The 72,089-nt window shown below is 42.0% G+C and overlaps 2 protein-coding genes across 10 annotated transcripts; both read right to left on the bottom strand.

Moving 5' to 3' along the window:
• Positions 1-31,454: 31,454 nt before the first annotated feature.
• thoc3 (THO complex 3) lies at positions 31,455-34,996 on the bottom strand. The gene is made up of 6 exons (XM_080900267.1): positions 34,795-34,996; positions 34,087-34,243; positions 32,830-33,034; positions 32,250-32,411; positions 31,963-32,063; positions 31,455-31,870 (listed from the first exon to the last, which is right to left on the bottom strand). Exons 1-6 carry the CDS (start codon positions 34,972-34,974, stop codon positions 31,707-31,709), a joined length of 969 nt encoding a protein of 322 aa, XP_080756393.1. The 5' UTR covers positions 34,975-34,996; the 3' UTR covers positions 31,455-31,706.
• Positions 34,997-36,323: 1,327 nt separating this feature from the next.
• Positions 36,324-68,084, bottom strand: shtn3 (shootin 3). 9 transcript variants are annotated; one of them, XM_080901836.1, is made up of 17 exons: positions 67,804-68,084; positions 62,743-62,806; positions 51,038-51,132; positions 50,209-50,380; positions 49,908-50,005; positions 49,599-49,680; positions 47,388-47,482; positions 46,646-46,792; positions 44,836-44,989; positions 42,884-43,058; positions 42,509-42,579; positions 42,222-42,328; positions 41,302-41,316; positions 40,933-40,995; positions 39,954-40,083; positions 38,927-39,200; positions 36,324-38,618 (listed from the first exon to the last, which is right to left on the bottom strand). In XM_080901836.1, exons 1-17 carry the CDS (start codon positions 67,888-67,890, stop codon positions 38,504-38,506), a joined length of 1,944 nt encoding a protein of 647 aa, XP_080757962.1. In that variant the 5' UTR covers positions 67,891-68,084; the 3' UTR covers positions 36,324-38,503. The 9 variants fall into 9 exon arrangements, with proteins under 9 accessions (XP_080757962.1, XP_080757965.1, XP_080757964.1 ...); XM_080901839.1 differs by having other exon boundaries at positions 39,954-40,080; XM_080901838.1 differs by having other exon boundaries at positions 40,933-40,992.
• Between the last annotated feature and the right edge of the window lie 4,005 nt (positions 68,085-72,089).

Below are 72,089 nucleotides of genomic sequence, written 5' to 3'. Positions count from 1 at the left end.
TGGGCGCACGACAGGAAGCCAGCTGCAGCAGCTGTTTGTAAATTCAAAGTTAGCCTGCTGTACACGTAGAAGTGAAAGAAAGCACCAGACAGGGGGACTTGCATGTGTCACTTTAATTTTGAACAATGCAGGCTTCAAGGGAAAGTTTGGAAGTTTAAAATAGCCTAGAGTCGTCAAACAGCTGGTCCTGAGTCATCAAGCCCTCATGGGAGTTGAAACAGTGACATGAAATAACAGGATGTTCAGATTTTATTGTCATGCAGCTGTAGGTAGTTTATAACTTAATAAATGCCCACAATGTGACCGAGAACAGATGCAAAGACCACATACTGGCTTTTATTTCTTTATGAATCAAAACAATGGTGCCGCTGATGCATCCGGGGCCAGCGCAGCTCTCAGAGCAGCCTGCGTAGCCGGAGGCCGTCAATCCGAAGCCTCGTGATGCCTAACGCTAATGCACTCATTGTTAACGTGTCATTACCGAGCTCCTTTATCGCTGAGCAAACACACACGCATGTACACAGATCCTGTGCAAACAGATAGGACAGGTGCTGCCTCCTGCGTGTCACGCTAACATCACGGCTGAATCAGCCGAATGAAACAAACTCGCAGTCCTCACAATTAAGCACCACCAGTTTAGGTTTAATTATTAATATGCATTTTGAGATCAAACCCCATCTTTGCATGTGGGCATCATGAGCGTAGATGGTGTACTGGCGTCTTTATTCTACACTTCAAACACTTCTTACAGAAAGTGACAACATTAGGTGTACTGTCAGGGACTAGTAAGCATAAGAAATGCAGAGATTAAATACTGCAGCAGTGAATGACCCAAAAAAGTTTTTGTTTTTTGTTTGTCTTGTTCCATGTTCAATAATCCAGGTAAGGAAATCAACTTTCTGAGATTCACTCAGAAACATTTTCACTTTATTAACCTTCTAAATTTAAAGTGAATCACTGTTATCAGTTTTCATATCATTTCCTTTAATTACACAACCAAAAACATACATTTTCTCATGTATATAAAATCGTATGAAGAATATGTTTGAATCTCTACAATAACATCATGAACACTGAAAGATGGTTTGTACTTAGTTATGCAGAGATGTTGTGTTGGGGTTAAATAATGAAATGTCTATATTTTTACTTTAAAAAAATCCTTCTGCAACCTTAAATATTTCAAAAGAATGAAGGCTCTTTCCCAGAGGCAGTCATTTCCCCACGACTGCAGGCTTTTATGCCGTCTGAGGATACTAATCTTAGTTATGGCAATCACATCACCTCTCAAAAACATCCATCGTGTGGGTTCAGAGGGAGGTTACTCCTGTGTGCACCATGTGCGCATTTATTTAGACCTTTTTCTTTTTCCAAAGCAGATCCCATCTTTGGATGTTCTAGCTGGTTAATGTGTTAGAGGTGTGTTTTTGACTAATCCTCTAATTGAAAATCATTTAAAGGCTGCTTGTCGGGGTTAATGTCACCGGATGTTTGTCTTTGCATGGTCAAGATTCCTGGTTCCCACTTTTGCAAGGTCGCATTTCACTCATTTTTGTGTTAATGAACAAATAAGTGGCTTCGACACAAGCAAACAAAACCATCCCTAGGCTTCTGAAAACAGAGGATTCAGTCATCAGCTATTAAGATTTAGTTGAGTCTGCAAAGTCAGTGGTGCTGGTGTTATGATGTGGAACTCCAATCGTGGATGCTGCCATTAGTGACATTTGCCCATATTTACTGCCACTACATCCTGCTGGCGCCGCTAAGGCTGCTTACACAGCATTACACACCCACTTCCCCTGGAGAAATCAATGATTTAAAAAAAATTTGGCAGGTGATTATTGGTTGGATAAGAAGACTCTGTCATGTTGCACAACATCAGTGTACAAATGTGATCATGAAACTTTAGACTGCGTTGATAATTTACTCTTTTCTTCGTCTTTCTCTCTTTGCATCACATACATATTTAAATTTTATTTCTATGAAATGTCATACAGATGTCTGTGAGCATGAGAAAAAAAAGTCAAACATCAATTTGATGATTAACTGACTTTCCATCAAGGCCCATATCATGTCAGGCTGTGTGTTTTAAATTGTGCATCAAAGGAGATGTCAGCTTGAGTTGTCTGCAGTACTACAAGGCTTCCAGGCAGACTAAAGCCCCACGAAGAGAAGGCAAATGAATCAGGTCAAGCAAGAACTGATCCCCTGCCTCATTCCTGACTTTAAAAGACATTGACAAGCTATTACAGGTAGCTTATTTTGCATTCTATATACTGCAGAGACACGTACAGCATTTTACACAGTTCCAGTTTCCAGCACCAAGAGTCCCACCCCACTGATATTCCATAAAAACTCTTAACTGTGAAACAGTATGCCATCACACATTTTGTTACAAGACCGGGCTGCGATTACATAACCACATTTCTGTTAAACAGCACATCTCCTGTCAGTGTAAACACTATTGGTCTACATGAGATTACTCACTACACAAAAGAATCAGAATCAGAAAGGGGTTTATTGCCAAATGTTGAGCAGGTTTACAACATTAGGAAATTGCTGCGGTGCTTCAGTGCAAACATAGTGTCATAAATAGCACTTAAATAGACATGAAAAAAAAAATAAAAGTAGGGATAAGAATTAAAAGTGCTACGTAGAAAGATATGTGCATGAGATATACATGGGATATATACATGAGAATAAGAATTAAGAGTGCTACGTTGAAAGATATATACATGAGTGCAGGTGGTGATCAGTGCCAAACATGGAATGATGCAGTGAACACAGCGTAGGGTCATGTGTTAGTGGCGGGAACAGTCATATGGTTATTGTTCATGTGTCCAACAGCAGAGGGGAAGAAACTGTTCTTGTGGCGAGAGGTTCTGGTGCGAATGGACCGGAGCCTCCTGCCTGAGGGGAGCAGGTCAAACAGACTGTGTCCAGGGTGAGAAGGGTCAGCTGAGATCCGAGCTGCACGCCGCAATGTCCTGGAGGTGTACAGGTCCTGCAAAGATGGGAGTCTGCAGCCAATCACCTTCTCAGCAGAGCGCACAACACGCTGCAGTCTCTGTTTGTCCCTGATAGTGGCTCCAGCGTACCACACGGTGATGGAGGAGGTGAGGATGGACTCGATGATTGCAGTGTAGAACTGCATCATCGTCCGTGTTGGCAGGTTGAATTTCTTCAGCTGCCTCAGGAAGTACATCCTCTGCTGGGCTTTCTTGATGACGGAGGTGATGGTGGGCTCCCACTTCAGGTCCTGGGTGATGGTGGTACCCAGGAAGCGGAATGAGTCCACAGAGGTGATGGGGGTGTCAGTCAGGATGATGGGGGGGAGTGGGGCTGTGCTGTGTGCTGTGTACTGTGCTGTGTACAAAATACAACGAATGGACAATTTGGATCTTTTTTGGAGACTAAACTTTCATTGCCACGGTGGATCACCTGCTTCTGTTTCCCAGCATCCTCCTCTGTCATGACTGAGGACACCGACTGCATGTCCTCCTTTAGTATATCCATGAACCTCCTGTATGGTTTTCCTCTTTTCCTCCTGACTGGCAGCTCCATCTTCAACATCCTTTGTCTAATATATCCATTCTCTCTCCTCCAAAGCTCTGCTCCTTGCATGTCCACCTGTCTCCTTCTCATTCCCACACATGCGTTCTGTCTTGCTTCTTCTGACTGTCATTCCTCTTCTTTCCAGCTCATGCCTCCACCTCTCCAGCCTCTCCTCCACCTCCTCTTTAGTCTCACTACAGACCACAGTGTCATCTGCAAACATCAGTGTCCACAGAGACCCCTCCCTGATCTCATCTGTCAGCCTGTCCATCAACACTGCAAACAAAAAGGGGCTCAGAGCAGAACCCTGATGTAATCCCACCCCCACCTTCAACCCATCTGTGACTCCTACCCTCACCACACTTCCTCTTTTGGCACCCTATCATCAGTGAATCTCCTCTGACCTTCTCTAAACTTCTCCATCAGCGCTGTCAAAGCAAACATCACATCTGTGGAGCTCTTTCTCAGCAGGAAGCCACACTGCCACTCACTGATCATCTCCTCTCATCTTAGCCTAGCTTTGATAACTCTTTCTCATATCTTCGTGGTATGGCTCATCAGTTTTATCCCCCTGTAGTGACGACTCTGCACATCACCCTTGAATACTCAACACTTCCCATTTACTTTAATGAAGTTTAGGCTGTAAAACAGGACTAAGTATAACTGAGTGTAAATGAAATGAGTTTCCAAGCTGCTGAGAATGAACTCAGCACATTTTCAGAAAATGGAATCTGTAATATAAATGCAGTGCTAGATTAGCTTCATATTAAATGACACTGTCAGGGGCGGGAAGGCGATCACACCACAGCTGCTACAGAGAAGGTAAAAATTTGGCTCGACAATGAAATGTTCTGGATGTTAAATTGAGTTTTTCAAATAAATTAGCTACGAGTACAACTTTTTCAAACACAACAGCATATATGAGACTTTGTTCTTCTTATCTTCTTAAGAATCATCACCGGATAGACTGGATATAACACTTTGACTTTTGGTTGTCATTTATTGGAAGAAGGACCATATTTGAACAAGCACAGACTATCAGGTTGCAACAGACAGATTTGTGCCAATTAGTGCTAACATCCTAAACAAAATCAGTTTACAATTTCGCTTGCTCAAACTGGAGCTCTGTTAGTATAATCTCTCCGTAGCCATTTTATTGGTCACATAATGTTATTAAAATGCTCCAAAACAGTTTTTGTGTCAGGCTGTGAACATGTGGGGATTGAGTCCCTGTTGGAGCCTCTGCTGGACGTTAGAGGAACTGCAGGTTTTGGCACTTCTTCAGTGACTTCATTTTCTGAGGTTCAAACACATTTATGTCTGTAGTATATAAAAGAATTGCATTGTTAGAAAAGAGTAGAGTAAATAATATATAAAATATGATTTTTATTGTCATCATAGTCTGAAGAATTTAAGGATTTATTCCTGCTCACAAACAACGGGCTGAGGCAACACTTCAGAGAAGAGTGACGTGAACCTTGTTCTGTGTATTTGTGGCCTGAGACAGCTCTGTGGAAAAAACAGACATGAGCATGTAATTGAATTAACCCACCATGCCTTTAAAACACCACTGTCCTAGCAGAAGAAAATACAGCTAATTAATGTGCTCTGCGTCCACACCGTCTGCAGGCTAGCCTCCAACCGAGGAAAAATACGTCACATGTGGGACTTAAAAACAGAGAAGCTGCAGCAATGAGTCTTTGGGAAAATAAAGTTAATGTATTTAAATAATACATGTTGAAGTGAAATAAAACTATAGCCAAATGGACTTTGCTGCTATCTGGTTTCTCTATAAACAAATACAAACCAAACCAACTCCAGTTGGCTTTGCCATTTTTACTGTTCATAATACTGATACTAGAATACAGTCCAAGTAGTGATGAAAAACATTATTTAATTGCATCTTGTTTATGAGGCGGGACTGTTATAATTCATTATTATAAGTTTAATTGTCAGGGTGTGTGCTGTGGCAGGCAGGATGGAGGACCCAAACACAGGACTCCTACATGGAAACTTATTATTGGGAAGACTTTCCATTAAAAATAAATTTCACAAAAAAACAAATCAAAACCATGAAAACTAGAAACTAAACTGGACACCAGAAAATAAGAAACACAAACTAGGAAAACAAACCAAGGACTGAATTCAGGCCCACAAAGGGAAGAACAGCACAACAAGGGTACAACATGACAATGGACAGAGGAAAACACAGGGCTTAAATACACCAGGAATAACGAGGGGATGGAAAACAGGAGGGAAGCACAGCGGAGTTAATCTGACATAACGAGACACAGGAAACAAAGCAGAATACACTGACAGCACACAGGAGGCACAGTACAAAACCACTAAAGTATAACCAGAAATAAACAGAAATAAAGAATATAAATACTTAAAAACCATAAATACTGAGTCACAAGACTCGGGACCATGACATTAATGTGATAAAAGCTCCTTTAAAATCAATTGATCCCAAATCCTGCTCCTCACATACAAGGTCTTGAATAATCAAGTCACATCTTACCTTAATGACCTTGTTGTTTTTAAGAAAATATATATAATATTGTAGAGTATCTGTACCTGTGCTGTATACAACAGAAGCTTTAGGTGACAGGGTTCTTACCTCACGATGTAAGGTGAGGTAAGAACAGCTAAATGTTCTTACCTCATTTAGCTGTAAACAGCTAAATGAAGTAAGAATGAGTGGTTATATTTGTGGATATATTTTTGTTATTTAAAAGCATATAAAGCCTTCATGTTTAGCAGATATAATAATTTTTATTGCTTCAGTTAAAAACTACAGCAGTAAACAACAGGCCTGCTTGCCTGTAAAGGTTTGATAAACTTGTGCTGGGGCTTAAATCCGTCTCCACAGGACATCCCTATAGTTTTATTCGTTTTCCTTGTAAACTTATTTTAGGAACTGAGTAGATCCTCAAAATATTCATAACATTAGAAAAATTAAATAAAAATAATCTTGTTTAATTGCAGCCGGTGTTTGCCATAAATGAAAGTCCTCCTACAGAACAGCAGCAGCATTTTCATTAACCAGATGTCACTTTAAAACACACAAGGTTCAGCCATTAGTGAATAATTCATATGAAGAAAACACTGTATATGCTCTGGATTCATGCTCCATCTGTTTACAGCTCACAAGACACTTTATCATGTGTTCATGCTGCAGAGCCATCAGTGCTTAAATCCAACAGTGGTTCACAGAATCAACACTTTCAGCGTTGACCTGCTGTTCTAAAGTCCAGGAACATTCCTACAACGCCACAAGGTCTTTTAAAAATCTGTCCATCAAAACAGCGCTGGAGGAAGTCACTGGCATCAGATTAGTCATGCTGCTGCGATCACAGTACTAACACGAAGCGCCCCGCTCCCCCCGCTTCAAGGCATCAGCTGAGATGTTTCGAATGAAGAAATGACTGATCCGCACGCTGACATGAAATTTCACGAGTTTGTGTCTTTACAGCTTTTATAAAATGCAGTCACAGATAAACATGTGCTGCCTTCAACAAAGTGCCCTTGTATAAAAAAGGAGAAGAAATCAAATGACTACTAAAATCTTTGCATCTAGTAGTGAACGACAGAATCAGATTTGACTGAAAAAACACAATTGTGATGTAGAGGAAGCAGTACTGTGGTGTGTACGGTGTAGGCTGCTGAATGTCAAAGTCTCTTATATATCTGTAACCACGAGATAAAAGTGATTAAAGAACCAAATTAGTTATCTGGGTTTTTTTTTTTTTAATTATTATTCTGGACCTGTTCCTCTCATGGTCTGTGTTCATTAATCATCTTAAATGATGGAAGGGAAGGAACGAGTGCTTGTACCAGTTATGCTTACATAGAAAAGCTCTGTACCTTTGCCTTGAGTATAGTAAAACATACTCAGAATGCAGAAAATGAGAGAACATGTTATGATGCCATCTGCCTGCCTGAGGATGTTCGGTTCTAGTAATTCTTGAGGGTTTAGAGGAGCTGTTGTGCCCACGATCTTCCCTGCAGTCGTAATCAAAGTTCAAATATAAGCTTTTGATTTGACAGTTAGATTACCAAACCATTAGCAACACCATACCTTAAAACTGACTCAATTGCTGTTCTATAAAAGAAAATCATCATTATATCCCTGCAAACACCAAACGACCTGAGTCTACGGAGAAAGTGTCAACACTGATGGATCTGAGGACAAACCAAGCTTAGATCGCCAACAATATGAATTCCCAGGTATTTGAAGGATGTTTCGGCCGTTTACAGCCACTGGAAGGTGATCTCCAACTGACCTGGGATCCACCAGCATCTCCACTGTCTTATTTGTATTAATATCTAGTTGGTGAGCATTCCTCCACTACACAGCTGTGGGTTTGTAGTATCACAGTGTCACCAGAAAATTTCACAACATATTGATTTGGCTGGGAGGTAGTACAGTCATTAGTGTAAAGTGAGAATAAAAAAGGTGAACTGAGCCTCTAATGTACATTTAGAGGCTTAGAGAAGTTTGATAAATCTGTTCAAAATTATCCTCAGAGTGGTTTTGTTCAATAAGAACACATTTCCCTTGATTCTTATTGTTAATGTGATTATCCACCATCTCCTGAACAGGTAATATGCGCCTCTGTATATATGCCATGAAATGAGACTGGACTGAATGAAGACGCGCGCGCGTGTGTGTGTGTGTGTGTGTGTGTGTGTGTGTGTGTGTGTGTGTGTGTGTGTGTGTGTGTGTGTGTGTGTGTGTGTGTGTGTGTGTGTGTGTGTGTGTGTAACAGAGTCGTATACCAGTGATGTGAAAAGGTCACTGTAGGAAAAGGAGCTGGATTTACTTTGATGCTTTCTTTTTCATTTCCTAATTTTCTACACTTACTTCACAAACAGGTGATATGATGACGTCACCCTGAAACTCAAGAAACAAATCCAACCACAAATCTTTAATCATTACAAAATAAATGTGCAATCCCAGAAAAGACTAGCTGCTTTTCTGCCTGCTGTATGATCAGCACAGTTCAGGAGCTGTTTGCCTCCTTTAATCTGATCAAAGGTCGACATATTTTGCTCCAGTTTGCTTTTGGCTCAAGACAGTTTGAATGTGGAGGTGCGGAAGCATCCAAAAGCAAAATACAAAGGAAAAGAAATGTTTAAAGTATGAAATAATGTCTGTAAAAAATAAGTGGTCAAATGACATCATTAGCACAAGGGACATTTATACCATACCTGGCTTCACTCACAGTGGGAGGAAGTGGTGTGTTTATAAATGGCCTATAAACTTTCACCTGAGTCTTGTCCCCTTCCATAGCGCTGTCTCTGCTTCCTTTCTTCAGACCACATTTAGGCTTCCTTTATTCATCCTCCTCTATTCTCTCTTCCCCACCCGCTCTCCCTCCTTTATCTCCTTTCCTCCTCATTAATCCGGTCTTTGTTCTTCCTCCTGCTGCAGTAAAATCTTTCATAAAGCATTTAAACTGAAGCGAAAACACAGCAGTGGACTGAATCTTATTCCATGAGCTTCACACCAGATTGTGATTCGCCAACCCTGTTCAGCTTTGTGTTTGTTTGTGTTTTCTCACCAGCATTGGGTAATGTAGGAGGAGAAAATGCAAAAGAAATGAAGTAATTCACAAGAAAGTGAAGGCGGTGGAGTCACCGGAGCATGGTAAAACCTTGGTATCGGCTTAACTTTCTTCAGTGGAACAGCTTCTATATTTGTTTTCCCTGTTTTTGGATGGTTACCTCCTCCTCTTCCTTTGTTGTGCGGCGTTACCGCACTGATTAGTCCATTAGTCACAAGGGGAGCTCAGTTTATCATCAGCCAACAAGCCATCGCTCCTGCTTCGGGAAACGATCCATCACTTGCCTCGATTGTTGGAAATACTTCAAAGAAGAAAACATGAGATGAATTGCTACTGCATCTTTCATCACAACTGCTATAAAGGTTGCAGTAAACAGTTTGTAAATCAGGCTGTTTATGAAAGGAAACATGACAGTTATCAGCCAAGAGGAAGGATTGCTTATGACAGAACAAAACTGATCAACAACTGAGCGTGTCTGGAGCCAAAACTTACTCAGTAAAACATTGTGAAAACTGAATATCTCATCATCTGCAGTATTTAGAGATACAGAGAAATCTCTGTGTGCACAGGACAAGGCTGAAAATCAGTGTTTGATGCCTGTGATTTTCAGGCCCTTAGCAGCAACTGGAACTGGCAGCTGGCACATGTGGAAAGTTCCATACAGGTGTTAGAGCAACATATCTGCCCATCCAGATGTCTTTTTCTGCGAAGTCCTTCGTGGTTCAGTAGGATGATGCTGAACCGTATACTGCATCTATGCCAGCAGTGGAAGAGTTTCCTATGAATAAAATACTTTACACAGCATCCCAGCTTCTTTGGAGCTGGGCTTGTATTTGTGGTCTCATTTGCACTGGCCAAAGCTAGTGCACAGGTGCATGGTAAAGATGGTAAATGGACTGGTGAAGCTTTGCCAATTGGTAGGCCCACAAAAGCACATTAGAAAAAGTCTGGTTCAGCTTGTATGAGCTGGATCCTATGCAGTAGAGAGTGCAGTAAGGTTCTAGAGCCGATGTGGTTGGGGGGGGGGGGGACTCGCCCAACGCGACTGCTTTGACATCTACTGGTTGCCCTGATACAAAGAAACCCAAGTAACCTCGCAGGTTAAATCTTATCAGTCAGACTTGTCATGGCAGCTCCCCTCTTGATCGTGGCACTTGTTAATCTGGGTTGGTCTTAGAAGCCTGGGTCGCCCCAGGGGAAGGTATTACTTGGAAGACTAGAGCAACCTATTAGATCTATTTGAACTAATATAGATTAATACACAGATTTATGCCTTTATTGTTTCAGGGTTAACAAGTGAATGTCCACAATTTAGACCCAGGAAGAGACTTGGGGATACGCAGCAGAAGATGACTGATAGAGTTATTCGAAACATCTCGAATCAAGAACCAAGAGTTCATCGACAGTTCACCTCTGTGCAGCTACAGCTAAGGTCCAAATCCTCACATAAGCGTCAAGTTTTTTTTCTGCATTCACTTGTTTATGACCGAGCTCATAAATTTTTTATACTGAAGTTTATATTTATCAACTACAGAGTTTGCTCATTAACTACATGTGCTAGAATGTCACACTACAACAATTATGATAATCAGTTAATCAACATTAAGTCTAAAACGACATTCGTCTTAACAGTCTGCACTCCTGTCATTATTTAGTCATTATTTCAACAACAGAAGGTGAAAAAAAAATATGTAAATGAGCTCTTTATTGGAAATGATTTAAACAGAACATGCAACTGATATATATGAGGACCTTCAGACAGACTGAAATATTATTTATCTTCAGGTTTTTTCCCCTGATGCGTAGTTGAAATTCAGGTGTGCAAACATTTTGTAGAACAAATAAAGCTGCATTGAAAAAATAAAATGTAAAAAAAGATGACTTTCTTTAGGATGAATTCTGCTGAGGTGAGTGCTTGTGTGTCCCAGTGCTTCTCGTCTTTACGCAGAGCATTTGCTTCAGTCAGCCGAGGGTTGCCGCTGTCAGCAGTTCACTGCCTTCCCAGAAAGAAAAGTCCTGACTCCTGCACATGCAGTTAAAGCAGTAATCTGTGTCATTCTCGCCTTGTCCCCTGAGGTTAAAATCACAAATTAGACACCCAAATATCTCGTATTGTCGTCTGTGATAGACTCAGCCTTTATTTGTCCAAGCAGGGCTTGCTGAACACACCTGCTGCTTTTCATAAAAAATAAATACAGTGATTGCTTGGCATCCCCCTCCACGCGGTTCAGCACCTTTCGGTTCAGCTTTGTGTCTGTCAGGTGGAAACTTTCACATCCTTAAAACATATTTCTGAGAATAAGGAATACTGCTCATTCTGATGTGCATTCAAACACGAGGGGCACATTCGCCCTGCCCTCTACTTTGTGGAAGCACAAATAATTCATGTTAACGTGATCATCTGGGTTTGGGCTATCTGATCTTCAAACGTCACTGCTCGCTTTCATCCAAATATGTGATTAGAAATAAAAGAAAGACATTGAAAAAAGACAAAAAACCCTCCTGATAAATCAAACCTCAAATTAAAATTAAGCCTTTCTACATGTCTGTAATCTCCTACAGATCCCAACTCAAATAAATCGATAACTTTAATCTGGAAACAACAATTAAATGTTTGAGCACTAGCTGCTGAACAAAGCCTGTGTGGATGGACAATGAGGCTGCTCAGATCTAGTTTGAGCTTCATAGGCTTAAATTCTCAATTATCTGAGAAGCTGTTAGGGGAAAAAAGCCAATGAAGTACACCGAGCAATATATATATATATATATATATATATATATATATATATATATATATATATATATATATATATATATATTAACATTATGTTTCCAAAAACTGTCTGCTGTTTTCTGCTGCACAGAACTGGATTCTTTTTTTTCTTTTTGTTAGTTTTACTTTATAAACAGTCGATAGCAGCATGCAAAAAATGCAAAGAAAAAAAAAAGGAGCAGCTTTACTGCAAAATAAAATAATTCACTACATGCAGGACCATTATATTTTCTTATATTTCTAAAAGTAAAACAAAAAACCTATCACATAACCTGTAACAGATGAAAGAATTTAGACAGTTTTTCAACTCTCAGTAATGCTGCAGTGAACATTTGACTTAGGGACCTGCAGCGGAGTTTGGGCCCAGACATGGCTAATGACGTCAGACTTAAAGACCGGATTGCCTTCATCCATCCATCCATCCATCCATCCATCCATCCATTCGCTTCCGCTTATCCTTTTCAGGGTCGCGGGGGGTGCTGGAGCCTATCCCAGCTGTCATAGGGCGAGAGGCGGGGTACACCCTGGACAGGTCGCCAGTCTGTCGCAGGGCCAACACACAGGGACAGACAACCATTCGCACTCACATTCACACCTAGTGGCAATTTGGATTATCCAATTAACCTATCCCCACAATCTGCATGTCTTTGGACGGTGGGAGGAAGCCGGATTGCCTTCATATTAAATAATTTTTTGAAAAATAATTTTTAAAAATATTTCTTCACGTCATTATGCGCCTGCAAGTAGAGGTGACATGGGCCGCGAGATTGAGACACAGGCATTAGAGCCTCTTAATGCGTGTTTTGTCCGGTGTGGAATTACCAAAAAATAGAGAGGGCGTAGCCTAACATATGAATCAGGAAAAGCCGTGTAATCCATTTATTTCAACAAAGTAACTGTATTCTGAATACCACCTTTTTAAACGGTAACTGTAACTGTAATCCGGTTGTTCAGTCTGACGTCACTAGCCGTGTCTGGGTCTAAACTCCGCTGCAGGTCCATATATCAAATGATCACTATGGCATTACTGAGAGTTGAAAAACTGTCTAAAGTCTTTCATCTTTAATAAAATGATCAGCGTTCTGCTCTACCAGGTGTAACAATTGAGTTTAACATCCAGGCATCCATGAAAACGGAATTTATGACATTTAACAGAGTTAGAAGTTAGCAGGGAGTTAGCTCGCTAGCTTCAATCTAAATACAATATAGCATGTCCTGACTGCGGGGTTTTGGAAACAAATTAAAACGTACAGCTCTGCTATCACTTCCAACATAAATGAAGACAGAAAACTAAACAGTAGTGACGTTTGTAGGGTTACTGAAGTTGGGCTAGCTGGTGTATAATGATGTGCTACGTTACCGCTAGCGACACAGCTATGTTAGCATAATATAAACAAGCTAACTTTTTTTCCACTCGATAAAAGTTAACGCGAGTGTTCTCGGTGGTCAGGAACAAATGTAATCGCATGGCAGGATGCTGTAAAAGGACCAAACTTCAGCCAGGAGAACAACTCAGATAATCCATCCATAATACGAGGTTAGTCATTCATACTGCTGCATGGGCTGGGCTTAAAACTGAGCTTAAATAAATGATTAGTGGTAATAAAAGCCGAGAGAGGTCAACAGTGATCACTGACTGTTTTAGGAGCTTTTTGAGATCAAATAGAAGAAAATGCATAACATTAAACATGTTAACAACACAAAAGCCATATTAAACGCAGACTACTTTAGACCCGGAAGTAGGATTCGCCGCGTCATCACTGAACAACCGGATAGAGTTGCTCATATTTTTTTATTTTAAATACGTAACGCCGGTACATGTATTCCATTTTTCCCCAACACTGTGTCCACCCTACTGTTATTCATTTTATATTAAGATTTAAAAATCTAGTTGGTATTGGTATGGCGAGTAGCCTTCAGTAATATTAATAAATCACGCAGCAGTAATACATTCATGTAGTTGTAAAAAGCACGATAATATATTACGTAATCTAAAGTATTCAGAATACGTTACTCTCATTGAGTAACGTAATGGAATACGTTACAAAATACATTTTGGGGCCTGTATTCTGTAGTGGAATACATTTTAAAAGTAACCTTCCCAACACTGATAACTTGCATAGTTCATATTTCTGTATAGCTTTAATATTTATATCCTGTTCATAGTCTGTACACTCACTACAGCCTGTACATACTTATGGTTATAGCATATTCATAACATACCTTCATACCGTGTACATTGTAACATGCCCATAATAGACCCATATTTTGTACCCTCATACCTATAACAGACCCATTTCTGTATCTATATATCTATATTATTGCTAATATATATTTTGTAATATATCTATATTATGGCTAAAGCAGTAGGCAGCAGGTGAAGTGTCTTGCCCAAGGACACAACGACCGAGACTGTCCGAGCCGGGGCTCGAACCGGCAACCTTCCGGTTACAAGACGAACTGCCAACTCTTTTAGCCACGATCGCCCTATGTATGTGGTTGGGGTGAGAGAAGGAAGACAGGATAAAAGACATGCTGTGGAAGAGAGACAGAGATTAATAACAAGTTTGATTCAGTGCAGAGAGGTCTATTAACACATAAGGAGTGAATCTAATAAAAGATATGGACACCTCTTCCATCACTGTTATATACCTGTCAGCAGTCTTCTGTCATGCACATACCCACTATACACACTTGTAAAGTCCAATTAGAAATCTGGTTTCTCACAAATACTGTAGAGAAATCCACCTGGGAAATCAGATTTCTTTAATCCTCTATTTCCATTACGGTAACAAGGTTTGTTGTTTACGTGGCAGGAATAAGCTGGAAAGCTGGAGTAGTCCGGTTCCTTAAGGGCATGTAAATACAGCGAATGTTAGTCTGATCAATAATGTTGATTGACGGATGTTTGTTGAACAATTTGACCAGCTGAAACAAAGCACATTTGGTCACTGCTGGGATATTTAAGATTCTCATCAAACTCCAGAAATCAATCAGGAAGCCTGCAATCAATGCAGCACGCCGACGATCCAGAACAGTGGAATTGCCCTTTAATGGATCTGGACCCTAATTCATTGTGGCAGCGGCAAATGGACGGGCAGGTCTGATTGTCTCTCAGCACACAGCTGGCCTTCACCAGCACACACACACACACACACACACACACACACACACACACACACACACACACACACACACACACACACACACACACAGCTACATACACCTTGTCTGAAAGCATTAGTTTCTGGATAGATTGATTAGCATGCTGGAGCACATCTGAGCTCTCTGATGAAATAGAGGAGGATCACATTGGGAAAGCTGCTGTTCAGTTAATGAGACAATTGATCAGCGAAACCTGTTTCAGGCTGCGGCTCAATCCTGACACGTTTCACCTCCCATATGTTTAAACTGTTAAGCACATTAAGAAGAAGGCATTATTGAAAGGCTGTTTAGGAGTCTGTGAGCATCCTGCTGTGTTTCAGAAGCTGGATTTTTGTTTTTTTTTAATGTGAAGTTAGGAGAGCACAGGCAATGCTTAAATACCTCTACATTTGTCTGTTTAGTCACAATAATGCTGGCTTTAGTCTGAGCAGGCACAGCTGCTCACTCTGTGCCTGGTGATGTCTACAAAATCCATCCAACCTCCATTATCATTCCCATCCCTAAAAAGACTGGCGTAGACAGCCTCAGTGAATACAGACCTACAGCCCTCCCGTCTGTAGTCATGTAAGTTTTGAGCAGGTAACCTCTCAGCACATCGGAGACTGCCTACCCCTACTTTACACTCTGTACACATATGACTGCACACAACCAACCCATCCAACCAACATTATTGTCAAGTATGCCGATAACACCATCGGCTGGCTAGGCTCAACTCTGATGGAGATGAGACAGCGTACAGGGTGGAGGTAGAGAACGTGCTGCTGGTGCTCATAAAACAACCTGAAGTTGAATATCCTTAAAACAAAACAACTCATAATGGACTTCAGCAGGCACAGACAGGTCCACTCCCCTCATTATAAATAGAGAATGGGTAGTATCTGTCTCCACCTTCCAATTGCTGGGCACCCACATATCTGCCAACCTCACCTGGACCCACACCACCATCGCCCTGGTAAAGAAGGCCCAGCAGCAGCTGCGCTTCCTCCGTATCCCGAGGAAGAATAACCTGGACCAGAAGCTGCTGCTGGCCTTCTACCACTCCTCAGTGGAGGGCGTGCTCTCCTCCTGCCTGGTGTTTGGTACTCAGGGGCCACGACTGAGAACAGGAAGGCTTTGCAGAGGGTCATTAACACCGGCTGCCCTCTGCCACCCCTGGCAGACAGGATCACCAGATCCTGCTTTCTCAGGAAAACCAGGGCCATCACAGGTGACCCCTACACCCTGCCCACCACCCGTTGGACTGGCTGCCCCCTGGATGGCACCTCCAGACTCATTAACAGCTTCTTTCCCCTGGCCATTCAGACTATTAAACATTATCCCCCCACACTCCACCCGTACCCACTCGCCTCATCAATCTGAGCCATGGTCTGAGTAACCCTCATCACTCAGGCCACTCACATACAGACTCTATACTCAGACACGTCTGTTCTTTGCACTACTTCCAAGCACTTTGCAACGACTTTCTCTTGTTTTGTATATACTTCTAATGTTTGTTTTTTATTGACTACTATTTATATTTTATTCTGGCACAGTTGGTGTGGAGCACTCAGTTTTTTTTGTACAGGTACTATGACAATAAAGGGCTATTCTATTCTATTCTATTCTATTCTATTTAAGGTGGAGACTGTCCTGACACCAAAGAACCAATCAGCAGGCAAAGTGGTAAACATAGCCGGTAGTGATTAAGTCACACAGAGAGGTTATCAAGCAGTTTTAAGCTGTCAAACAGAATTAGAAGTTCTTATTTGGGCCAAAATAAAATTTTTGCTATTAATATAATTTTTATGTTGCAGTGGCTGGTGACATTATGGCTCTCTCCCCATTTATTTGAACAAGGGCTTCAAAATAACCTCCCTGATTCTAATATGGCTGTCATGTTGCAGACCTGCTGCCCTTAGTTTTGTTGGAAAGCATCTTTGAGATGCTGGAATTGATGTTTTACAGCATGTAGCGGTCGGTAGTTAACGTGAAGGGGACCAGATAACAGAAAAAACAATCACAACAGACTTCAGTCGTTTCCCAGAGCTCTGAATATATTTCTCTTTATAAATACCAAGGTTCAACACACATGAACATCGCAGCCCCCCAAAAAAACTCCTTAAATAGGCACCGCAGACATGGCGAGTGTGTGCTTCACTTTAGCAAGGGAAATGCTACCCTGCACCCTCACACAGTGAAATAAGATTTTTTTCCATTTCCACATTACCTCACTTAAACCCCCATCCCTACCCCCAAATGCAATACTGTGCAAAGGTCATGAGCCACCATCCCTTTGTATTTGCTACCTTTCTTTGCTCTAAAAAAATGCATATAGTAAAAACTCTAATTTGCTGACTGAACCAGTAACACAAGAGACACCCTGGGCTGATGTTTACATTTTTAGTGTCTGAATTTATCTAATAACATCAAATATTGTAGATGGCAACATCAGAGCAGGCTCATGTAGGCTGACTCGTTGTCTCATTATACTGAGAGATGAAGAGCAGATATCTAGTATGAGATGTGATGTTACTGCAGATTTGTCCTGCTTGCTTCTCTGCTGTTTACCTCAAATTAATCTAGAGGAAATGACCCAGGCCAGACACAAAGTCTGGCAAAAATCCAATTTGGATTTGACTTTTAACAGTTTCTGTCATTATGTTTAATAAATGTCCAGTGTTGGCAGTGTTGGGGAGTAACGGAATACATGTACCGCCGTTACGTATTTAAAATACAAAATATGAGTAACTGTATTCCGTTACAGTTACCGTTTAAAAAGGTGGTATTCAGAATACAGTTACTTTGTTGAAATAAATGGATTACACTGCGGTACTTTCCTGTTTCATTTTGTCGCGGGTCAGGACTGTTTGGGTTTTGTTTGACAGCTATGTTCTGTTGTTCCAGGCGGCAGCATTACGGTTGCCATGGTTACAGGGTGACGCTCTCTCTCTCTGCGACTGTGTGCTTCCTGGGTGAGAGAGCGCCTTTTCGTTGTTGTTGTTGTGCTAAGCTAACAGGCAGAATGCTACAAGCATAGCTCTAAAGAATGTAGCATCGTGGGCAGTGTAGTCCGTGTTGCAGGGAGAATGGACTGCCATACACGTTATGGATCTGTGAGCGCGAGGAGGGAGAAAAAGGGGAATGGAATAAGGTACGAGTTGTCATCGAGGAAAAACGGGAGCTGGAAGCATGTAAATATAATAATAACCACTTCAGCCAAGAAGAGTGCCTGACGAGCCCAGTTGTAAGTAAGCTATTAAGACTCGACTGTACACCGTGTTCGTGTTTTCCTCTGAAAACAATAAGTTCCGCTGGAGCAGCCTTTCAACGCCTCTCTCTGTCTCTCGCAAGAAAAGTTGACCAACACAACAAAGTAAAGCTATTTTTCGGCTACGAGCTGACAGGGACCCAGTATTAGTCAGAGGTCCCTTTACTACAGTTCGGAGTCGCGGACCTTCAGTAATAGTAATAAATCACAGCAATAGTACATTCACGTTGTTGTAAAAAGGATGATAATATAGTAAGTAATCCAAAGTATTCAGAATACGTTACTGTCATTGAGTAATGTAACGGAATATGTTACAGAATACATTTTGGGGCATGTATTCTGTATTCTGTAATGGAATACATTTTAAAAGTAACCTTCCCAACACTGAGTGTTGTGAAGTAACGTATTCTGAATACTTTGGATTACTTACTATATTATCATGCTTTTTACAACTACGTGAATGTACTATTGCTGTGATTTATTACTGTTACTGAAGGTCCGAACCGTAGTAAAGGGACCTCTGGCTAATACGTCGGGTTCCGTGTAGGGCTGTAGCCGAAAAATCGCTTTACTTTGTTGTGTGGAGAGGCGTTGAAAGGCTGCTCCAACGGAACATTGTTTCGGAGGAAAACACGAACACAGTGTACAGTCGAGTCTTAATAGCTTACTTACAACTGGGCTCGTCAGGCACTCTTCTTGGCTGCAGTGGTTATTATTATATTTACATGCGTCCAGCTCCCGTTTCTGCTCGATGACAACTCGTACTTTTCCACTCGCCTTTTTCTCCCTCCTCGCGCTCACAGACACATAACGTGTATGGCAGTCCATTCTCCCTGCAGCACGGACTACACTGCCCATGATGCTACATTCTTTAGAGCTTGTAGCATTCTGTCAGCATTCAGCTTAGCACAACAACAACAACAAAAAGGCACTCTCTCACCCAGGAAACACGCAGAGAGAGCGTCACCCTGTAACCATGGCAACCGTAACGCTACCGCCTGGAACAACAGAACATAGCTGTCAAACAAAACCCAAACAGTCCTGACCCGCCTCAATATGAAACAGGAAAGTACCGCCGTGTAATCCATTTATTTCAACAAAGTAACTGTATTCTAAATACCACCTTTTTAAGCGGTACCTGCAACGGAATACAGTTACTCATATTTTGTATTTTAAATACGTAACGGCGGTACATGTATTCCGTTACTCCCCAACACTGTAAATGTCTTACAGGCTTATAACTCCTGCTTTGCTTGCAGCAGCAGCAGAGTTAACAGGGTTTCAGAGCCGCAGCAAAAAGCTGAAATATCAGTGATTTACAGGCCAGCAGTTAATGAAACAGTGAGGCTGCTCCAGGTAGATCAGATATAGCCTGCAGGTGACTATACTTGATTTATTAACTCATGATGCTCACTGGTAATCACAAATATGGATATTGACCACCTTCTTCACAATACTCAGACACAATGAGTAACAGCTGGGATCAGCAGGGACACTGATTGGATGAAACACTCCAGGTTCATGAGGCCAAATTCAATCAAAGGTGCTTGACTTAACTAATACTTATGTCAGCATCGAAATGAAGATCCTTATAGGATCAGTTTAGCCTGTGCTGGTTTAAATCACTCATTTGTCTTCACAAAGCAAGGTCCTCACAAAGTTGAGAACATGAAATTGTCCAAAATGTCTTCGCTAAAGCACAAAGAGTTCCTTTCACCTGAACTAACTCCCGAAAAACACCCCCACACCATAATCCCCCCTCCACCAAACTCTACACTTGGCACAGTGCAGTCAGAGAAGTACTGTTCCCGTGGCAACCGTCAAACCCAGACTCGTCCATGAGATTGGCAGATGGAGAAGCATGATTGGTCACTCCAGAACATGCTGCTACTGCCCTAGGGTCCAGTGGTGGTGTGCTTTGCACCGCTGCATCAACACTTTGCATTGAACTTGGTGATGTAAGGCTTGGATGCAGCTGGTCGCCATGGAAACACACTATTCTTGAGTTAATCTGAAGGCCATGTGAAGTTTGGAGGTCTGTAGCCTGCATTCACTTTGTTATAATCCCTCTAATACTTAGTAGAATATTTAGAAGTGAGGAAATTTCACAACTGGACCTGTTGCACATGTGTCATCCACAGTATCACACTAGAACTCATTGAGGTCCCAAGAGCAGCCATTCTTTCAGGTATTTGCAGAAGCAGCCTGCATGCCTAGCTGCTTGATTTTATACACCTGTAAACATGGAACTGACTGGAACACCTGAATTCAATGATTTGGACGAGTGAGTGAATAATTTTGACTGTTAGTGTATTTATGCTGTTATGATTCATGAGAAGGATACAAACTCTTTTTTTTTTTAATTATATTTTTATTGAAGAAAAAAAAGGGACTTGTTACAATAAAGTGCATTGACATTATTTAGTCAAAAAAAAAGAGAAAAGGAAAAAAAAAACAAAAAAACGTTGAGGGTCAACCTGACATTGTACGATACATGGGAGATACACCAAGATACACCAATTCAGGGCTGGTCTTACCTAAATTCAGGGCGGATGGGGGACACAAAGCTAATCCATTTATTCCATATTTTATAGAATTTGTCTTTCCGAATTTTTAAAAAGAATGTCAGTTTTTCCATTTTAAATATTTTGAAAACCACATTAAACCAATCCTCAAGTGTTGGCGGAGTTGGATTTAACCACTTTCTGGTTGTTGATTTTTTTGCTGGCCGCTAATAGCGCTTGTAAGAGTTTTGTGTCCCCTCCCCGGACCGAGTCAGCAACCAAGCCCAAGTACAAATTTACAAAATTGATGTCAAATTTTATCTTAAAAACCTCACACAAAGTTTTATGGATTCCCAGCCAGTAATTTTTTAAGTTAGGGCAGTCCCAAAAGATATGATAATGATGTGCCTCTTCTGATCCACATCTTCTCCAGCATTCTGCTGTCCCATTTTTATATTTAGTTTGATGAGGGGTTTTGAAAAATCTAATAATGTTCTTCCAACAGTGGTCTCTCCAAGATAAAGAACTTGTTGAGTACCAATGAAAATTACAAATCCTCTCCCAGTTCTCGTTTGTTATACCCATCCCCGATTCCAATTCCCATTTAATCTTAACATTTTGAGTAGTATCCTTCCTTGCTTGAAGGAGCACATCATATAGTTTGGAGATTGCCTTTCTCAGAGAACTATCATATGCTAATTTAACTATCTTAAAAATTTCTGACTCAAGATAACAGCTTCTGTTAACCACAAGCTGGAGAAATTTACATCATATTGGGAAAACTGGGTCAAATATATCACGTCTCATAGGCCAGATTTTACTATTACAAACCAATAATTATGATGTATGTATATATATTTATAGGATCACCCCATACAACACATCCGTGTTTTTTTTTTTTGTTTTTTGTTTTTCTTTTTTAGGTTTGTTAGTTTTGTTTTTTGATTTTCGGATTATGTGATGGTTTCAATTACTTCTATCGTTGTAAGTATTCTTCCCTTATGACTTGGTTGTAAATTAAAATACTATTTCAGTATCTAAGGCAGATAACCTAAGTATGAAGAATGCTTACATGATGTACATATTGTGAATGCCTGCTTTTGAAACCTTAATAAAAATATGAATTAAAAAAAAAAAAAAAAATTTCTGACTCAACCATATTTGGGTTTGGGATATTGCAGTGTTTATTAAAGTAATCCCTCATTTGAAGAAACCTGAAGAAATCTACTTGTCTTAAGCCATTTCTTATTTGTAAAGACTGGAAACTCTGTAGTGTCCCTTTATGTGTGAAGGAATGGAATGTTGTTAGTCCACTCTCTATCCAGGACTGAAATCTATTATCACTTTCATTTGGTTTAAAATCTGTGTCATAAGCACACCATCTAAATACTTTTAGTATTCGTTCACTACCACATATTTTAGTCACTTTATTCCAATACTAATACATGTTTGTTACTCTTGTTTTGCTATATTTCTTTGTATGTGTGAAAACCTTTACAACAGTACCTGTTGCATATGGAGGCCTCTTAGTATCTCTAGGGATGGGTATCGAAAACCGGTTCTTGTTGAGAACCGGTTCCCACTGTTTCAATTCCTTGGAATCGTTTGCCACTTTTAAAAACGATTCCCTTATCGATTCCAGTCGCCCCGAATGACGTCATCACGTTGAGTAGCGTCTTTTACCCAGTAGGAAACACGGCGCCTGAGCGGCACAAACGCTCAAAAGTTTGGTTACACTTTATGATAAAGGATGACAACAGGGCAACGTGCAATACTTGCAAAGTAGAGATTTCATCAGAGGGAGGAAACACTACGAACATGCAAAAGCATTTGCTCAAAAAACACGCGATTGCTTTCAACGAATGTCGTGTTTTTGATCCGCTCCGGACTAGCGACGCTCAACCCAGCAGCAGCGGTAGCGTTTCCACGTCCTCTCCCGTTAATACTGCAGGTAACTAATCAATTAGCATTGCATATTATGTTAGCGCGATTTACCTTATTACAAAACCTGCTATTACTGTGCGTTGCATTTAGTGACCATGATGAGACAGACAGAGTCTGGCTGGCTCAGATGCTGGCAGTTCTCGCTGCAGTCTACCGTTAGCGTCTCCTTTCAGGCCAGGATAGACGAATGTCACCGAGCAGTGACTAAGTTTGTGGTCAAAGGTTTGCACCCATTTGCCACAGCAGATGCCCCCGATTTCACTTTGGTAAGTGAATGTGTTTAATTGTAGGCAGGACATTACTGGATATTCTTGTGTAATTGCTACAGAATAATTTATGTTAAACTTTGTTATTGCTACAGAAGAATATTTATTTTATTATTTTACATATACATTTTTTTTCCTGGGGACCCTGTGACACCCCATTGAAGAGCCGTAGGCTGGATCTCTTAAGATCTCACTGTTGGGTTTGTAAGGCCATGTTACTCCTAAATTTCTATCTTGTTCAAAGAGAAGATATAAAACACAGTTCTAAGCTAATCGACTTTAGTGTTCTCCTTTTTAAAAAAAAAAAAGAATCGATAAGAGAATCGATAAGGAATCGAATCGTTAAACAGAATCGAAAATGGAATCGGAATCGTTAAAATCTTATCAATACCCATCCCTAAGTATCTCACAGATATAACAAATTGAACTTATAAAATATAAACATATATGAACTATATATATCGAAATGACCTGGTTAAGGTTACAGAACGCCTGCTCAGGTTAAAATATCTTGATTATCTTCATGTTAAACACTGTGGTGGGAGACAAAAGACACACAACATCAAATTCGCAAACCTTTAAGTTTCAGTGGTGACACTTCACCACATTGTCTTTGTAATGGCTATCTTTGTTTCTTCTTGGAGTTCTCTATTTCTCTTATATCTAAAATAAGAGTCTGGATGGACAAGAGGCTGTTTTACGCAACAACGACGGTAAAACCATCGTGTCGCTCCGCCATTCGCTTACTTTATTTCTCACAAAACTTTCACAACAAAAGCACCATATCCTTTTCAGGCTTTTCAAAATAAAACATGTAATAACTATAAATGGCGCTAACATTCCGGCCCCTAATTGTTACTGCTAAGGCATAACAATTACATATTAACACAATAAAGCGTCATTTAATATCAACACTCATAATCTAACTGGCTTAACCAAACATTATATGAAACATAAGTCATATGTGTTGAACATATATCTGTTACACATGAGGCTGATATTCAAACTGTTGCCTCCATTTCAAGCAACAAACATAACTTGTCGATAGGCCTCTCCAAAACGCTAGTTTTGGTTTTGACAAACACACGTCTGACAAGTCCATGTGAGTCTGGAACTGTTCTCTCAACCTTTCCCATTAACCAGGAACTTCTTGGTGCACTGTCATCGACTATGAGAACAACATCTCCTGGTCTCAAATTTCTCCTAGTCACTAACCACTTCTGTCTTTCTTGTAGAAGCGGCAAATACTCTTTAGTCCAACGCTTCCAAAAAATGTCTGACAGGTACTGCACCTGTCTCCACCTTTTTTTTGCATACAAGTCCTCTCTTTGAAACAATCCAGGTGGCAGTACTGGCTGCCCTTTAAGAAGAAGTAGATGATTAGGTGTAAGTGCGTCTAAATCATTGGGGTCATTAGACGCTCTTGTTATTGGCCTGCCGTTGACAATTGCTTCAACTTCACATAGCAATGTCCACAAGCATTCATCATCCAGAGGTTGCTGCTTTAGGATCTGGTTAAGAATTCTTCTAACTGAGCGAATTTGTCTCTCCCAGATTCCTCCAAAATGTGACCCTGCTGGGGGGTTAAATATCCAGGTGATGCCCTTTTGCATGAGCATTTCTGAGATTTTTGAATGATTCCATCCCTTGATTGCTTCACGCATTTCCCTTTCTGCACCCACAAGGTTAGTGCCATTGTCTGATCTCATGACAGACACTTGACCTCGTCTTGCAATAAACCTCCTGAATGCATTTATGCAAGAATCAGTCTCAAGTGAGTGGGCAACTTCTATGTGTATTGCTCTAACAGCAAGACATGTAAACAATACACCATATCGCTTAACTCTGCTGCGCCCATGCTTGACCTCAAAAGGTCCAAAATAGTCTATGCCCACATTTGTGAATGGAGGTTTGTCAGGAATCAGGCGATCTTGTGGCAAGTTTGCCATTCTTTGTTCACCAGGTTTCGCAGATGTCCTTCTACATGTTACACACTTTGACAGGATCTTTCTTATTGCTGAATCTGCCTGTGGAATCCAGAATCTTTCTCTCAGCCTGGATAATATGTAATTCCTTTCTCCATGGCCTGTTTCTTGGTGAATGTGTCTCAGAATCAAAGTAGAAACATGATGACCTTTAGGGAGAATCACTTGATGCTTAACATCTACTGGTAGTGCAGACTCATGCAACCTACTGCCAACCCTTAAAACTCCATCCTGGACAAAAGGATCCAGCTTCACAATGTGACTGCTCCTTTTAAGCTTGTCACCTTTTTGAAGACTTGCAATTTCTTCTGCGAAGCTTTGATTTTGACAAAACTTAACAATCTCAGTTTCTCCCTTTGCAACATCTGCAGTGGTAAGTGAAGATCCCTTAATACATGTTTTGAACTGCTGCATTTGACCTGCAACCTTTTCAGATTTCCTTTTACTGCTGTCACAGCCACTTGCTTGTGACATGAGAAGCTTCCGATGCGCACTTAACCTGCCAAGCAGCTGCTTGAACGTAAGTATACAGGAAACTGCCTTTTTTAGACGGTACCAGTCTGAATAGTGAGAGATCAGTTTGTTCACTGGATTTTCATGTAATTTTGTAACATCCACACTCATCACCTCTTTGACTTCGAAATCATTTTTTGGTATTTCTTTAATGTCCGGTGGAATTGGCCAGTTTTTCTTATCTTTTGTCAAAAACTCTGGCCCAGCAATCCAGTTTGAACACTTCATGAATGTCTCTGTGTTCATTCCTCTTGAAGCGTGGTCAGCAGGGTTTAATTCAGAGTTTACATACATCCACTGACTTGGTTTTGTGTTGTCTCTAATAAGTGACACTCTATTTGCTACAAATGTCTTAAATCTGATGTTCTCGCTGGAAATGTACTTTAAAACAGTGCTACTGTCAGACCAAAACACAGATTCTTCTTGTGGCATTTGCAGCTCCTTTCTCATGAGCTTGTCCATTTTTACAGCAACTGCAGCTGCTGTCAACTCCAGACGTGGAATTGTTATCTGCTTCAGAGGAGACACTCTGGACTTGCCCATAATGAATGAGCAGTGAGTTTCTCTTTTCTGGTTTGTGATACGGAGGTAAGTAACGACTCCGTAGCCTCTCTCACTGGCATCAGCGAAGTGGTGCAATTGTGTAGATATGACCACTCCAAATCCAGCAGGTTTCAAACACCTGTTGACGGTAAAGCCATGAAGTTTTGAAAGCTCTGAATGCCAAACTTGTGACCTTTGAGCCAGTTCAGCTGGGATTTCCTCATCCCATGAAATCTTCCTGCCACATAGCTCTCGCAGGATGATTTTTGCTGTCAGAATGACAGGAGACAAAAAGCCCAATGGGTCATATATTGCACTTACAAATGAGAGGATGCCTCGCCTAGTCTTTGGCACAGATTTTTCAGTTATCCTGATCTTGAATACATCTGTCTCTGTGCACCAGTTCACTCCTAGGACTCTTTCATCTGGTAGTGCATCATGTCTCAAATCCAAATCTTTCATCTCTTTTGCTCTTTCCTTTTCAGGAATGGAAGCAAGGACAACTCTGCTGTTGCTCATCCACTTTGTTAAGTGAAATCCTCCACTCTCACACAATGCAGTCAGGTCCCTGACCATAGTACATGCCTCTGTTTCATCTGAAACTGACAGAAGACAATCATCTACATAAAAATTGTTCAGAACAGCAGTAACTGCTGCTAGTGGCATTTTTTCTTTAGCATCTTCTGCTGCTTTTTTTAGTGCATAGTTTGCACAGCTTGGGGAGGATGTTGCCCCAAACAAGTGCACCATCATTTTGTATTCTTGCAGAGGTTCATTCAAGTTCCCATTTGGCCACCAGAGAAAACGCAAAAGATCACTGTCCTCTGGAGGTACTCGCACCTGGTGATACATAGCTTCTATGTCTGACATCAAGGCAATGTGATCCCACCTAAACCTTGTTAGTACTCCAATCAGTGTGTTCGTTAGGTCTGGCCCTTGCAAGTGTTCTTCGTTCAGTGATTTCCCTTGAAAGGATGCTGCACAGTCAAAAACTACACAGAGTTTTCTTTTCTGGGGGTGGTACACACCATGGTGTGGTATGTACCAAACTCTCTCATTTTCAGGGGTAGTCTTTGTGTTTGGTACCTGAACTGCATAGCCTTTATTCAGCAAGTCAGACATGAAGCTCTGATACTCCTTGTGAAACTCTGTGTTTCTGATTAATTTTCTTTTCAGATTCTCTGCCCTCTGCATTACTGCACTCCGGTTGTTTGGCATTTTGACAGCTTTGTTTCTCAAAGGAATACCTATGCTATAATGACCATTAATCCTTTCAACTGTGCCATTGACAGAATCCATAAACATGATGTCTTCTCGTGACATTTCCTGTTTTTCCTCAGAAGCTTTCTCTGGAAAATCATAGTTGAGCTGTTGCATCAAAAGATTCTCAACATTAGTGACAGAGATGCGATTTACTGAAACACTCAGCTCTCTGTCAGAAGGAGTAGAGCAAGAATCTCTCTTGAGAGGGCCATTGATAACCCAACCCAGGACTGTTCGAACAGCATATGGACCGTTATCGTTACTATGAATAATCTCCCATGGTTCCATAGCCTTGTGCACACCACATCCTATCAAAAGTCCAATGTCTGCGTCTGAATGTGGGAACTTGATTTGCCGAAGATGTGGCCACCTTTTTAAGTCATCCTGTGTAGGGATGTTCTCTCTAGACACTGGAATGTCTGCATGAGTGTAAATGTCAGGAAGATCTATATAGGTGTTCTCATTTAAACCACACACTTCTAATCCTGACAGGTGGTAACTTGTCACCATCTTTTCTTGTCCCATTGTGCGAAGCATGAATTTTGTCTTCTTACCTTCTACACCCAGTTGTCTCATCAGTTTTTCTGAACAAAACGTGGCTTGGCTCCCATTGTCCATGAATGCATAAGTCTCAATCAACTTATTGCCTTTCTTCAACTTAACCCACACAGGAACGATCGATAACACATGAATGCCTTTTCCGGCCCCCGTGGCTCCACAAATTCTGCCTGAAGTGTGTGTTTCATCACTTGTGGGAATGTCTGAGACATTTCTCTGGATGCAATCGTCTGCCTTACTGTCCTCCTCCTTTGTCCAATGAAGCATACTTGGATGTCTCTTAGAGCAGTACTCACACAATGATCTTTTCTTACAGTCCTTACTCAGATGACCTTGTGTCAGACATGCAAAGCACAGACCCTTTGCTTTAAGGAACTCTAGTCTTTCTTTGTAAGGCTGGTTTCTGACCTTTTGACATTCTGCCAGTGTATGGAGTTTTTCACAGTATATGCATGGTTTCTGGAAGGCATTGCTAGTGTGACAAGAAGCACTTTTGTTAATTTCAGGTGACCTTTCATTTGCAGCTTGTGTTACACTTGTAGCAAATGTGCTTCCCCTTTGCCTGGATGATCTAGTCATTCTCACATTTGCAGATGACTTTGCTTTGTCTTCAGCATCCTTAATGTCACCATACAAAGGATCTGCAGCTATTTTTGCTTGTCTGTTTATGAATCTAACCAGATCTGAGAACTTTGCTCTCCTTCCACTTGTTTCTTGAATGTCAAAAGCAGAGACTCTCCACATTTCTCTCATTTTGTATGGCAGTTTAGAGACAATAACTCTGAGGTTCGTGGGGATCTCCATCTCTTGCAGTTGACTGATGTCTTGCATTGCATTGTTACAACCAGTGAGAAACAGTGAATAGCTATGAAGAGCCTTTGCATCATCTGTTTTGATTTGTGGCCAATTGAATGCTCTGTTCATGTAGGCAGTTGCAATTCTCAGTTCATTACCATAATGACAAAACAGCAACTTCCTTGCCTCACTGTAGCCTTGTTGAGGATTCATGTGCTGACAACTTCTTACCAAATCTCTGGGCTCACCTCTGGTGAACTGTTCAAGGTAATATAACCTGTCACTGTCACTGTCAGTTTTGTCATGAATTGTATGGTCAAAGGCTCTTGTAAATGGTATGAACTCAAGTGGATCACCACTAAAAATGGGAATGTCTCTTTGAGGCAAATGTGACAGTCTATGTTGTTTGACTAACATCTCAGTGATATCATTTTGTTTCAACATGACTTCACATAGATTCATTGGAATAACACTGGCATCAGTTTGGTGCAAGTCATCTTCTTGTTTTACACTGTGACTGTTTACCTTTGAATGCCCATCATGTTCAACTTGTACCTTTGGCTCTTGGAAGCTGAAGTGCTTAACAGCCGATTCACACTGTTCCACATCATTTTTACAGCTGTCATATTCACAGTCCTCTAACACTTTTATTTTGGCTGTAGAAGCAGCAATAGCTGTCTCGATCTCAAGCTGTTCTCTTCTTGCTTTTAACTTACATTCTTCAATGTCCAAGGCTTGTCTCTGTTTCAAGGATGCGGCTCGTGCGAGCAGAGCAGCGCGCTCTGCTTCTTCTTTCTGCCGTACAGATGATACCGAAGAAGCTCTGGACGATCTTGATGAGCGGCTACTGACTGAGCTTCTTCCAACGCTGGTACCTGATTTCTTTGCAATTAGTCTAGCAGTCACTGACACGCTGTCATCTGGGCTCACGTCGTCTTGATGCTGATGTCTTGTTACGATGATCCATTTCTCAACTTCAGTCATAAACGCACTGAACTGCTCCTTTTTTGGATTGAACCAGAGCATCTGGTCCACATTCCTTTCATCTTCTGGCAACAGTGACAGTACATCATCATTTGCCCGTAAGAATTCTTCATGCAGCTTTGAAAAGTTACTTAAATGTTCATCAACAATGTCAAGGCTTTCATTCTCTTTCATCAGTCCAATAATTTTATTCATTTTTGAAGTTAATTGTGACAGCTTGGACCTTCTTGCGTTTATGTGCCTGCCGAGCTGTTCTTCCAAACCTCTTTCGGTGTACTTTTGCGCGCTCTTGTGGCCAGTCCCGCTACTGCAGCTCTGTGCCCTGGGCCTGCAACCTTGCGGGTCTTTATCTGCCATCTCTGCCCCTTTTACACAACTTCTTATTCAACAAGTGTTCATGATACAAAATGGTCTATGACACAAAGCTGAGGCTTTCGTAGTTAGTGTCATCTTCTTAAGACCAAAAACACTGTCACTGACTTATTTGTAAGAAGTTGAGAATCGCAATTGTTCAGTTTTAACACGACTTGTAGCTTAGCAGCATATCATAGTCCAAAACTTTATCCATGAAAGCTTATTTCTTCTTTTCTTAGATTCTTCATGCATACAGCTCTGTGCACTTAACTGACTTGCTGTATCAAACTTTGCACGATCTCATAGCGATGCAGTCGTCTTGTTCGGGAGCATGATGGTTTTACTTAATGTAATGGCTATCTTTGTTTCTTCTTGGAGTTCTCTATTTCTCTTATATCTAAAATAAGAGTCTGGATGGACAAGAGGCTGTTTTACGCGTCGGTTTGTGCAACAACGACGGTAAAACCATCGTGTCGCTCCGCCATTCGCTTACTTTATTTCTCACAAAACTTTCACAACAAAAGCACCATATCCTTTTCAGGCTTTTCAAAATAAAACATGTAATAACTATAAATGGCGCTAACAGTCTTCTTTGCACAGAAACCTTAAAGGTTTCTAAAAGACTTTAGTGAATGAAGCATTAAAACATTTTCCAGCAAATATTTCTGAATATAAAATAAAAGGTTAATTTAATGCCAGCACAGGCGAGGCAGCAGAGGGCAGCCACTCCACAGGAAGGTTTTTGGGCACATTTCTCATGTGGGGTTGAACCAAATTAAAAGAAATCAAAGCAAGACAGCAGGGTTCCCGTTGACATCCCCGCCAAGACGACAGGAAGCTGCGAGGGGAAAACAACCTGCAGCCTGCTGCTCTCAGGCTCTGGGGACCGGGAGTGACCAGCTGCCACCAGCCTGGGCTGAGGGCCTTAAATTTTTGCTCACACTGTGAACGTATGTCAGGGTGGAGGAAGATAAAGCAGTCACAGGAGGAAAAGACAGGAAGACACTTCTGCTGTCAGCTGATGTCTGTTTTACACTCGGCAGTGTTATACCTTATAACGATGGCCTAATTAAAAAATAAAAGGTCTTATAATGTAGAAATAAAAATGAACTATTTAGGAACAGTGGACATGTAATAAAAGCAGTGAATCAGTCTTTGACTTGAAGGCAAAAGCGAATTGATTTTCTTGGCTTGAGTGTGTCTGTGTACTTATACAGGGTACAGGTGCATCTCCTCTTATCTGGTACACCTACCTGGTGTATACCTACAGGCTGCAGGAAGGATATGATGAGTCAACATCCAGTGTCTAAAGTCAAATAAAAATAATGAAGCTTAATAAACTAACGCACACCTCCGAGGCTTTCATCATTTTCATATTTGAACTATAATCACAAGTTCAGCTATCAGAGCTCAAAACAAAAGACTTATAGACAGAGAGCAGCTTTAATATCAAAGCACTTTATTTTACATACAAACAGTATCTTACAGCACATTTTTATTCATGTACACAAATGAGGAATGGAGTTAAGTTTGTAAAGGAAGCGCTAGGAAAGCAGCACCATCTGCTGGTGGGAAAAGGCTACTGCTGCTTTAGGATCGCGCTCGGTGCTGGAGAAGACTCTCTACTTCCATCCTTGGCAGGTTTCCCTCACAGAGTTCAAGCTAAACAAGTCTGAACGCAGAAATGACCTCAGGAGTCGTTGGGGAGGCCAAACAGTTTGACGGTGCCCGCCTCCCGGTTGTTGTCGTACTTGCCCTCCTTGTCATCGCAGGCGTAGGCCAGCAGGGGCCTCTTTGGGTGCCAGGCGACTGTGAAGGTTGGAGAGTCACACTGAACTTCCCAAAGCTTCTCTCCTACAACACGAGGAGAAGACGGAGAATGTGTTTAATGCTTAGTAAAAAAATATATATATTTCAAATTTACAGCTCCAAACTGTCTCACTGACCCGTTTCCACCTCAGCGATGTCTATGAAGTGATCCTCGGAGGCCGAGGCTAGCATCTTGCCATCGTGGCTGAAGCTCAGAGTCCTCACTGGCCAGTCCAGTCTGCACCATCAGAGCGATAAAAGAAAGAAACTCTCTGAGATCCAGAATAACCTTAGAGTCATAACGGCACATTTCTATTCCACGATAAAGATGTGATCCATGATGTGTTTTTATTTATTTTTTTAAAAGACCATTACTGTAATTATCTCATGAAACCTAAAACTCTGAAAATAAACCGTCTCTGACCTGGAGAAGCAGCGGACACACACCAGCTCCTCCACGTCCCACAGGCTGACCAACGCATCAGCACTTCCTGTGGCAAAGTACTTCCCTGTGGGGTCAAACTTGATGCAGATGCAGTTGGACGGGTGGGCATTGATAGACTGGATGGGCTTCAACTCTGGATAACTGCGAAAAAACCCAGGTGTTTCATGCACACTCGTGCACAGGTCAGGAAAAACGTGAGTCAGTGTAAAATACCTTCAGACCTTTAGTTATTGTTGACCTGCAGTGTTTGCGTGTTCATTTCAAAGACAGAATTAGGAGCAGATAGAAAAGTTCCTCTGTTTTCTAATAATGCAAAAACACATTTTAAAGCCAAATCACAATGAAGTGGCGACCATTCCAGCCAGCTCTGGGATCAGCTTGTTGACATTTTCTCACCTTGATTTGAAAAAAGAAAAATCAAACTCCCCAACCTTTAGTTGTACACTTTCACTCAGCAGCTAGCCTGTGTTGGTGTGTGAGAAGCGACGGAGAACATGACGCTCAGCTTTTCATGAACATGCATGTCAGGAATGAACGTGAGCAGAAATCTGCTCCGTACCTCAGAATATTGATGCAGCCGTTTCCGTTGGTGAGGAAGAACATGTCGTTGTCGTTGTTCCACGAGATCTCATTCACCTCAAACTTGAACTGCTCTTCTGCCTTGGAGCGGTGCGTCTTGGCATCGATGAAAGTCACCACGTCATCTTTGTTCCCCACGGCAATGGTTTGACCATCCGGGCTCCAGCAGATGTTGATGTTTTCACCTTTAGACAAAGATTCAGTTTTGATGACACAGTGATGAGCGAGGTTTAAAGAAGGGTCATGACTCCTGTACGGGTGGGCATTTTGAATGACCGATACAAAAGTGCCCGCTATCATCCCAGCAGACTTTCCTCAGACGGTGAGACTATTGTATCTTTGAATAACCAGAAGGTTTTTTGTATTCATTTAAATTTTTGGGGGCTGACCAGCTGCACAGAGACGTTGTTTGTTCAAAGAACTGGTTACAACTCGCTGTCTAATGTAACCATGAATGAAGGAATAATTGTATTTTACTATGCTTTACTTATGACTTCATAATCTGGGAAGCTCAACTCACTAAACATCTTTGGCGCTTTACTGAAGTCTGTAACTCACAATGGTTTATGTCAGTGTCTTTTCAAGAGTCTCTTCACCATCTAGTCACAGTAAGCAGCGCTGCAGCTAAGAGCGCAGGTAGCTCATTCAGCATTAATGCAAGCTGTGTGTTTAGAGGATAACATCAGACAAACAAGCCTTACAGAAGTCTGTATGACAATTATTTTTAATGAGATTTGAAGGATGTTCAAATTACAGAAGCTTCCCGGGAGAAACCACCTGGAAAAAATGAATCAGCAGGTACGGACTCATGAATTCACCATGAACAGGTGACTCTGTAACGTTCTGATTAACAAATTTGGATGATGTCATCATACTCGGACTGTTTGCTATTTTCATGATTTTGTTTCATGCTGAACGAACATCCGGTTTAAAGAAGTGGAATCTTTCAAAGCCTTTGAGCATAAGCACTCAAAAATACTTAGGATTACTTTTAATCTTAATCTAAAATCTTCAACTGTCAATAGTAAATGCCCAATTACAATCAAATCAGACTCTACAATGTTAACAAACTGACATAAATATACAGATGGGGTCATAAAGGATCCCAGTCAGTTACCTGAATCAGTCAGCTTCTATCAGCTACAATAACTCCCAAAGAGAAAATGCAGGCAAACAGCAGCAACCTGAGGTCAGTACTAGCTGCTGACTCTGTTCGCCACAAAAACCAAGAGCCTACCCTTCGTGTTGACGGTGGCGATGCATTTGGTGGTGCGTACATCCCAGATGCGGATGGTTTTGTCTCCGGACGCCGTGACAAACAGATCCGGGTTGGTGGGATGCCAGCAGAGCTGATCCACACTGTCACTGTGACCTCTGTAGTTGTTCTCTTTCACCTGCAGACAAACATCACATGTATCAGGCATCCATCGTGTGCCACTTTACAGAGCACATCCACAAGCAGCCCAGCAAGACGATCACCTGTAAAGTTTTCTCTTAGAAATATGACTCAGATTATCTTGCATACCACACTTTGTGGAAAGGAAAAAAAAATTAGCATCCCTCAAGTTATAATTTAAACTTGAGGGCTGTGACTTTAACTTTCTGATTTGATCATGTCTCTTTACATAAATATGAAAGTTTATCAATTTGGGCATTTCAGTGATAAAAATACTAATCAGTAAACATATACGTAATTAAAATGAATAAAAAATTAAGTAGAAAGCTGGGCTGCAGACGGAGCTTATAGGTTTCTGCTTAATGACGTAAATTCCTAAATAACTACAAGGCTGTTCAGTTAGTGGCAGTTATTGAGTGATGGGGATTATCCAGGGGGCCGTGTTTTTTGTGACAGTCGGCTCTCTAACGTCCAACATTCATTCATTCACGGTAGCGAGCTAACCAGGCTAACGCTAGCATACTAGCAACATGCCGCTATGTGACTCACCAAACGGTCCTTTTCCAGCACGAAGACGCTCGCTGTTTTATCAAAGGACCCGGAGGCCAGCCTCCTGCCATCACAGCTCCACGCCACCGAGTGAACTTTAGCCGTATGAGCGGCGAATTCGCGGCTTTTGTTGTTATTTTTAAAGCTCTCCTGCATCTCTTGGAAATACTGCGACGCCATCTTGGATTCCTACGTAACAACAGTGGCCGCCGACTGTAGGTGGGTTTAAGGGAGCCTGCGCGCCATCTGGTGGTTCGGAGGGGACCGACACTTGTTTACTTTGCTCAGACGGTTAACTTTATAAAAGGTCCTGTAACCGTCCTGTAACATAAATACATTCAGAAAACAACAGTAGAAAAGAAGTATGTGTAAATCCATCTTATCTGTATTTTTTAATGCAAGGAATAAAATATTTAAATCGTTCTAAATACCAAATGAAAAGGCCTTATTATTGCAGGATATTGCTCATAAGAATGATTAATCAGTCAAATTAGAAACAGAAAAGTTAAAGTTATCCATTTAAAAGAATATATAAGAAATCTCAAACTGTGACATCATTTATTTGAATTGATATGCATTTTCTAACAACTAAAACCAACACAAGAAAAACATAAAGCCAGACTTCACCTTGAAGAAATTTCAGCTGCATAAACCTTATGAATGAATTTAAACAGGTTTCGTTGAGCTTTGGGGAAATGGGCTATTTAAGAAATTTAGAATGAGCATCATCCATCATTTACAAACTGTCAGATCCTCGTTTCTGTATGACAGTAAAATATGAAACAGTTCAGAGCTCAGTCAGTGATCTTCAGTTTAAATCCCAGAAAACAAAAAGTACTTCAGCTTCATTGTATTGTTTCTATCATTATTAATAATGTGGAATGCATAACATGACACAATCCATGCACAACACACTGCATGTTTAATCAGTCAAATTAGAAACAGTCTGGTTTGCAGCCTATGTGCATTTAATGTGCTACAGCTGATAGAGTTTTATCATACAGTTTAAAGTGGGTTAATCTATACATCAAAGTTTTTTTTGTGACTATTTGTGGAAGAACTGGAAAGAAGTGGCACGATCTGCTTTTAGGTAAATCATTGTGAAATATTTTGCTTTTATTTTCTTCAATTTTTTCCTTCCTTTTGTAAATTCATGCAGAAAAAAATGCTTTACTATCTCTCATTTTCTAAAGAAAATACAGCAGTTCTTTGCACATAGGCCTACGTGAACATCAACAGCGTGATAGGTTTGAGTACAAAAATAAATCCACTGATTGTGCAGGGGGAGATTTTTATGCCCTTTGAACTTTACATCATCTTTTCTGACATATATCAGATGTTGGTCTATGACTTTAAGATTCAGTGGCAGTAACGCTGTCACTCAAAGTAATGCTATATGTTCATATTACCACACATGTGATCTTTGACTCGGCACACATTCATTATATCTTTCAATGATGTAACCAATGCAAGTTTCCAAATTCATTGTTGAAATAAAGACAGAAATCTCTCGTTTTATTTGAATTCCAATTTATTTAAAGTGATGTTTAAAAAAAACCAACACTCCATTTATATCTCAAACACACACAATATCTAGTCACCCCATCTCTGTCAAATATGGTATATCCCTCGGTTAAGAAGCCACTTGGTTACCAACTAAGCAATCGATGCGAGGACCCAAAACCTGCACCATCTGCAGGGGGACTCCCCTGCCATCCGGAGGCCTGTGCAAGGCCTCAATATGCATAATATTCAGGCCTGAGGCAGCTTCTGATGTCGAGTGTGTGGTCCTTTTGCACTAGAGTAAAACACACCGAATGGACGGAACAAAATGCACTTTTTAAATGTGATTCTGTGTTTTAAGAAAAGATGACAAGCAGTGAAAGCGTCACATAAATGTGCCTTGCGTCTTTGCATACTTGTGAAAAAATGTTTTAATGTTGCGGGCACGTGCCAGGAAAGCAATGTAAAGACAGCAAGCCCTACAAAATAAAAGTCAACTGTTCTGGTGAGGAACGAGGGCGGTGTTTCAGGACACGTGCACACAGGTCTCTGGACTCAGTGCTGATTCAGTGGAGGAAGACATCTCGTCTCTGGTGGACTATGACACGATCTCATGAGTTTTCACGCCACAGACTATAACTCAGGATGTTGAGGTTTAGATGCAGGTGTATGGAGAGGTAGAAAAAGTACACAAGCACCCTAATTCCTCCAAAGCACTTCTATTCTTAGCTCATTTTTCCTCATCGTTTTCTCACTGAGGCCCCTAAAGTAGGTTTGATGAAGGTCTGACCCATGGACCCTGAGAACATTTCTGTGACATGTATCTTTAAAAAGCTTGTGTCGTGTTCCTCTAAACCTGAAATATCAGTCACATGTCACTTCTGTGTTTCCCCCCTTCTCACCTTGCATGACTTATGACGACACACCTGGACTGAAAGGTGTGAGAAGGCAGGAAGTGTTTGTTTTTTTTAAACCCTGTCTATAAAAATGACTCCCAGGTGTTTTCATCAGCCCGAGCTCATACTCAGGTAAACGCCTGGACAGGTGGAGCTGCAGGCAGCTGCAGGAAGCTGAAAGCAGCACAACAAAACTAAACTGTTCATTTACTTCATCTGGAACTTTCTGAAACATCCAATGCTTTCATCATTGACTACAACATGTCTGAAAAGAAGCTTCGATTTTAACATCCCCACATTACCAAAAAACACGCTTTTAAAACTGCAATCATCTGTCTGTTGGTACATTTGGTATTGCTTGGTTTGCCGGAGAACACAGCAGAATCTGTGGTGCACATCTCAAAAGCAACCCATGACAAAGTGTTTCGTTTGTTTGAAAGCAGCAGAAGAAGAGCGTTTCTCCACTATTTGCAACTGCAGGTTATAAACAGAGAAAAACCAGTTATGCTCGCGCCGCCGAGGATGCCAGCTGCAGCACAGGTCTAACTTAACCAGGAGAAAAATTACAGGACGTGGAGGCAAGGCAGGAGAAGCAAGAGAATTGGGCTCTATAACAGTACAGCGCATTCCTGCTGATGACACAAAGTGACGCTGAGCAGAATCTTTGTGCATCAAATAGAACTAAATCAACCTAAAGCTTTGCAGTCTTTATACAAGTCAAAGTGTCTGAAGAAAACTGAGTATCTGTGCAAAAATAGTGCAGCTTCCCTTGTACAGTGCAGCCCATCCTTCCTCCTGGATCCACAGGTTTATTGTCAAAAATCATCAGAGAAGCGAGCGGCCGATAAAAGCCGTTGTAGAAAAGCCAACAGTGCACTAACGCTGTTCTTTTGGCTCCTTTGAGACTTTTTGGTATTTTTAGAAGTAGCTACAAAAATCCGAGTGTCAGTTTTATTGAATGTGAGCACGTTAGCCTCATGTGGTACGTATGGAGCAGCAGATACAGTCGGTCTTTGTGCAGCTGGAGTTTCTACAATGGCTGATCACCTCCCCTTATCTGAGCCCTGCTTTTTTCATAAAGTCACCAGTGCATTAGCTCTTACTGCTCTGTTACCTGCGCATCTTCATCCGAGCGAGTTGTTAGTCGGTTAGTGTAAATCCAAAAAAAACATAAATACAAAAGTACAACAAAGTCAACGTTTCCATTTTTGATCTGACACAGTAAACAAAAGGCAAACACTCTGCAAATCATCTGATCTCATCACTCTTTTGTCAATAAACGCACAAACCGAAGATACTCAGAGTCCATCCTAGCACTCTGCGTCTGCGCTGCCATTGATTGAGCTGTCGCAGAGGGCGGCGTCTGCATCATCACCGGGCACTGCATGGTCGACTCCGTTTGACTTGATTTGATCCTCCTTGACACTGTGGAGCAGAGACAGCAAGCAACATGTAAGAGACCGAGAACAGCCGAGACGCAGCGATCACTGTAATCTGTGGAGACCAGGTCAGCATCAACCTTGTGCTGGAACCTGGACTCTAAAACTGCAGCTAACTACATAGCCTCCTTCTTGACTGCATGACTTCAAATATTCTTTTCTGTGTTTGTTTTACACATGCAAAGGTTTTTAGATTAGATACATGAACTTCCAGGGATACTGATGGCGTCTCCACCCGGGTCAGAAAGTATTAGGACGGGATGGAGGGCATGCTTGTGATGAGTGTCGCTCCACCTGTTTATGCAGCCGTTGCTGACTGGAGACTCGGCTGTTTCTTTCTCAGATAGAGAGCTGCAGGACCTCCTCTCCTTGCCCGTGTCCGAGCTCTTCCTCCGGGCTACGACCGGCCCCGAGCCCGACCCCCGTCTCTCTGGGCTAAGCCTGGGCCCTGCTGGGTCAGACGGGGCACTCAGCCCGCCGGGCCCTTCTGGATCTTTGCCGGAGTCGCTGCTGGTTCGCCTTCCATTCAGGCTGTCAGAAGATGAGACGTGGCTCATACGGCCCTCATCTGGTTATCAAAGAGACAGACAAAAACCAAAAAGCAGGTTTTTACATGAGTCTGTCTTAAAAAAATGGTACAGAACTTTTATTTAGAAGAAAGAATGTCAGATGTCTGATAATAGAGGGTAGATGTTAGTTTCATCTGTGGCTTTATATTCTCTGACTGCATGTATTGAATTTCTATTCATCTTTATTTTATTTTTATTTGCTTTTTAACACTGTTTTTATCTTCCTTGAACTTTTTCTCCTACTCAAACTACATCCTACTGCTTACTGCTCGCTCTTCTTTGTGTCATTGTTTTTTTTTTTTAGAAATTAGAAGTTTTGTAGATGAATATTTATCCAGCTCAAATACTCTGCACACTTAAAATCAGAAGGTTGTGGCTCTTTTTGCCAAACGGGTCAATCAATGCGAGGAAAGCAGAGCAGAAGTGTTTGTCCTGTGTGCGCAGTGCGCCCTCTGCTGGACACAAACTGACACAGCAGTTTGGAACGACTTTTGTTCATTAAGCTTTTATTAAGATCTTATATTCATATTATCCTGATTATACTTAAATACTTTTACTTCAGTAAAAAACAACAATAGTAGAACTTTTAGTGACAGTATCCTGACCAACACTATGGCGGCTCTTTGAGGTCCTTGTTGGCACTTTTGATAATGATTTTCAATATTTCTAAAGACTAAATGTTTTATTGTATATAATTAATGAAAATAGCTGCTGACGCAACACTGATGAGCTGCTTGGTGACAGGTTGCTACCTCCTGAGCCGGCCTCGCCCGCCTTGTTGCGTCGGCGTCTCAGGATGACCTCCAGCTCGCTGTCCTTCTTTCCGGGAGGTGACGGTCCCGACTCCTGCGAGCCTCGGCTGGGGCTCCTCTTCACCGTCTCCTGGAGGAGTACACACATTACTGCAGGAAGTATAGTTTTTTAATCTGAAAACAAATTGTTTCCAACCAGCGATGCTACAACTGATCCTACTGCACAATCCTAACTGTCAGGTCCAGAAAACATAAATACTACATTTAGACATTGTTACAGTGTCAGTCAGCTGAACCTGAGACCTCTGTGCTAGTCACAGGTTGCCTTTAACAAAAACTTTGTTTGAGCACCAGAGTGTTCATAAGTGCACCCGGCACGATCAGGTGGTGGGGGAAGATGCTCCAGTCTCGACGCACCCAAACTTGTCGTGAGGGTGTGCTGGAAACACGAGGCTGAGACATTGAGTCAGAGTGGATCACACAACTGCTCAGAGCTACAACCTCCTTGGTGGGCTGTTTAGTGTCCCTCCCACTCGAGTGGGAGGGCTGAATGTATTGAATGACACGAGGTCTGTCTCTGGGGGAGTTTTGAATTATCCTTCATGCAGTTTCTCGTATTTTCACAGTTAACCTGATGTTTTGCGTTGCTTCCGTGTCTGGCCTCCTCTGCTCTTTGTCTGCTCTGACCAACTTGGTTCAGCGAAACAGAAACCCGGCACTGTTCGCAGAAAACCACGTCCAGATCAATCCTCAAACACCCTGCAGCAGGTCTGATGGAAACAAGCACCATCTTAAGCCTGGCGTATTCGTGGGGTCAGAGCTTACGATGCGCACCGCCCACCAGGGGGCAATGCACTTATTTCTCCTCTTGACATCTCCAGTGTACACAGGAAGATCCATGCAGTTTGTCTGAATATTCTCTTTTCACATTTAACAACATTTAACACGCTGCAGTAAAGCCAACATAAGCCCGTTTTACCAGGATGCCTTTCAGTTCCTCCATGGCGCTCTCCTGCTGTTTCTCCTCACAGGTTGGAGGCTGCTGGAGCAAAAACAGAAACATCACACTTGACCTTCATGACCTTCATGTTCCACCGACAGATCTGTGCAGCCTCACTAGCAGAGAATCATGGAAAACGGGAAGAAGCTTCTAGTAACTGAGCAGGCACATGGTGTCCGGGCCATGAAGTGCTTAACAATGGACGTTAAAGTGACATGTTTTAGTGACTGGAAGAGGACCTGCAGTGTGTGTGTGTGTGTGTGTGTGTGTGTGTGTGTGTGTGTGTGTGTGTGTGTGTGTGTGTTAGTCTCTCTGGAAAGCCCAGAGAGCAACTGTGACTTGACTCACTTTTACTGCTATCCTCTGCAGCAGCACAAAGAAGAAGAAACATGGAGAGGAAAGAGAGGACAGTAATCAGGCAGAGTGCTTTCAGACTGCACGAGAAAAAACAGCCCTGAAAGTATTAACAGACACCCGGATTCATTTTCACATGAACAACGAGCTGAGATAAAACAGGAAGGATGAATCAGGAAGTACAGATTGATTTTTTACAGCTCATATTTGTGACATTTAATCTCTTACTCTTGTTGAAGGTAAAACAAATCAATGGAAGCTGACAACAAAAGAACCCGTTTGACAATTAGTTTAAAATGGTGATGAGCAAATGCGTCTTCTTATAGAGTGTATGCTTCACTCACATTCTGGAGCATTAAAATACACTATAGTAAATACTGTGATCTTTTTTCTTTACATATTAAAGTGAGCAGGAAATGATAAAAAAAATGAACGATCAGATTATATGTGGTTCCTGTCAGAGACTTCACCTCACAGCCTTTACCAGCTGATAGATCAAGCTCAGGTGTTTCTACATCCATTTATATATTTGGGAATCAATGGAGGGGTGTCAGTGTTTCTAAAAATACCCACAGAGACAAAAGCCCCAACAACAATGACCCAAGCTTCGTCGTTGGCTTCATATAAGACTAAAGAAGAGACACACAAAGGACACAAAACAACAACAAAGAGAAGAAAACAAGTGACAGAAACGGAGGCAGGTCGACCGCAAAGACACACAAACGCCTGTTATTCCTGACAGGTGACGCATGTCTGTGCCTCGTCATGCTGGAAATGCAGCTCAGCACATTTACTGGTTTAAACTGGAGTTCACATCTGCACTCGTAACTCCAGTCGTGTCCTTGTTTTTCAAATTTAGCTGTGAAAAAAAAGGGTTAGGGTTACGCCTCTCAGCGTGCAGTGCTCCGTCTCACCTTGGTGTCCTGACTCTTGACGGGCCGCAGGACGACGCCATGTTTGATCCGCTCCATCATCTCGTTCACTGCCTTCACTTTCACGTCATCCACACCTTCAGCAGCAGCTGGACAGCCAGAGGGAGACAAACCCAAATTACACCTACTGGATTAACGTAGCGTTATCATTTATTTCTGAGGCTGGCTTTGGCTGAGAACACGCTGCTGACCATAACAATCATGATAAATAATAACAATAACATTCTGTCTATCAATACATGAATATAAAACAGTGTGGTGAAACCCACCAGGAGGCTGCTCAGCCTTCATGGAGGCTTTGGAACCTTTGGAAGATTTCCTCATGATGGCTATCAGAGAGCTGAGAAACAGGCAAAATGATTCAAAATGAAAAACCAAGAAACAAAAGAAAAATCACGAGGTCAGACTTATGTGCAAATAGTCAAATTTACTTCCTATTACAGCTTCAGCGACATGTTTATCTCACATATGAAAGAAAATCCATATCAGCTTTTTATCAGATTGTTGTTACTCTCAGTATCAGATACGGGAAAATAAATACGTGATTTTAAGTCTTTCTCTTAATATTTATTTATTTATTCATGTGTTTGCCCTCACTGGCAGCCAGACTTTCTGATTGGCCGAGACAAACGCTGGTCTCTCACCTGAGGGGGTTACATCTGGAGGGCGGAGGCGGAGGTGGAGGGGGAGGGGGAGGAGGAGGGGGTGGCGGTGGCTGTGGAGGAGGGGCGGGAGGCGGCGCGACCCCAGGTGCAGGAGGAGGAGGGTCTGTGCTGGTTGTCATGGCGATTTTTTTCTGGGCCTCCTGGAGCTCATGAACTGGAGAGAAGAAAACGTGAGCGGTTAAAAATCCTCTCAGCTGCTCGAATGATGATTTTCTTTCATTGAAGCTCCTTCCTAAACTCAGAGAGCAGGATCTGGTCATGTTTTTAACCGTTGTCATTGGTTGCTGGTTTTAGCCCTGACATCATGTGACCCATTTACGAGTATCAGACAGTGTTGTGAGGCTGGAGTCATCCTGTTTCTTTCTGCATCAGCAGAGGAATAAACACAGGAGCCACGAAGCACCGAGACCTGTAACCCTCTTATTTAATCAGCCATCGGGTCAGCTGTTTCCTCCTCACATTATACTACAATAGAAAATCACTAAAAACCGTAAAACATTGACTGTACCATGGATATTTTATTTTTACTTAGTTTTGCTTAATGTGAATTATAAATGTAGATTATTTCTCATTAATCAGTCTGCTGCAGTTCGTTTACTTGCTCCTCGTCTGTAGAAGATTCAGGAAAAAGTGCTTGAAAGAGACTCAAAGCTAACATAGAAATTATTGATTACTTTGCTAACTGCATTAGGGACCGAGCAGTTAACCTAACCCTCGGTGGACTCACAGCCGTGTTGACCTGCTGTGAGCTTGAACAGTGATATCATAAAGAGCAGGAATGAGCTGATTAACTCCCAGGATCCTCTCAGCAGGCAGGACTCTCACCCACAGACTGTCCGTCTCTTTCAGCAGCATCCACCTGCTTCTCTACACAGACACAGACAAGCTGCCCGGTCCAAAGGAAAGATGGAGGATGAATATAAAAGCCAGTCAGGGAGCAGGTCAGACAAAAACATGAGTTAAACCAGACTTAAACAGTTAATATTTGTATTATTGTCTCTCATATTCAGCTTCAGTGAGTTTGTGACATTTTACTTGAATACAAGAATTATCTGAACCTCATCTCATGGCACCTGCTTCTGTGTTTAAAAGCTGTGGGGTCTTTCTCTGTATGTCAGAGTGTGGGACCTGATCGGTGCCTCAGATTACCATTCAGCCTGCCTGCTGCTGTATGTTATTCCCTTTTCCTATTTTAACTAATTTTTTCATCTATAATGTGGAAAACTTTCATTCCAGAAGATCACAGTGGGCACAATTCAGTAAATACAGCCTCCCTTCACCTCCAGTGTTCTATACTAGGCTCACAATGATATTAAAGTTTTAATCAACACATAAGGTCAGCTGACAAAATGAGGAATCTGTGGGTGTGCAGAGTTATTGAGTCCACCCCTGCTAATCCTCTGCATATTCATCAGCACGTCCATTTTATTAGGAACAAAAATGGAAAACAGAAGGTTGAAGCGGTCTGATTCTGGTGCAGCTTGATCTGAGCACTAAAACTGGGTCAATTGACACATGCCACATTGGCTGGAAAAGTATTGGTGCATAAATAACATGTAGCAGCATGAGGCTTCACTGATCCCAGTTTTAACAGGACTCCAGTTTTCATGCAGCTGAAATATTATTCTGTCCTTTGAAAGAAGAGACGCGCCCACAGGTCTGAGAGGAAGTGTTTGTTCTATCTTTAGCTTCATCACGTCTTCCTACAAAAGCAACAATCTACTTCACTGTGTTACACTCAGTTTGTTTAGGCAGACTCTTGCCAGCCAATCACAGATAGTTTTTTTCTGTTGCTATGCTGTGTGTCTCCTGTCTCCTTTTAATGTTAAACTTCTATTTTAATGCTCACCTGAGGACTTGGTGAAGTGCACCTCCTGTATATATTCTCTATGGGACACTCTTAATGTGTGTGCGTCTCCACCTCCACCCACCTTTTTCCTCCAGCTCCTCGTTCTTCTTCAGTGCCTGCTCCAGTCGTCCCTCCGCCTCCTTCTTGTCCACCTCCAGCAGCTCCAGCTGCCTCTGCAGAGCCTCTAGCTGTGTCTTCACACGGTTCTGCTCCAGCTGTTCCTCCAGGTTCTGCACCTACACACAGGCGTAGCACATGATTCAGAACAAGCTACACAGAAGCACCGTTACCAGACTGAAGGCTTTCCAAGCATGCAGCACTGGATGAAAGGCCATCAGACCCATTAAATCACATGACCACCGCATCTCATCAAGGAATAACTAAAAAGTAAAGGACCAGCTTCACCTATTGTTAGATTATAATATTATTTTATGCCATGTTATACCCCTAATTAAAGATTGTGAATTATTATGTAGTTTTAGTTTGCAGTATTCTCCTGAATTAGAAGAAGCTGATAACTATTGCATTCGTTAAACTGATTTGCATTACATTAGACTGCTGATTTATTGTGGATGAATGATATTGTTTTATGATGTTATAAGAAATACTGTTTGCAGAGAGTCATCGCCTTATTTGTCTGATTAGAAGAGAACAGAATATACTGGAGTTTTCTGCCCCATCTCAGCAGGAGCAGATAAACGGGGAGCCAAGGTCGTAGCTTAGGCGCCGTGTGAGAGAAAAGCATGTGAATGTTTAGGCTTTTATGATAAGGTGGGAGAACCAGAGGCTATAAGAGTTTGAGCAATGCTCCACCATTTTGAGATCTGAGGCTGTCTGCATACGGTGTCCATCTCCCACGCGTGTGTTCATTAAAATCATCGTTTGACTTAACCCGGCCAGACCAGTGTTGTTATTGTGGTTTTTTCTCGTCTCCATCCCCAATATTTTGAACCATAACACTATGATACCTGCAGAATGTCACCAACTGTTGAAGCAAAACTAAAAATCTAATTACCTGAGTTATTATACTACATGTACTCTTGCTTTGGATTACTGAGGGTTTTATTCACCTCCCAGCACAAGTCGGCTGTTTTAAAACTCAACCTTTAACAACCTTCTTCTTCTTTCAGCTGCTCCCTTTAGGGGTCGCCACAGCTTCCTCCATCACACCCTATCCCAACATCCTCCTCTGTCACACCAACCCTCTGCATGTCCTCCTTCAGTATTTATTTTTCCTTCAGTCAAGGTCATGATGGGACCGGTGTGAAATATGTTACAAGAAATATGTAGTACTGCAGACTGTGTCATTTCAGACTATGTGCATATTTTCTGTTTATTGGTATATATTGGACTGTCTGATCAACATGCAAACCAAAGAAGAGTATTAGCAAAGAGCAAGCTTCAGTGCTAAACCGATTGAACTCATTTAAAAATCAAAACAAAAATTCCAAAATGTCCAGAAAAGCAGAATCTCCAGGAAGCACCGAGGCAGGACTACAGAAGGAACTGAGAACAGATGGAGCCAATGAGGGTGGAGAAGATCAGAAAAGGAACTAGAGACAAAATGCAAAGCCCGGAAGTGAAACCACAACAAGACACACAAGAAAAATAATATAAAATTTTAATTTAGATATTTAAACTCTTTCAGCACAGCGGAAATATTTCAGCACAGGCACAGCTCTCACTCACCGCTTTGACTGAGAGTATTATTTAACTGCTCTACATGATTTCACAGGTAAACACAACAAAATCACACCTCTGCTATTATCCTTAACCATGCACGATGATCATATTTGCTTGTTTCAGGATATATTCACACAGCTCCAGCAGTAGAAACTCCGCCTTCTTGGCAGTGAAATTAAGGCTGCAGAAGAAGAGGCTTCATATTTTACCTTCTGCTGATGCTGCAGTCGCTCCTCCTCTAGGGTTTTGGTGACAGCAGCAACATCTTCAAGGGCTTTGAGTAGCTGAACGCTGGGCTCAGCACTCTGCAGCAGCAGCATGCTTTGCCTGTTGGCCTCCTTCTGCTTCACCAGCATCTGCAGAAAACCGAGGACGATAATGAGGATAATGGGAACAAAGGAAGTTTTAGAAAGAGAGAAGGAAATGCCCGTCTGTGAATCTTTACTCTAAACAAACCAGCACAGAATCTGCTTTAATCCCACAGACTGTTCACTTTTCAGATCAGTAAAAACCAGATTCAGGACATTTCACCAATATTAACACACACATCAGTTACAAGCACAGAAACACAGTTCACTGTTTATCACTGAAGCTAGCAGCAGCAAAGCTCAGCTTGGATTATCAGAATGAATGACTTTAGAAAACTGTGGGAGTCACAAAGTGCTCTCGACGAATTGGAGAAACTCTCAAATGCCGATTATGCAAAATATGAAGATTAAGTTCTGCAGCTGTGGTGAGACAGCAGCCGCAGCAGCAAGCATGGCTTTTATGTATTAACGTAGTGAAAGATTAGTCATTGTGTTTGCCAGCTGGAAAACTGGAAGCAGTGTTTGATTCCACCATGAATCATATTTCAAATTTCTGCTCTGCCAAGACAAACAGGAAGAGGCAGATTTTAAGCTTCTTTAGGTGTTTGACTGTACAGCCGCATTTCTGTGACTCGCTCTTTACCTCATGTGCATAAGTTTCAGCTTTGACTCGGAGGCTCTGCTCCAAGTCGAGCTGCTCCTTCATTCCCTCGTACTCCTGAGCTGCCATCATGGAGACTGCAGATACAGGGGGGGGGGCATGTTTAGAAAGGCACTGATGTTACACTAAGGGTTTGGAGTTATTAGCATAGCAGCATAAATGTGATGCTGAATAGAATAGAATAGAATAGAATAGAATTCAACTTTATTGTCATTGCACATGCACAGGTACAGGGCAACGAAATGCAGTTTGCATCCATCCAGAAGTGCTTTAGTGATATAGATATATTACAATATATATTAGCAATAATATAGATATGTGAGTATATTACAGAAATGGGTCTATTATGGTATGTTATAATGTACACGGTATGAAGTATGTTGTGAATATTCTATAACTATAAGTATGTACAGGCTGTAGTGAGTACAAGCTATGTACAGGATATGAACAGGATATAAATATGAAAAACTATACAGAATATGAAATAAATAACTTTACAGAATCTGAGATATACAGCTATACAGAAATGGGAACTATGCAAGTTGTAAACAGTTGTAGGATTAAAAATTATCGAATGTACAGAATGATTATTTACACAGAGCTATACAGTAGTGCAGTTAAGATAAGTGAGGGTGTAGATAGTTTCTACAGAGGCTATATAAAGTGCTAGTGGTTGTGAGTGGTGGTTCAGTCCATGTTATTATTGTGTTTGAGGGTACAGTTGTCCATTGTGGGTGTGTGTATGTTCAGTCCATGAGTTTAACGTGGGTCAGATGTCAGGAGGCAGAGTTCAGGAGTCTGACAGCTGTGGGGAAGAAGCTGTTCCGGTACCTGGTGGTCTTAGTCCGGAGGCTCCTGTGGCGCCTCCCAGAGGGCAGGAGGGTGAAGAGTCCATGTGATGGGTGACTGGGGTCTTTGATGATTTTCCCAGCCCTTTTCAGACACCGCTTCCTGTAGATGTCTTTTATGGCAGGAAGTGGTGCTCCGGCGATGCGCTGGGCAGTTTTCACGACCCTCTGCAACGCCTTCCGGTCCGAGGCAGAGCAGTTCCCGTACCAGACTGTTATACAGTTGGTCAGGATGCTCTCGATGGTGCAGCGATAGAAGTTCACCAGGATGTCTGAGGACAGGTGGTTCTTCCTCAGAGTCCTCAAGAAGAAGAGGCGCTGGTGAGCCTTCTTGACCAGCTTGGAGCAGTTGGTCGTCCAGGTGAGATCCTCGGAGATGTGGACTCCCAGGAACTTGAAGCTGCTCACACGCTCCACAGCCGTCCCCTTAATGTGGATGGGTGGATGTGGGTCAGCATTCCTCCTGTAGTCCACGATGAGCTCCTTGGTCTTCTCGGTGTTAAGCAGCAGGTTGTTTCTGTCGCACCACTCAGCCAGACGATCCACCTCCTCCCTGTAGGCGGCCTCATCGTTGTCACTGATGAGGCCAATCACCGTGGTGTCATCTGCAAACTTAATGATGGTGTTGGAACCATCAGCAGGTCTGCAGTCGTGGGTGAAGAGGGAGTAGAGGAAAGGGCTCATCACACAGCCTTGTGGTACACCGGTGTTCATTGTGATGGTAGATGAGCAGCGGTTATCCAGCCGGACATGTTGGGGGCGGTTGGTCAGGAAGTCTAGTAACCATTTGCAGATGAGGGAACTGATACCCAGGTCTGTCAGTTTCCTGATGAGTTGTGAGGGGTGGATTGTATTGAATGCTGAACTGAAGTCTATAAACAGCATTCTGGCGTAGGTGTTGTTGTTGTCCAGGTGTGAGAGGACAGAGTGCATTGCGATGGAGACTGCATCCTCTGTGCTCCTGTTCCGGCGGTATGCGAATTGGTGGGGGTCCAGGGTGGGGGGGAGACAGGATTTGAAGTGTGCTAGGACCAGTCGCTCTAAGCACTTAGTGATGATGGGGGTGAGTGCTACTGGGCGGTAATCATTGAGGCAAGATGGGTTGGAGTTTTTGGGTATCGGGACGATGGAGGTGGATTTGAAGCAGGCCGGTACCACAGCGTGGGCCAAGGACAGATTGAATATGTCTGTGAGCACTCCTGCAAGCTCCCCAGAACACGCTCTGAGAACACGCCCGGGGATGCCCGGGGATGCCATCAGGGCCTGAATGAGGTTACTTGTGCTTTTACTCCAGCTCTCTGCTTTGCATTAAGTTGCTCTTTGCCTGCAGTTTATTTCGACTCACCTCTGTTAAATCTCTTGATGGTTTTGCTTTGCTGCTCGACTGTTTCACGAAGCTGCTTCATCTCGGTCTGATCTTTCTCTGACTGCTCGCAGTGGAAGAGCAAACACACAGAAAACGTCTTAAAAACAAAAACTTTATTTCTCTTTCTATTTTTATTTATGAAATCTTCATGACTATTGAGACACTGACCCACAGTTTAAGCTTGTATGATAAGAGAAAGGTTTGGACTGAAAAAATGTTTCCAGAAACAAACTAATCACGTGACCCATGATGTCACAAACAGTAATGTTTGTGCTGTGCAGTATTCACCTGTGTAATCAGCTCTTCTATCCTTTGCTGCTGGTCATGAATCTGACAGACAAAATTCTTCTTCTCCTCCAACAAGCTGTTCACCGTCTCCCTCAGCTCTGAGCAAACACAGTGAAGTATATTCATTTATTCAGATTAGCAGCGGAATTATGGAGTGTATTGGAAAACTCATCAAGTGCAGTGATTTAAAAATATATTATTAGCAAGAATGAATGAGTAAAAATGAATCCGTGACAAAAACGTTGTTCCAGAACACGTTCCTGCTGTTTGTGGAAGGTGAACCTCATTTGGTGAGCTGTACCTTTAACCTGCTGATGGTACTGCGTGAAGACGTCGGGGCTGCAGTCTCCCGTGTCTGCTGCGTCTGCGTCGGCCTCCAGCGCGATGCAGTCGGAGATGCTGGGGAGCAGCTCGTCCAAACACGGCCGTGACGTCAGACTCGGGTACTTCAGCTTCCTGTTCTCACAGTTCAGCTGCAGGTCAGAGGTTACAGGGGTCGACAGTAAGAGCAGCTCATAATAATAATTTTTGCTCTGGTCTGGATTATTTTCTTTTCATTTACAACATTAGTTGGTCTGACAGGTTACGTTGCTTTTATTTTATGAGTTGAGATGTTTCTAATGCTCTGTGATGATGATTTGTTGTTGTTTTTTTGTCTTTTAGAACTTATTTTTAGTCAATAATAATAATCTGGGCAGGCATCATGTATGTCAGGAGTCACACTGGACAAACGATCAGTTCATTTATTCAGAAACTAAATCGGCAACAGGAGGCGAGAGACAAACAGTTTGTGGAAGAAATGATAGAAAGTGACAGCACTTTAAGGCATTATTAGTACTTTTATCAACATGAAAATCTGTTCTGTACCTTTAAACTGTATAATTGGTCACCATCATCGCTGTACCTGTTCTAAGTATTTTAGACATATTACTACATCATTAATGTAACCACACAGCTGTTGCAGTGGAGGCATTAATGCACACAGATAATGTAGTCAAATCGTCTCTGTGCACAGTCATCCTGACTCACTCCTCCTGATACTGCCAGCTGAGCCCTGATAATTCTAATCTTAGCATTGATTATTGAGCAGCGTATGTGTGTGTGTGTGTGTGTGCGTGTTTGCGTGCAACCTTTGTGGCCAGGGCCTCTGCATTCTCCCGACACGACTTCTCGATCTCCAGCTGAGTCTGCAGAACACTCACCTCCTCAATCACCATCTGAGACACTGAAGGAGTACACACACACACACACACACACACACACACACACACACACACACACACACACACACACACACACACACACACAGAGTGTCAGTTTTGCTTTCATACTCTAAATGTTGAGTAATAACACAGCATAAGTAATGCAAGTACATAAATATGGTTTTATTGTTACTGTTTTACACAATATTCACAGAATGAATTGACTTTGACAGAGATGACCATTTTTTAATGTCTGAAGCCAATATTAAAACATCATTTCAAAAAAAGCATCAAACCTCGAGATTTGTGAATAAAATCAGTGCTCAGCAAATTTTCACTTTAGCTGCAAGCGACTGTTATTTAGACGCACACAGATGCAGTTGAAGCTACTCGACCTTTGAACATAATAAAAATCAGGTTTCCAGTACAGATCGTAACCTTTATTGAACCTTAAGCGAACAATGGCATGTCCACAGTGAGTTGCAGGTTTTGACCAATCAGAAAGACAGATATTTAAACATGTAAAGTGAGTCATTGAAAGGTCCTTTGAGTGAGTATCTGTCTCCTTGATGCAGAGAAGAGAAGAAGCATGCAGAGCATCGTGCCGTGTCGTTTTGCTCAGAGAGTATCTGCTAACACAAACAGCTGAAAGAAGCAGGCTTGAGGTTGTTAGACGCTCACAGCTGTCGAACGTGTCACCGAGCCTTTGCGACTCCTGGGTTATTTTAAAATGACCCAGATCTGGAGACTTGGTGAAAAAAATGGAGAGTGAGAGGAGAGAAGTAGCTTTGCTATCGTGTCAAAATAAAGCTCAACTCGTCTCACTGTGCTGTCGTCTCTGCTGCATTCAGGGTGTAACTGGTTAGAGAGCTCTGATGATTAATCCCCAGAGTTTACAGTTTTTTACAGACGCTAGGACACATTTCTCAATACTTAGGTCACTTTTGCAAAACTCTTCACACAATCCTCCTAACTGACCTTCAGCTTGGCAAAGCAGTTCATTTCACATTCAAAATGCACTACAACTACCAAAACACTTCATTCAGGTCTCAAATAAACTCATTCTTCCAGAACACTAGCAAAGGTTGACAGCCGACAAACACACTTCGTCACCCACAAAACAATGACCTAAAAAACACTAACAACATGTAGCATTACACAGTGTTTTCTTGTGTAAAACAAGGACACATCTCTGTTTATAATTTCAATATATGTTACTGGAATGAATCAGACATCATGCAGAATTTGTTAATATTTGTTTATGTATTTTTATTTTTTTGCACTAAGTAATCCCAAAATACAAGAATTTGTATACACACCATCCACTGATACACATACAATAGTAATGCTAATCTACTCGGTCTTCTCCATTTGGCCACAGATTCTCATCCACATCACATCTTATGTCATCTAGGAAAGAATCTTCTGGCTGCCAGAATTGAAGGAGTTGAAAGACTGAAGGAGTAACACCTGTGTAGATGTTCATCTACAATGAGAATCAGCTGTGGCTGGTTAAACTGCATTTTTAGATTTAAAATATGTTTCAATAAAATATTGCTGTTGGATTTTGCTGTCTTTTCAAGTTTTGCATTGTGTTATTGTTTTGGCCATAAGTTTAACAGTTTTGAAAACAGTATGTAAGCACATGCAAAATGTCCTGTCCGTACAAAGATTTTTGGCAGTTGTTGTGTCTGAGTGAGAAGATAATTCATGAAATTTGAGAGATGTAGTCATTGAATGCATTTTGTGCCAAAACAATGATAACTGGTCCTCAGTTTAGCCCACATAGACTTCTGTTGTGCTCACTGTGTGAGGAGTTTTGCAAACGTGACCTAAGTATTGAGAAATGTGTCCTAGCGTCTGTAAAAAACTGTAAATCTAAAGTCTGTATTTCAAATACAGCTGAAATACATGACAAGTTTTGGTATTGCGACACAGTCAGTCCTGGGCTCTCTCAGCAGCTGGCGCTGGATTGTATTAGAGCCAACAGGAAGCTGCTGCTAACATCCTGGCTCCATTAACACAGTCCTTCCTGATCAATATACAAGCTCCAAATCTAATTATACTCTTCACTCCTTCAGCTGAAGGCAGGAGGAAATGTGTTCCTGCCCTCCTCCTCCTCATTTGCCACAGAGACTCTGTAATAACTCTGATGTACTGTCCTCTTTCTTTGTTGTTGTTGCAGTAGCATTTAGCATTGGTCAAAATATTTATGGGCATATTTGTCTGTGGTGTGAAACAGAGAAGTGGCATAAACAGATGAAACCGGCACACTTCTGTCAGACTCCAGAGTAACCCACACCTTTGCAGTGAACAGCTGCTGTAGTGGGCAGCATTCAGTATTTTTTGTATTTGTACTTGCTGGTGAGCCTGCATCCCTCTGCTGAAGCTCAAAAGTTCATGTTGGCGCTAAAATATGAAAGAACAGAACTTACTTTTACAGGAATAAAGGATGGAGAGAAGTATACACAGACTGGCATACTGAGCAAGCGGAATACATTCTGGTTCTTCTAATTCTACTCTACTTACAGTTTTTTCTGATTGCTTAAGCACATTTTTTGTAACTATTGGCTAATTTTGCAAAACTCTTCACACAAATAAGAAAACCTGTCACCCAATCATCAAAACATTGTAGTTCTCTTGCAAAAGCAAACACAGCTAGATTAACTCTTCACACCTTCGTAAAAATGGTGTTTCCGTATCAAACAGTACACACAAGCCATCATCTACTAAGCACACAATGCGCCAACTGCACACTGATGGTATGAATACAAAACACATCTGGCTTTTGCTTTCTCTGTGCACAAGGTAGGCTATGTCAGTTTGAGCTCATACTTCTGTCATAGATCCATAAGCATAGAGGGATCCAAACTTCAAGTACTGGTGTTTATTCAAACACATCAAAACAAACACAAGTGTTTATTTCCAAGTATAGGATTATTTGCAATCACCATAATGACTATATGGGTTACTTGGTCTGCAGTGAACATGCTTCCTCTGCCCCCAGCATCTGGTCATCTAGCAATTTCAGTATTTTTACATCAATGGTATTGGTGTGTTTCTCATTGGCATATGATTACATGGTCCACTATTGTAGCTCTGATGTCATCAGCAATTCTATTTCTTACTCTTCCTACCCTTCCTCTCCCCCCTCCTCATCTTCCTCTCCCCCCTCCTCGTCTTCCTCTTGCTCCTCCTTGTCCTTGTCGTCCTCTTCATCCTACTTCTTCACCTCCACGTCCTCTTCCTCGGCCTCCTCTACTTCTCACACTTTCTGCTCCCTCCATTGTACTCCGCACACACAGCTTACCTGTATTATAGTGCTTAGGCTGATTGCAAAGTGAACTAATTATCTAAAGAAGTTTTCACATGTGAAAGTGTGCCAGACAGTTGGCAAATTAGTGTTAATGATAGCCATACATGTGTATACTTTTGCTAGGAGTGTGTTGGAAATTTGGTAATTGAGTGTTGTGCAGTGAATTGTGCCTACAGTTTTGCAATGACAGGCTGCTGCTCCATCATTTGCCAGACCGGTTGTTAGGCTGCTGTAAGTGAAACCTTCGCGTCTGCTGGCATGCAGAAACATACATCGTCAGCTTATCCTGATTGTCATCTTTAAAAGATGTTAGCTCAGCCGGCGTGCCCAGACCAGACAGTGATCAGAAATATCACCTAATAACACTTATACACAATATTTTCTCCTTAATTTGTAACAAAAAGTAAAGTCTAACTTCTAATTTCACCAATCCATGCATGTCCTTCAAAGCCTTTCCTTGGTGTCCCATTTTCACAAATACATAAACAGAAGTGACGTTTAAAGTTTTTGCTGCATGAAAAAAATCTGCATGTGTAAAAAATGTCAGAGTAATATCAGACAATGAGAAGAAAATAGAAATCCCTCGATGATGACAGTGACCACAAGCTGAACCCGTCTCTGTGTCGCTGATGTCTTCAGGTCACCTGAGCTTATTACATTTTAGAGTCAGGTGAGACCTGCAGGAAACATGACTAATGCTTCTCTGCCTGATGATGCATTCTGGGCACATACCAACAGCTCCGCGTAAACAAAAACAGCTGGATTTAAAGGGCCTGCGGGACGTCGCGCTCCAGCTGTGGATCAGTCACTCGGCTTAGACACTGATCTGATCTAAAGACCACCGAAAAATGACTTCCTTTAAAGCAAAGCAACACATTTGTTAGGGAAACTGATCCAGAATAGTAACAGAGCACTGGAGGAGATACTACAACAACTATAGAACTATGTTACAAAACCACAAATAATCATGCTTTTTAATCTGTGTAGATCTGAATCAAACATATTTTTGCTAAAAGAAATGATGACATCGATCCTGTTGGGCTCTGTTTTAAATGATCGTCTTCACCAGGAAATAAAGCTGAACTACATCATCAGGAGGAGGCTGAGGAGCAGGGGAAGGAACCGTTTTCTGAGGAGACCCAAAACAAAGCTCTAACACATCTGCCTCTGTCCTATATACATGGACAGGAGGGCTTGTGCTTTGCACTAACATGAGAAGCATCTCTAAAGTAGAGTAATTTTATTTTTAAGGCACAAAATCACAGCAAAATTGTTGGGGCAAATAAATAAACTGACCCAAACAAAATAGTTTCCTCATGTACCTCATCATGTAAATGTTTAGGTCTGGGTTTTTTGAGTTTGATTTATTATTATAAATTATTCTAAAAATGAAGCAGGCCTGTGATATGGGCACCAACTGACCCGAGGTGCAATTTTCATTCAAGCTACTTCACCTTCGGCTACAAACTACCCCGGTGCAGGCTGCAGGTCACAGCTTGATGGAGCTAACAGAACCACATCATCAGCAAAAAGAAGAGGCGCTTTGTCTGATCCTCCAATTGGCCGTGCCTTGAAATTCTAGGCCTGTAACAATAGATCATATACCCTGGAGTCCCAAAGCAACTCCCTAGGGACACCGTCGGGGGCGGGGAGCTCCTTCATATGGGAAGGAGACATTGCATCCTTGGTTGTCCTGGGAAGCTGAGAGAGGACCAGTGAGCGCTGTGTCTTATATCCCCACGCCCCAAGAAAGCAGCAGAAAATGGATGGATGGTATTTGTTGGTTAACCACTTAACTATTAAGTACATATTTTTCAAAAACGAATAAAGCTAGGTTAACATCATCTTTTAACTGTTTCTAAACCTATCATAAGATGAAAGTAATAAATGAATAAAGAAAAGTGCTGATTAGAGCTCTGACCAAATAAAATCCATCCACACATTTCTGAGCAGCCAAGAGCTGCAAACAGAAAAGCTTCAGCTGCAGAAGATGTTGACCCAGAGTGTCGGCCATGCTTACATAAGGGCCTGGGTATGGGTGAGGAAGCAGCAGTGAGGATGACGTGAGAGAGAAGGGAGACAGGGAAGGCTTCCGGATCTTTTTTTAATCCCTCATTCAATGTTTAATGCTCGTGGATGGGCTTTGGGTGTGTGATTCCCTCCAATCCAGAGACTCATTTAAACCCTCAGAGATCTCTCAGGGATTCTTTTGGTCCCTTTAAACACTGCTTCAGCCCACATGCCACCGCGGATCGTCCTCCACTTGACTTCACTGCAGCTCAGCTGCAGCTCTGCGGGTCAGACGCAGCAAAAAGTTCATTCTCAGCTATTTATAGCTTTCAAATGTTATTTTACAGGAGAAACCCTCAGCTGGTGCAGTCTCTGGATCTCCCGGTAATCCCACACCTAATAATGTGCAGTGAGAAATGTTAAGCTTCTTCCTCTTCTTTCTTTTATTTTTTTCCTCTATTGAAAAACCATTAATGTGGCTGTTTACGTTGTTTTAAAGTTAAACCATGCATAATTCATTTATTTCTATCTCCACATGTCTGCGAGGATGTCTTTACATATGTGGATATGTGTAGGTTTTATAATCCATATTTAATGTAATATAGCTGTGCCACATGCTCAGCATTTTATCCAGCAGAACGCGACACACCGACCCTGCTTGTTGTGTCTCCTTTATTTTTCTCGTGTGTGCGTACACTGACGATAGTAGCTTAAATAAGTGATGAGTGACGAAACGTTTCTCCCACTGAAAACGCTACGTCCAGATGAGCAGAATCAACCTTTTGGTGACAAATTGTAAGCTACCAATATGAATTATTAGGAGTTTAAAGATGTTATTTATTAACTAAATATAAATTGGAACCCCAAAGAGTTGAAATGGCGTACTCATGCTGACTGAGATCATGACAAATGATGAAAAATGATGCATCATTTGTCAGATAAGGATTGAAGGATTGAAGAGCAGACGATTCATCTTTTTTGAAAGCATCACAGGAACAGTTTGAAATAAAACATGTGGCTGTCCTCTCACAGACACACTTTGTCCTGCAGAAGCTGTTCTGGGTCAGTAATTCCTCCAAGCTCAGGGCCTCATGAGATAAATGACGTGCTGTTAAAACCTGTGACAATTGAAGCTAAAACAGAGGCAGGCTTTTGTTTTTCATCGACGAACTGCAGCTGGTAAAGCCGCTTTAGTGGCGGTCTGTGTTATCGGCAGAAGATTTGGAGGATTAGCCAACGGTTTGGACATTCATCTGTGCGTAACAGCAAAATCCCAGCGCAGTGTTAAAACAGGGTTAAAATGCTGGAGAGGACAGAGAGCTGTGGCGTTTAAGCTCCAACACTAAGCTAAGCTGTAGATAACTGAATGTCTAATTGTGTAATTATGTTTTAACTTTAGAAGTTCATTGTGAACATGATCAACAGCTTCAATGCTTTAGGGCACAATCTGTGATTAAATCTGATGCCATTGTTATTTTCTGTACTGTTTTTGAGTGTCGGATCCTTTGTGCTCATCGTATTTATGCCCAGGTCCTGATTTCATGTAGTTTGAAAGTTTCTACCAGAGTCACATGGTCACAGGTCCTCTGTGGACTCTGAGCATGTAATTTCAGTACTTCCTGCAGTACTCGAATGCATGGAAAGTGCAGCCACAGGCTTCTATCTAAGTACAGTAGACTGGATAACTAGGCTGCACATGATAATAACACTGCAGGCAATCAGCCTGTGAAGCTGAGTGCTGCACAGTTGGCCTCCAGCTACATGCAGCATTACAGTAGGTGATGCAAAGCACTGGTGGAAGAAGAACATAGAAATATATTTTTGTCTCTTTTCTAAAGTTTATTTGCTGATGTGTTCATTGCATTTCACATATTCTTTTGTCTTCTGTTCTGTGGAGTTTTTCATTGTTCTTTGGTTTTAACTGAGCTCAAACAAATTTTGGCTGCTGCCAAAATCCCTCCCAGGAAGGCAGGTTTGTCACTCTGCTCCTGTGCTCTTTTACTTGCTCTGCTGCACTGGTTTAATAGAGAATAAATTGCAGACTGTGAGACATCAGTTCCGCCTGCTTCCTACTGGCTGAAAGGTTCAGGAAAAGAGCTGAGGGCGCCGGGCAGCTTCCATTTTAACAGAGAAAATATAAGGTTCAAGAAAAGCAAAATAAAGGGAAAGAAACCTTCTGACAGATCACCTCCTCCTAAATGATGCTCCTCAGTGCTCGCTGCTGCAGGAAACATGTTAGGACCTTTGCAATCTGTTTAGTTATTCCTACTTTAGGGTTTGTCAGCTTGCAAACATATTTATAGAAGTAATCTTGGACTAAACTCACAATTTCTGCCATGGAATATGACACAACGCTGCACCAGACGAGACAGGGCAGCTATGCCTGGACTATCTTTGGTCCAGTCACAGGAAAACAACAGAAATGTATTTAGATTTTTAGATTTTTGGAACAATTAATTCTCAACACATTAAAATCCACTCCAAATTAGAATGTGGATATCTCACAGACCAACTAGAGGGACAGTTCTACACAAAGTAAGCCTTGTTATAATCACCTGCACACACATTTATGTGTATTAGTAGCATTCTCATCAAACCCATGATCTTCCACGCTGTTGTTCTTCTCTGTGCTTTTTGCAACTTTTATAAGCAACAAACATTAAATACTCAGAGACTGATTTTGTGAAAAGGAACAAATATTTAACTGATAAATTTTTATGCTAAACAATGACAATGGGAATCAATAAATGGAGATAAAATTAAAACCTTAAAAATACCTTATAAAAACTGCACTCACAGAAGAAATGTAACAGCAGTAGAAGCAAACACAGTGATGCCGAGGTGGACTTTTTAACCACAATCATTTTTGAGACCAACTATAATATATAGTTGGTCTCAAACTATAACAGAAATAACAGAAATATGCTTAAATTAAACTTATATAAACAAAAATACAAAAATGTGAAATGTTGAGTGAGTATCATAATCATGTACGTATTCTGTTACTTTACTCACAGGATTGTAATAAAGTCAGTTAGTTATGTTTGCTCTCAGTGTGAATAGGATCCTCCGTCACTGAGGCCAGTTTATTATCTCACAGAGACTCCGGTTCGGGTCATGTTTTCACTGTTTTATGCTCACTTAATCTCAGACTGGCCTTTGAGTTCCAAAAGAGCTCAAAATCAAGTACCTGCCAGGCAGCCAAGTCTCCCTCATTAAAGCCATTACAGCACGGTCATCAATTATTGAGGAACAGGTAGAAAGGGCCTTTCAAGGACCACAGTGGATAAAGAGTCAGGCAAGATGAGCCCACCCCCCTCCCACACACACCCTCGTCCGTCCCCAGTTTTCTGCTGCTGAATTATTCATGTCAGGAGGTTTTAATAATTCATGAGAATAACATGACAAGAGCGACTGCTGTCTTCTCTGGGGGAAGGCGGTGAATGAATAAATGAGTGAATGAACGATAGACTGGGTGTGTGAAGTGATGAGACCCATGGTGAAAAGGAGGATCAGCATTCTGCTGACACTGCTGAGGATCTTAGGTCCAGTTTTGCTGCTGATGACAAGTTTGTGACACTTTCCTGGCAGTTTGAGGTTTGAGTCGGATTAAAAGACTAGAATATGTTTTTCTCACAGGTTCCCATGAAATGTTCTGAGAAAAATCCCCAAATGAACAGAAGCCTTTCTGATAAAAATTTTAAACACCCAGATTTTAATTTGCACCTGTTAAACATAAGGACTGCAAACAGGAAGGCCTCTTTGTTGTGTGTGTAATGATACGCTTTTGCCGATCGTTGTATTGTATACTGACTCTACTTTAAACTGCAAAATATGAAAGACAATCATTTCCTTCCATTAGGAGCATGCCGTGCACTTTAAACTGCCACATCATTACCATTTAATATGAATATTATTGAGTTCTAGGAGAGGACTGCGATATCTGACAGTCACTGAAGACCTCAACAAAACACCAGCTGGATAACTCAGCTCATGTTTCTTTAAACGCCAGTTAAACTAACAAATATTTGTTAATTTATTCATTTATTTCATCCCCATTAGCCATAGGCCCCGCCCCAACAACAGCTGCTCGTGCTTGGCTCAGTTAGACAAAATTACAACCGACTGAAAGTCTGCAGACACAATGGCAGCTCTGTGCTCTTAATTATATAACACAAACGGTGCATCAGGGTTAAAGCTGATGCTTAAGTATAATGATCTCTGCAATGATTGCAATCTTAGTTTAGCTTGTAGCGTGTCAGTTTAATCATTCTCACAGAACACTAAGGAAAGAAAAGGCTGTTAACTGGTCATAAACCCAATAACTGGTAACGCTAATTATAACTTTATGATGCCAGGCAGTAAAAATCACCAGTATGATTAACATAATGCTGCTGGGATCATGCTTGTGTGCCAAATTTAATGCCAATGCATTAAATGCTTAAAAATGCAAAAGGTCAGTCTCACTGCAGGATCACGAATGTAGATGACCACGTTGTGCAAATTAAAAGGTCAAATAAAATGTTTGACCTGATGGCAGGCAGGGAAATGTCAGCTGAATTAGGATTTATCCTCTGGGGGCCAAGATGGAGTTTATCAAAATTCTCAGTAATCTATCCAACAGCTGTTAACTTATGTTCATAGAAGGTTAAAAAATACAGTGTCATGCCCTGTGGTGACACCAGATGTAGAGTATGAGCCCTGACAGCATCATTAGAGTTCATCCTCAGGGGACACTAACTTTGGTAAGATCATTTGAATGCCTCCACTTAAATTAAATCAACAAAGGAGCTCAGTAAAACAAAAATATCTTTAAATCAGACATTGACACGACACCGTTAGATTTAGGAAGAACTGCTGTAGTTAGGGGAGGTAGGTGATGACTCTGAATCGGCCTGTTTTACTGAAACGTCACCTGAGGACAAGCCACAGATGGAGAACGCCTGGTTCTCCTGTTACCTTTGGACAATAACAGCTCGCCCACATACACATAGCTGACTGAACCGACTGACATCACTGACCCGCTTCTCTAAGACACAAAAGGATAATTAAAATGTAATCTTTTTGGAAGACAAATGTTGGCTTGTGTGTTCGTTAATATGGCTAAATATTAATATCGAATATAAGCCTTTTGAATATGAAAAAGTTGGTAGTCTGAATTTTAGCATCCTAAACAGACATTTAGCACCACTAATTTATCCATCCCACACATAATCAGGTAGCTATGCAAACACTTGACTCCTACATGCTTCTATAATAGATAAACATCAGTAAACCTTCTCTTACCTCTGTGAATAATCATGGAAGGCATGGGAGCCGTAGGTAAGTGCTGCAGTTTCCTCAGTTTTAGAATCAGGAGTTAAACTCCTCAGAACAAAAGTGCTCCCCTACAACTGGCTGACTAAACTGAGAGTCACCATGGAAACGGGTGACACCCTCTTAAACACACCTGTTCAGAGGACAAGGTGTTGGTGATGTCATACCAGCAGAGGCACAGATGAATAACGCGAAGAGGGACGGAGGAAGTGAAGGCTCGCTGGGATGAGGTGTCAGGCTGCTCTGTGGTATTTGATATCTGGACATAAGTATTTGTCTGTGTGCACTGAAGCATTAATGGCACCATTTATTTTATTTTTTTTACTTTTAAATGATAATTATAGTTTTCTGCAACCTCTAGGAGGACGAGGACTTTACTAAATGGAAATCTGACAGGTGAAGAAAAATGAGTAGTAAGTTAGAAACTATTAATGAATATGGGCTGATCCAGAAACTCTAAACCAGTTTATCCCAAGGTCAAAGTGAGCAGACAGGAAATGCCAGGAGTAGCTGGATCTTCAGGGTACAGATCAAACATCCATGGTACAAAGCTTGTTTTTAGGACCAGGAAATTTGGTATAGATATCTTCTGTTTTATAAAGTTATAAGGCTTGAAAACCATTGATAAAAATTCGAAGCCACACCCATGTACTTTTAGGACCTGTAACTGGGAAAATATTCATAGTAAAGTCAAGGTAAAAAAATTGGATATACAAGTTCTTGCACAAAAAAACAATCAACTGATTCTGATGGGATATGTGTAAAGGTTTTTCAGAGTTGACTGCTTTTAAAAGTAAGAAGATGACTTGGTATTATTCATCCTCTATAGAACACTAATGTCTGCAGAATAAATGTCTGTCACTCCATTATTGGTTGTTATAGCTGCTGAAGGTTATTGTTTAGCAAAGATTCTTTAATTTCATTATCTGCTTCAAAACACATTTTTTTGTGTGTTTGAGAGTTTGAGAAGGTGTAAACAAGCTGGACTCACCTCTCTTGATGTGTTTGAGTTGTCTCTCTGCCTCGTCTCTCTCCTCCGTCAGTCTGTTGCACTGCTGGAGCAGACAGCAGGGTCAACCCATCAGATCGTGTTCCACAACAGGCTGAACGTACAGGTCACTGATATCAGCAGAGTGAAGTTACACCCACACACACACAACAGTTTACACACTCAGCTGTGACAAAGCAGCGATTTTATCCTGAAACACTTTCAGCAGGCCAACAACGAGCAGTACCTGGAAGCTGGTGCATCAGACAAACAATCATTCAGAACCTACATCAAATCGAGAGTCACCAGTTAACCTAACACGCACACCTTTGGGGAAGCTGGAGAAACTGGAGAGAACCAACACAGGCACAGGGAGAACACAAAGACCCCTGACAGAAACACTCACATGTTAGGCGGGTACGAACCATGACCTTGCTGCCACTGTAGAATATTTCTGCAGGATTAGCTGCATGTATCTGGTGATTCTCAAGCTGTGATTGCTAAGATTCACTGGCATTACTTTACTTGGTGACACCAACGTTTAAAATCCAACAATAATATTAATCCTTTCTGAATGTGGCTAATATGAAGTAATGCTTAGAACACTGCAGCGACAGTGTTAGCAGCTAACACAAGCATCACAAGCACTTCCTTCCTACCACGTCCTCCAGATAAACGTTCATTTTGCCCGATTTCCCTCTGTGCTGAAGGCTGCGCTGCCCTCTTCCATCGTCTTAAAATGCTGCCTGGCTTTCTGTAATAACACTGACAGCCCATCACCTCTGATAACAGACTGACTCACTCTGCTCCTGCTGACTTGACTTCCACCATAGAAAAAGCCAGAAAGGCCATAACTGCTTATTTTCGCATCCACTGTCTCTTCTTGTGCTGTGTTTCGGACAAGCAGCTGAGGAGACGCCGCGTTTGAATGTTGGAAAAATGAAAGCAGCTGCAAACGTCACAGATTAACAGAAACTCAACATGCACACTCAAAGACAAATCAACTTTTCCACCACACCCAAACATGTATTTCTAGTCTGACTGAGAAAAACACGCACAGCTGGTTAGAATCTCCCCGTATTACTAACATTGACAGAGTTGCCTGACATATGAAAGGATTCATGTTGCTAAATCAAACAGGTAAAGCCAGGTGTGTGGTGGCATCGTGTGAATAAAAGAGCAGCCCCAAGAAGCTTTGGGATGATGACGGTTTCTTTCTAGTCAGCCGTCTCTCAGATATGTGTCTGTGCTTGCTCACTGAGCAGAAAAGTAACTGTTGGATTATCATCCCATCATTCATATCTCCTCCCTGTTACAGGACAGAAGTAAAGTGCCCTCCTGAGTGACCACAGCCACCAACAGAGTATCTGCTGTGCTGCTGTGCTCTGCACACAATTAATTTAAAATGGTAATTGAAACTCGTAAAGCTTTCAGTGATCTCCTGCAAAGCAAAAAACAAAAGTACACAGGCAAAGAAACGTCTCCCTGTGGGTTTAAACAACCTCCAGAGTACAAATGCACTGCATGAAACATCACTCTCTGCATACCGGAGAACACTGATTAGCTTCAAGCTCATTTTCTGGAGCAATGTAGTGAAACAAACATAATGGTTAACATATGACTGATGCAAACTGGCAACAGCCAAACCTTGAAGATTCATCAGAATCAGACCCTCTGCAGGGAGTGCATCGTTAAAAAGATTTACCTTTTACACGCTCCATCGGACCGCTGCAGTGATGTCACACGTGACAAGGCGCATCATAAGGAAATGCCAAATACAAGGTTAAAATGATGAACTTTTAGGCCAAATGGTATGTCCACATGCAGCATGTCATTAGCACAGTCATTGGAGGTAACTACTTCAGATGGACTGACATAAGATGAGCCAAAAGGCAGAAGCTGGGGACGAGTTTTATAGTCAGTCAAGGTGAAGTGAATTTTCCTGGTGGCCCAAATACAGGCTCCTTCAAGGACTGATGATTCAAACATTTGGACTTACAGACGTTCGATTTTTATAGTTCTCAGAAATAGAAGATGATGTCTCCTTTGTGGCTTTTAGTGTCCATCCTCGCTTGCCCATCAGCAATTTAAAGATGCATTCAGGCAGTTACTGTCTGCTTGTAAAGCCTGGACAAATCCCACGGTGACCATACTGTACTCATCAGGGGTTTGTGTTCAGGTGGTCATCAGTCACTGGTAAATACAGGAGAAGCATCTGACTGATGCAGCAGCTGGGTGTGATGCAAACACAGACTGGCTGTTTCCACAGAGTGTGCACAGGGCTCAAAGGCATCTTAAGCCTCTATTCTTTCTACTTCTGATCCACAGGAGATGAAGCTGTGCTTGCATCAGGGTGTGGCTGCTTTGGGATTGGAAAGGTGGATTAGACTTTTTCAGTCACCTCCACCTCATGATGCAGGTTAAATGAAACAAAGATGGTGACGGATGAAAGGCCAAACCTGAAGCTTCGTAACACTCTACAAACCGCTGGGTGACTTAATGTTGGTGGCTTCCCCCCTTACTCTTTATTTACTCTGTGATTGTTCCAACAAATGTTAGTTATTTGACTTAATCTGCCATTACAGAGCAACTTGCAGCTGATGAACCAACTTTTGACTTTGATGAGTTTCACAGAGCACCATTAGTTTCACTCTGTGTGGCCATAATGACCTAGTATTATAGTCGCAGGCAGACTAGATCATGAATGACCACCAAGACAGATAGCTCTTTGGTCATTTAGATCACTAAACAAGGCGGTCAGGGACACATTTGACCACATTTTCCACTGAAGATCCTAAAGCTACTTGGTGTTTCTGACAGTGATGGAGGACATTTTGTGGATGACGTACCAACACTTGACAAAACAGAGAAGTAACAACACTGCAAAATCCCACATATGGATATAAATTCTGGGATGGATGGGATCTTTTTTTTCCTTACAATTGGTGCTCGCTTGTCTTGTGATTTGTAATGTAAGACCTATTTGCACACATTTCACCTGCACACACTGATGTCAGAGGTGTAACTTCAGCTACTTGGAGAACTGGGCTAATTTCTGGAATTCTTAAACCCGTTAAATGTTATTCCATTAAAATCTAGGACCGACAGACACCAGCACTTCCTAGTTTGAGCTCTAAGAACCTAAACTGTTCTTGGGGTGTAGCCCTAAACTGATGCTTCACCATCCTCAGCTCCCCTTACATTAGATTTCACAGATGTGACCTAAAAAGTTCTACAAACAGATGAACACAGTCTGATTGGATCTATTTTGTGTCAGTGACACAGATGTGTTCATGGTGTTCTGATGCTAACAGGAAAACGGTGCTTGATCTCATATCAGTGGTCAAAGTTCGAGGCCACTAAAGGGCGGAATTGCGACAAAACGGACATTCCTCAGATAAAAAAGCACGAAAAGGACATTCAGCATCCAGCTCACTCGCTCGCTCATGCTCTCTCTCTCTTTCCTCCAGCAGCAGGAAGCACTTGTCCCACTTTTGCCCGGCTCTACCTGCAGCCTCACACACTGTCAGCTTAGATTTCCCTCAGGAGCACAGTGAGGGCAGCCGGTTCATCGGCACACAGGAAGGCACTGAGGTTGCCTGGTTGAGCGGTTCGATCTCCTGCACTTCCCACCGACCACGACAAAAAACCTATTCCCCACCTATCAGAGTAGCAGTCCCAAGCTATTTGATTCTCATTTCCTTTTAATTTTAATGGAAACAAACTGTTATTATGAATATTTTTTCATTTTCTTTGCACCGAGACAATTACAGTATTAAAACATGGTCCACATATGATAATACCTGGAAGGTTAAGCTTTTTTCTTTTGGCTGAATCCTTGTAAACGGTAGGTAGATTTAGCTAAAATGTAGATGCTTTTCTTTCTTTGCAGTGATCATGCTGTGTTTCTTGGATCCACACCTCGCTCATGCATTTAAAAATCCAGCTTGAGGCTTCACAGCTGGGCCTTGATAAGCCAATACAGTAATTACCAGAGTACGGCTAAAGTGTGGATCTTTAACTGTATGATCATGGTTGAGGTGGGTGTCTGGGAGAGTGCCTGAGTCAAATGAAGACCAGGAAATTTAGCTGAAACCTATAAAAACTGCAATACGACCCTAAGACTCTGCTCTTGTTCTTGGATTATAACTTAATTCTTTACAAAGTTCAAGAAGAAACTAAAGCAAACTAGTTTAATATTAGCAGGTTAAATTAGAATGTGAGTAAGACTCTGACTCTTTTCTATTCTTCTTCACCCACAAAACAGCTACAAATACATTTTTCTGCAGAAGATGGTGCTAAAACAGAATTTTCTGATGAAACCCTGACTCTGATCGAGCATAAAGCTTAGTGATCCATTACTGCCTTTGAACATTAGAGCAAGGCACTGATACACTTTGGTTTGAGGGTCCGATTCCCAGTAAGTAAGTGGGCATAAAGCCATCAAAAGGGGGCAAGAAGCAGGTGAATAAGCACTAAAGGTTGATGGTTTTGTTCCCACCTCAACTTTAAGCATATTTTTCGCTCTTGGAGGTCAAAGGGTGGGGCAACTAAATTCCAAGAGCAAGGCATTACCACTGAAATGGGGTCTGGGGTTCACTTCCCTTGTGCCCACCCCTACCATGCAGGTGTTTGGGGTCATAGCCAAGCCCTGGTGGTGTGAGAACATGATTTAAGGCGTTTTTCATTCTGTCTATTGTAAGGGAGCACGCAGTAAGACACACGGTCCAGAATAAACCGGCAGCCTCATTCACTCCGCACATTTTTACACAAAAAGACACACAGCGTGTTTTAAACTCAGAAACTTCCCCATGAAGGAAGATGTAGCTGTGCTACTCGTATCATTTCTCCTCACTGACTGGTTCAGTTCGCTTAAATGGCGTGAAGAGCACGATTTAGGGAGGGGTCCGGCTCTTTGATGTCTGAGCTCCACTAGCATAAGCCGGGCGGCGAAATGTCCCACAAGGGCAACAGAGCCGCTCGGGCTCCCGCATGCATGCTCGCCTCTCACACGCTGATTTGGAGTGTCGGAAGTCAGCACAGGAGACGTTTGTGTCATTTTACCTCTGTTTGCATGTGTGCGTCCTTCTCCTCCTCCTCCTCCTCCTCCTCGCATCCCTCCATCTGCGCGGATGGTGAGCAGGGAAGCATTTTGATTGACAAATTATCTTCCAGGCTGCTGATGTATTCTTATCACCAGCTATATTTTTTTTAAAAACAGGAAAGCCGAACAGAGCTGAAATTCTAGGAGCACATGTCTGAACGTGAGCTCATTTTCTTCCCTTTGCAGCACATGGGATGGAGAGAGGCTCAGTACGATGCTGCTGCTGCCGGCGGGCAGGACCCTCCTCCTCTTCCTCCTCCCTTCACTGACAGCGTCATCCTGCTCCCCTGATCGCCTCCTTCTATGGAGGACCACAATAGCCACACATCGAAATAAAGAATTCTGTGCTTAAATAATAATTTATAAAATGATTTCTGCACTTGTAAATTCATTTTCGAATTGATTTTTAAATCACTTAATCTAAACACTATTTTTAAATACATTTTTCAAAATGAATTATTAATCGATCAATAAACACTTCAATTTGATAATGAATTTCACAAAGAAAAGACCTAAATGTCAATAAAAACCTTGTTTCAAAAACCATTTTCAAATTCCAAATTAACCTGATTTTCAAAACGTTTTTTAAAACACAATTTAAAATAGGGATTCCACTCTTCATTTTAAACAGTCACTGACAGCACATGTGGTACTTTAACCTTTGTACTGTTTTCATCAGTTAATTTTGCAGTTAATGTGTGATTCTTACTCTGAATCTGAATAAGTACGCGGGACCACTGTGTGCGGTAAGACCATCTCTTTTACTACCTGTATTACCATCTACCGGCATGCATTGCCAGTGCGTAACACGTAATTACACAATCAAACAGTGAACACATACTGCCCATACAACAAATGTACCAGAGACAATTATGAATACACCACATCTCCCCTTTTAAACAAAAACAGAATATTCCTTTTCTCAGGACAGAACTTCTCTTTTTCAAAGCCATACAAGAACATCTGGCAAACAATCTGCATTACATTTTTAACCTTTTGTTTTTGTTTTCTTGTTCTTTTCTTTTCTTAACAACTCTTTTTAGCTTTATTTTACTGTGCTCTACAAAACCCTTATAACACAGTTACATAACAACAACCTTTTTTTTTTCTTACAGATCTAACTTTTTAGGTTTAACTATTGGCCTCCCTGACTTGGTTCTGACCACATCAGTGTTAACAGGTGTAGCAGGGATCACACTGGGTGTTTGAGGCTTCTGCAACACAGGCACATTAGCAGGTTCATGCACAGGTGAACTTAAAGGAATCAAATGCACACGATTATGCCTCACAGTCCCTTGTGGTAACTCCACTGTGTATGATCGGGGTGTAGAGTGATTTTGGATAACAGTGCCTGTAGTTTTGACATCAGTCACCCAAACTTGCTCTCCTGGGGACAGGCTGCATAAAGGTTTTGCGCGGTGGCGCCTGTTGAAGTTTGCCATGTCCATCATCCTCTTCTCCCTTTCCTTTCGAGCGAGCAGTGCGTTGTCCGGCAGTGTGGGCTCCAGCTGCGATGGAAGCATCGGCAGTGTGGTTCGCAGACGTCTGCCCATTAAAAGCTCTGCAGGGCTGTATCCGGACTGCAGTGGTGTAGCTCTATAGGCAAGAAGAGCTAGATAAGGATCAGCTGCTTTTTTCAGAAGATTTTTTACAGTCTGCACAGCACGTTCTGCTTCTCCATTACTTTGCGGAAACTTGGGACTGCTTGTGATGTGTTTGAAGCCGTATGCTGCTGCAAAGTCTGTAAAGATTTGACCTGAATACTGTGGCCCATTATCAGACATGAGGACCTCTGGGATGCCGTGACGGGCAAAGAAAGATTTCAGGTGAGTAATGACATCGTTTGATTTTGTCCTGTTTAACAAAGCAATCTCAACAAATCTAGAGTGATAGTCAACAGCGAGAAGGTAAGTTTTCCCTCCCAGCTCGAAAAGATCTGTGCCCACTCTCTGCCATGGGCGGGCAGGGTATTCTGTTGGCATGAGTGGCTCACTGTTATTGTGTCTTTCTTGAATACACGTTTTGCACTTGAGCACCATCTCAGAGATTTGTTGACTCAGCCCGGGCCACCACACTGTTTGGCGTGCACGAGCTTTACATTTTACAACACCTTGATGTCCTTCGTGTAGTTTTTCCAGCACCTCGTTTCTCATTGCTGAAGGAATGACAAGCCGTGTGTCTTTTAACAAAAGGCCGTCTTCAACAGTGAGCGTGGCTCGGTCAGGCCAGTAATTTCGCAGTAAAGGCTCTTGTTTTGCATGTTCTGGCCAGCCTTCGATGCACATGTCCATGACGCGAGCACACACACTGTCGCTTTTCAGTTGTTCCTTCAGTGTTTGCATATATGATGAACTGACAGGCATGTTTGCTACAATACTGTCGACATATATGTCTGTGCTTTCCATTAGCTCTTTGTCTGACAGGTTCATTGGTTTTTTCAGAGGTGAGCGGGACAAAGTATCTGCTGTCCAGAGCGATTTCCCTGGGGCGTACTGCACAGTGTACGAGTAACGCATGAGTCTCATTCTGAATCGCTGGATCCTGGGTGGCAAGAGATCCAGAGCTTGTCCTCCCAGTAAGGAAACGAGAGGTTTGTGGTCCGTTTCAAGACAAAAATGTTTACCAATCAGGAAATCACGAAAACGCTCACACGCCCATGTAGATGCCAGTGCCTCTTTTTCCACTTGTGCGTATCGTTGTTCTGTAGGAGAAAGGGACCTCGATGCATACGCCACTGGTCGCCATCCTTCTTCCCACAGCTGCAAAAGAACACCTCCGAGACCATAGGATGAAGCATCTGCTGATACTTTAATGTCTCTGTTGGGGTCATACATTGCGAGCACTGGGGGTGAGGTCAGGGCATCTCGTAATGTTTTGAAAGCTCTCACTTGGTCAGCTCCCCAATACCATGCGTTCTTTTTGGAAAGAAGATCTCGCAGGGCTTTGTCTTTTTCAGCTAAATGGGGGATGAACTTGCCCACTTGATTCACCATGCCCAGAAAACTGCGCAACTCTGACACATTAGTTGGCTCTGTCATTTCTGTAATTGCCTCCGTTTTCTTCGGGTCAGGACTGATTCCTGTATCCGCTATGATGTGACCCAAGAAAGCAACCTTGCTCTGGGAGAGCTCGCATTTTTCAACATTCAGCGTTATGCCTGCTTTTTCCAGTCTTTGCAGTGTAGCATGGAGACGGGAATCGTGCTCCTGATGGTTACGTCCCCACACCAACACATCGTCAATGTGACACACCACTCCTTCGAGACCCTCGATGACCTCCGCCATCATGCGCTGAAAGTGTTCGGGCGCTGAGTTGATCCCAAACGGTAGGCGGTTAAAGTGGAACCGCCCAAAGGGTGTGATGAAGGTGGTGAGTTTGGCAGACTCATCGGACAGGGGAATCTGCCAGAAGCCCATGTTGGCATCCAGTTTGCTAAACACTTTGGCTCCTGCGAGCATTCCGAGACTTTGTTCAACCGATGGCAGCACATATTTTTCCCTGCACACATACTCATTTAGTCCGGTAAAGTCTACGCAAAGTCTTAGCCTAGGGCTGTTTTTCTTTGGAACAACAACCATGCCGGCACACCAATCCGTTGGTTCCTCAACTCGGGTAATGACACCAAGCTCTTCCATTCGTTGGAGTTCCTCTTTTACCCTTCCCATCAGAGGCAGAGGAAGCCTTCGCGGAGTTTTGAGTGAGTACGGCACAGCATTCGGTTTGAGTTTAATGTGATAGGCCCGCTGCACTTTCCCTAGACCATTGCAAAGTTTAGGGTAAGTAGTCTTCAGAGTGTCCATTGAAACCGCGTCAACTCGCACCAGCAGGCCAAGAGCTGTAATGGCGGGCAGGCCTAGCAGTGGAGTGCTCAGGTTTCTTACAACATAGACCTTCTCTGTTGTCTGTTTCGCTCCGTAGTTGAGCTGTAGCTTTGTAAAACCTGCAACGTCCAGTGGTGTTTTTCCAGGGCCTAACAAAGGTTTTTCTGGCTGCTGGAGAACTGGTCTGTGTTCGTTAGCAAAAATCTTTGATAAGTCCGAGTCAGCTATTACAGTCACATCTGCTCCAGTATCCAGTTTGAAAGTGATTTTTGCATCTTTCACTTGTATGTTGGCTGTCCACGCCTGGCCGTCACTGGAAACTGAGCCTAGGAAGAAACCTTGCTCCTCTTCCTCCTCAATACTTTGCACTGTCTTGCTTTGTCTGCAGACTCGCTGGTAGTGACCTTTTTTTCCACATAAATGAC

The sequence above is a fragment of the Rhamphochromis sp. 'chilingali' genome, assembly GCF_963969265.1.
Source record: "Rhamphochromis sp. 'chilingali' genome assembly, chromosome: 13".
NCBI classification, from domain to species: domain Eukaryota; kingdom Metazoa; phylum Chordata; class Actinopteri; order Cichliformes; family Cichlidae; genus Rhamphochromis; species Rhamphochromis sp. 'chilingali'.
This window is presented reverse-complemented; position numbering and strand designations above follow the sequence as displayed.

Coding starts and splice junctions, on each gene's coding strand:
- thoc3 (XM_080900267.1), bottom strand. CDS start 34,974: ATGGCGTCGCAGTATTTCCAAGAGATGCAGGAGAGCTTTAAAAATAAC. Junction 33,035..34,086: donor CGCCACCGTCAACACGAAGG/GTAGGCTCTTGG, acceptor CTTTGTCTAAAG/GTGAAAACATCAACATCTGC. Junction 32,064..32,249: donor TGTGTCCGCTGCTTCTCCAG/GTCAGAGACGGT, acceptor CTGATGGTGCAG/ACTGGACTGGCCAGTGAGGA.
- shtn3 (XM_080901836.1), bottom strand. CDS start 67,890: ATGCTTCCCTGCTCACCATCCGCGCAGATGGAGGGATGCGAGGAGGAG. Junction 46,793..47,387: donor CTGAAACTTATGCACATGAG/GTAAAGAGCGAG, acceptor GGTTTTCTGCAG/ATGCTGGTGAAGCAGAAGGA. Junction 44,990..46,645: donor GACTGCAGCATCAGCAGAAG/GTAAAATATGAA, acceptor GCCTGTGTGTAG/GTGCAGAACCTGGAGGAACA.